This window comes from Triticum urartu, chromosome 6A (genome assembly GCF_056163025.1).
Source record: "Triticum urartu cultivar PI428250 chromosome 6A, HENAU_Tu73, whole genome shotgun sequence".
NCBI lineage: Eukaryota > Viridiplantae > Streptophyta > Magnoliopsida > Poales > Poaceae > Triticum > Triticum urartu.
The window spans coordinates 29471226-29543314 of NC_141878.1; the positions used below are offsets into that span (position 1 = coordinate 29471226).

Below are 72089 nucleotides of genomic sequence, written 5' to 3' on the forward strand. Positions count from 1 at the left end.
TGACATGTATATTGTTTAACTAAAACGGATAGCATGACATAATTTCACATATATGATGTCTATCTAAACTGGATAGCATAGCATAACATAATTCAATGATATGATGAATAACTAAACAGGATCGCATGACATAATTCACCTACATGTTATCTAAGTAATCAGCATCACATCATTTAATTCACATATGTGACTTATATGCTAAACATAGGGCATTCGATATGATGTCTGAACTAAGAACATGGTGTTGAATATTGTGTATATGATGTCTAAACTATGCAATGCAAGACACCGTATGCATGATATGAGCAGTATAACCGTGCCAAGTTAGAGCATACACCTCAGTGGGGGAATAGGACTGGTCATCTGTCTCTGAATCCATCAATGAAGAGCTATCGGGACCCAACAAGAGATCTGCTTGGACAGGTAGCACTGTCTGCTCTGAAGGCCTTGTTTTCACTCCAGATTTTTCCATCTCCCACCCAAATGGCTGATTCACAGGAAGAGTAGTTTAATGTACAAACATTGTCGACAAATGGAAATGTAACGAAGAAAAGGATGGGCAAGATATCATTCAAATATATGATGCCTGGTTAAACAGGATTGCATTGCACATCGTAGTTCCCATATATGATATAGAAACTAAACAGGTGGCATTACAGAACATGTCTAAACTAAGCAGATGACATAGATGATGTTAAAAGTAGGCACTGCAAGGCAACATATGCATGATATGACTAACATCATCATGCCAAGGTAGAGCAAACACATTGGGGGGTAAATAGGAGTGGTCAGCGGCATCCGAATCCGCCTCAGAATAGATATCTTCCTCTGGATTACAATCTGGAGAGGGGTGGGGAGGGTTTTCCATTGAACTCACCATGGAGCGATGTCTGGATGACATTGTATTGCCGCGCAAAACTCTTCTCTTTTTCTCTACATGTTCAGCATGACTGTGTACAATATCTGGCATGCATACAAAAAAAATATGGTGAGATTATGTAAGGAGAGCATGCAGAAATTTAGAGTGATGGTAACAACCAGTGGATCGATGTTTTTCCGTTGAACCAAAATAGCCCTAATGGATCGACGTGAATGTATAGTAATAAGTGATGCAACAAGTGTACAACCTCTTTGCCGTAGCCGTGTCGACCTCGGCATCATTGGGTTGGTCGCTAAAGAAGTTGAGGCAGAGGTGGCCGTCGGAGGTGTGGAGGAAGATCTGAGGAATCTGTAGACGGCGTCCAGGGCACTGCTCTGTTGTGACGGATCGTCTATCGTTGGAGCAGCTCCAGTGAGCCGTAAGACGTCAAGGTTGAAGCAGCACAAGATAGACATCGTCAATCTCAAGTGGGATTCTAATAGCATCTCCAATAGATGATGTAAAATGGATGTAAAATTAACATCACCAAAAACCACCTGACTACAACAGATGAGGTAAAAACTGTTGACTCTGAACTTAACTGGCGAAACTGAATTTTATTGTGGAATCTGAATGCTACTGTCGAAACTGAACGCAATGGTAGCAGAGAGGCACTTGACATGTAGTTTAGGGAGGGCCTGCAGTTCACCTTCAACCTGCACCCCCCTGAGCCGCAAGCCACCACCGGCCGAACCTCCAGCCCCAGCGCCGCCTCGCCGCCCCGAAACAACTCGCCACCACTGCCCCGGCCAGCCCTCTAGGCCCCCCGCCCCCACCCTGAACCCTAAGATAGATAGTGGGGTACCTCTCCGGCAAGCCCCCGTCCCCGCTGCGGGTGGTTCTTCCTTAACTCCGGCGAGCCCTCCCAACCCCTGAAAATTGTCTGACCCAAAAGTCGATTCAGTCGACTGAAGTGTGGCTTAATCAGAGCAGAGCAGTAGCACGAGCGAGGGGGAGAGCAGCAGCAGCAGCTGGGCGAGCGAGCGATCGAGCGAGAGCCGGAGCAGCAACAACAGATCCGGCTGGTATGGATGCCGCCGCCGAAGGGGCCTCGCACTGGGGAGAGCCGCCGTGGAGATGTCACCCGCGGCGCCGGCTTCAAGGTAGCCGCTCCATGGGGGTGCGGGATGGAGCACCGTCGGCGCCGGGAGGTTGAGTTAAGGAGAAGGTGCGATGCGATGAGTGTACAACCTCTTTGGTGGCGCCGAGTAGGCCTCGGCTTCGTCCGAGGAGTCGGTGAGCATGATGTGGTTCCGGTGGAGGAGGTTAAGGCGGCGCTGTGGGGATGGAGCAGCCGCGATAGACGAGGCGATCGTCGGAGCAGCTCCTTGGAGGTGGAGGACGACGAGATGAACGACGGATCCTCATCTGGGGAGGTGGACGAGGGACGTCGAGCTGTTGCGCTGGACGACGTCGTCGGGGAAGAGGCTCCGGCTGGGCAGTGGTGACGTGGCAGGCGGAGGAGGGTGGGGTTTTGTGGCTGGAGCGGAGAGGTTATGGCAGCCTGGGATTTCAAATGGCGAAAAGGGGGCGATGGGAGTGGGTGAAGCATGACTTAGGAACGCGCTTGTCAAAAAGGTAGGGTGTGTTACAAAAGTACCCCCCCACCGATTTGAACTAGCGCCCTTTCGGCTTAGGGTTAGAAGGGGGATTTCGCGTGTCAGGATTTGGTAGCTGGAGGAAGTTTTTGCGCGCGTTGTAATTTCGGGATAGCAAGGCCGGGTTGTGAAGGCGCCAGTTTTGGGAGCACGATATCTGAATTTTCGGGATATAACAAGACACGGGTTGAATTTTAGGGACAAGCCTAACGTGTAGTAATATTGTACTTGTACGTACCAAATCAATTCGCACTTCCCTCAACCAAAAAGAAAACGAAAAAAATAAAACTATTCACACCACACAAAGAGAGAGTCTTGCCCCGTTTTACTATACAAATGCTATTCAAAGCTACTCCCTCCTTCCATCTATATAGGGCCTAATGCGTTTTTCGATGCTAACTTTGACCAAATATTAGAGCAATGATATATGACATGCAACTTACACAAAGCACACCGTTAAATTTGTCTGTGAAAGGTTCTTTCAATGATATAATTTTCACATTGTGCATGTCATGTACTATTAATCTTGTCAATAGTCAAAGGCGGTCTTAAAAATCTCATTACACCCTATAAAGATGGAAGGAGGGAGTATGAATCCATGTTATGTCCGATTAAAGTTTTTCGCTTGCTGTATAATGCATGTAACCTACTCATACGAACATTTTAGTGCATTCCAAATGTCTATACTACCGCTGCAATACGAACTAAATTTGAATTCGTTTCTCTATTTCAATAAGAATCTACAATCATGATTGTTGCCAACTTCAACCATCATAGTTTCCTTGCTATTCGCCAGATATAAATCAGACGGCCTATAACGCAGGATGGCAGGCACACCATCATCAACAACTCCGTTTTTTATAAGAGTAGAGATAAAACATATTAAATGTAGTATACCATGTTCATAACCACACCATGTGTATCACCGTTATATATATTCACAGATCCGTCGGTTTGAAACACTATGATAAATTCTTCAAATATCCGAATTCGCTTTTTATAATGAAGTATATATGATCTCTATTCGTCTTTTACACCCACACAACCCTATTATCTTTGTAGCTAGCGCTAACTTTCTCTTGTGCATGCACACGCCCGCATCCGTCTCACCCTCCCTCAGCATTCTCTAGCTCCATCGCGCAAATTTGTCTTTTCACTTTAGGTCGTTCACCCATGGTGTGTGTAGGCCCCCAGCTCCTTCTTTACGGCACACATCGATCGATATGCCTCTCTAGCCAGGTGTGCCTAGCACAAACACAAGCTTCCCCTCTTCTCTTGTCACCGTCCATGCCTCACTCCCACCACTCTTTTCATCGTTCTCGTACTCGCACACTCCTCCCCCTCAATATAGTATGCCTCTCGTACCACCTCCTACATGCATCCCTCTCTCTCTATCCTTCTCCTCGTGACTCATTTGCTTCTAACACACACATGCATGTATACCGATCGATCTCCCAGCATATACCTAGATCGACTTTAACTACCCCCCATCGATCGACGTACCTCATAAGTTATGTCTCTCCTTTATCTTACAAAGGGCGATCGATCTTCCTATGTACTTACGTCTGCTTACCACAACCACATCGTCCCCCCTCATCATTCGTGCATGCCTCCTGACCCGTCTCTCACACGCACGTGCACAGACAACAAGCAGCCATCTCCTCTCTTATTCATATTGCGGGTGTGCCCTCCGTTTGTCTAGCAAGCCTATCCCACCATTTGTTAGAAGCAACTCCACTACCACCCCCTCGAACACTCTAGCTCTGTCTCTCTCCCAACCTGATTCATCTCCTGCACATATGCATGGATGCCGATCGATCTCCCCTAATACATGAGGCAGATCGATCTCCTTAATACATGAGGTAGGCCTCTCTCCTCCTCCACACATATACCAGCCATTATACCTCTATAGTTAATTGGGCCTCCTTCTTCCCCCACCACACACCGATAGTCGAGCGCTGCAGGTAGGTATCCATGCCACAGAGACAAACTGCACATGTCCCATCTCACGTTCTAGTAGGCCAGCCACTCTATATCTTTGACGTGGGCACACACAAATTCGATGGCACTCTTTATCAATCGCGTGCGCGCACAAACACACACATCATCCCTCTCTTCGATTCTATGGGACACCTCAAGTCGATGATACCTCCACTCTCTTCTCGTGGATCGCCCCCTCTATATATCTGTTATATCCAGGACTCTATTTCACACACATTGCATATGTTAACTTTTTTGATTGACCCCCCCCCCCAAAAAAAAACTCTCAAGAACCCACACGCTATATCTCTCTAGGTTAGTATCTCTCTCACACAACCCCACGTAGGTGGTGTACGTGTACAAGAAGAGAATAGGTGCACCGTGCATGCACTCGCGCTTCGTGCCTAGCCACACCCGCGTGGGTACACGGTGGAGCTCATTTCTCCACAGAAGCTCAATTTGTTTTTGAAACATCAAGTGGCCAGAGACTCGAAAACTTATTTGCCCATTAGTGACTTGTCAGGGCGGTGGATTTTAGTTTGTACGATAATGCTGCATCCACCTAAAGTAATGAAAGTTCTTACGTAAACTTCCTAGTAATTCCCTCTTCGTAGGTGCAACATTACTTGTAACATTTGTAATATCAGTTTGAAACTTGTAATATTGCCGTGTCCTATTCCTCACTCTGTGCATTTAAAAATCGAACCGAAAAACCATACCGAAAATAAACCAAACCGAACCAATTTTATGATTTTTATGGTTCCTGGTTTCGGTATGGTATGAACTTTTCGTACCTATTTGAACTTGGTTTTTATGGTATATACCGGAAAACCGAACGGTTAACCGAATAAACCGAAGTAAAAAATAAATTTATATTTTTTGAGATGAACAACCATACAATTTGTCATTTTTCTTGTACATGAGTCAAATGCACTACTAAGCACGTATTTTTTTCTTGTAACATAGTCATTTTTCTATTTTTAAAATGCTAAGCACATCCATAACCATCAACAGATGAATCAATGCATGCATATATACTTATATATAGTCATATACTATTTGTGTAGAATAGTATGTGTTTTGAGTCATAAATTTGCTAATTATTATTACGTCATTTCCAAGTTTGCGTCAACTTTGGTTTTTATGGTATATACCGAAACCATACCGAAATAATTTGGTATATACCGAAACCGAACCGTATTTTAATTTCATACCATATTTACCGAAGTATTAATACCATACAAACTGAAAAACCGTATAAATTGGACCATGTAAACCGAATAAACCGAACGCACAGGGTGACCTATTCCTGCGTTTTCAACATCCTGCGAATCAAACAGGTTCTGAGTTGGTGATGATGTTGTGCCTCCCATCTTTCACCAATAGCCGTTAGATCTAGATCTGACGCATACAAACCAAGCTTCTCCATTTTTACAAAAAGATGCCCGCACTTGTTCCCTATTTACAAACAACTCCTTGTCTCTCACAATCAGCCTCATCTCCTCCCCACCACATCTAGGAGTAGAAGGCAGTGGAAAAATCTGGCGCGATGGCCGCTGCCGGAGCCGTCCACCCCCAATCTTGGTGTTCCGTGCATCGGAAATTATGTCGAACAAGGCTAGTTGTAAGCAGGCTAGCTCTACAGCCATGATGATAGTGACTGCAGACGGTGAGGCTGACTATGGTATGCCGAACACGGCGCCTATACTCAGGTGTCATCTTCGGCGCAGGGTCTTGTCACTTCACTGTGAAGAGCAGCACGTAATAATTTGACCAACGGATAGTACAATGCTAGTACTCCTACTATTACATTGGTAGTACTACTACTAGTACTAGTAGCACCACCGTCTGGATTTAGGAGTACTACCACGTCCATCTGGATTTTAGTATTTGACTAGCAATATCTAGTAATGCATGTCACGAAAAATGCACTACTCCCTCTGTAAATAAATACATGGTGTTTTATTCCTATCGGCGAGAGAACTTAATGTTATTTTGCTACTCCTAACTAGAGTACTAATAGGATTACATGCAATGAACTAAACACTGCATGTCATGTTTGGTAGTCTCAAGTCATTGAAAGCATGCACGACCCACATCTCTCATTGGTTGATATGTCACGAAATAAGAAACAAGGAGGGAGTTAATGCACCGAGCCTAAGTATTTTGGGATTATTTGGTTTCCGTAAGGTGACTTACACAACATTTTTGTTTACATGCATTAACATTTAATAGTTAAATCAAAGGTCAAAACTTGGCGCAAAATGCAAAGGGGACCAATAAACCAGTAAACATCAAACTTCTCTCGTTTGGCCCCAACTAGAGGTCCGGTGAGATGACTATACTGCACCGGCACGGAGGGGGACGCAGCTTCATTGACTTACGGCAACTGCCTTTGGGTGAATGACACGTGGCCCCAGGGGGTGGCTGGCCCACCTATCATACAGCCAAAGGCAGGTGCAGTAGAGGGCCGAGGAGTAGTACGAAATCCTACACACCTACACACGCTAACCAAGGGCTGAGTGATCACTCGAATCGCAAGATCAGTTGACTAGTAGCTATGCTAGACCCATGGAGGCGATGAGCGCGAGCATCAGCCGGCTGTGCCAGATGGTCCACGACGCCGGCCTGCGGCCCGGCACCGAGGAACGTCTCCAGGTAGTATTGCTTGAGGCCGCCAGGGCGAGGGGCCGCTTGGACGACAGCTTCGTCTCCTTGTTCGACGAGGTCCTCGTCGGTTTCCTCGACAAGTTCACCATCGTCAAGAAGCTTGCGGACGACTTTGACGTAAGTCTCCAGCCGACGCTCCCAGGCTCTGCGATGCGCGCCACCCTCAACGGCCACTATGGTAACAACCTCTTCGACGCACTGGTGGCCCTGCGACTACCCGCCGTCGCGTCGGAGAATGTCCACCTCGAGGTCGCGCTCGCTGCGCAGCGCCTGGCGCAGCAAGACACCATCGACATAATCACCCACGTCTACGCGCAAATCGTCCACAAGGACTACTACATGCAAGAGGAGGACGATAGGACGCTGGCCTTCTTGGAGCGCAGGGCAACCTTGGACGGCACTGTTCAGAAGCATGTTGAGCTCGCCGCCAACGCCGCTGCTCCTCACACGTCAGTTGGTGACCCGGCACACTAGGGCATGAGGATGTCGTTGAACATTGATGGATCCGTATGTATTTTTATCTTTCCATGAAATCCATGTAGTAGTATATGATACTACAGTAATTATCTTACCTTTCGCATCAACTTCATAATTTTCGTACTTACTCCATGCATGAACAGCGCCAGAACCAAACTTCTCATTACTCTAGGCAAAATCGTTATTTTCTATCTATCGGTCGCGCCATGGAGCAGAACCAAATTTTACAAGTTACGAGTTCAAAAGGAAAAGCCTGCCATGTTCGCGTCGCACCCCCACACGGTTGGTCCGGCACGCCGCTCAATCGGGAATGCGTGCGGTGTTGCATTTTCACTTACAAGTGGGACCATAGTTGAGCAAACCGACTATCGGCAAACGCCCACCCCGCCCACCGTGCGATGGCTGAGAAAACAGGAGGGAGAAGAGATGGTTGTAACACAGTCTCCAAGAAAATTGGTGTCGGATGGGACTATTGTGCAGTGGGTGGCGTGTACCATACTGCTAGACGTGAATGCTACTAAGTTATGGCCGATGCCACCCCACTATATCGAGCCTATATCGAGGTACGTAGAACAAATTTCCTGCAGTCCGTGCTCAGCCCTCCACTATCTCTCTTCTCAGCCAGCCAGCGGACGCACGGAGCCCATCGTCTGTTTGCTCACATGCGGCCCCACATGTCAGTGAAAACGCAAGAGGACCCACTGAACCTACACATCTTTCACCTCGACGTGCCGGTGATGAAAAACAAATCCAATAAAGATCTTCGGTGGCCGCTTTTGGAGTTACTCAAGAGTAGTAAGATTCTATTTACAATTTAACCCAAGATGCACATCTCGTGGCTTCAACTACCACTCTATTTTCTTTCATGACACGACCTGGATGCTGGATGTCCCACGTGTCGGCAAAAGGTGGAAGAACCCGACCAAATCTTCGGTTCTACTCTCGGATGAGATTAGTGCACTTGTTGATACTCCTACTAGAATAGAGGCTAGACATGAGACTAGATGCGAGGAAGCAACGTCTACTTCTTTACACTCGAAGAAGAAAGAAGCATGCAAGATCGAGCCTCCGCAGATCAACAATGAATGCATCGAGAAGGCACCAATCCAACTTACAGGATTAGTAAAATGTATTCTTGTGGTTCTTGTTTTCTTTGGTCTTGCTTTTCTAGTCAAAATTATCGTTGGAGTTCGTGCAAAATGGAGGTCCATTTGGGGTCGTGCGTTGGAGTTGGCCTTACAAGTGGGACCGCAGTTAAGGAAACCGACTATCGGCAAACCCCCACCTCGCCCGCCGCGCGATGGCTGAAGTTAGGCTGGTCATAGTGGGAGTAACTTAGCAAGTAACATAGCGAATTTCAAGACAAGTTTGCTTATGTGGCATATAGTTAATGAGGAGAGAAATGTTTGGAGTAACATAATATGTTACTATAACATAACGCAAACCATAGCAAAATGAGTCTATAATGTAATAAATGCAATCATATATGATACTACTTGTATGTTACTTTGCACTATGAAGGTAGTAACAAAGACTAGTGTCATATGCATGACACTAGTCTAAGTTACTCCCCACTATAACCAGCCTTAGAGAAATGACGAGGTTGAAGAGATTGCTCTAGCACGGACTCCAAGAAATAATATGGTGTCAGATGGATGTCGTGGTGATGGCGTGTGCCGTACTCCTGGACGTGAATGCTTGTTCTAGCCCATGCCACCCTACTACTCCTACTACTTACTCCTAATAGTATATAGTATACTAGTATCAAGGATTCGAGGTGCTGGTTACATACAACGAACACATTAACATATGGCTACAGTAAAAACACCCGCCCGACGCGCGAAGCATGTGAAGCTAGTACAAATTTAGAGAAGCGACTCGAAAGCCATTCATAAATTTAGTAAGTTTATCATAGGCATGTCATTTTATTACATACAACAGGTCATCAGCCCACATCGACAACGAGGATACATTATAAATACTAAAATTTTCACCACACAACAAATAACAAGCCATGAAATGAACTTCAACTCAACCATTCCGCGGCGTTGGAAACGCTTGCTTTGAACCACAACTGATTCTCTGGGACGGGCCATCTATTGTTGATCTGGAGACCAACGCATGACTGATCATCCAGGCTGAAGCGGCCTGCTATAGCAGTACGAGGTTAGGGAACCACCCAAATGTCCGAGGTATAGACACAGTTCCTTCTCATAAATGTGTCGGCAGCAGTTGGATCGCCTTTCACCATCATCGAATAGTTTTGTCCAAGGAAGAGAGAGTTTTCTCCAAGACTATCAATTCTGTGCCAGGGAGAAGGAGTTGGCGCTAGCACACTAGTATCCATCCCGAATACCATGCAACGGGTGCTGGAATAGGTCCGGAGAGTGCGACCATGGGAGACACCTACTTCCTTACCAGTAACATCATCAGTGGGTTGTATACACACAAGTAGAGGTGATCCATCGGAATTAGTTGCCAGGCGCCACAGAGTATATCGGCGCTGCTCGTCCTCATGCTCGTGATCATCACCATCGTCATCTCCCCCTTGGTTATAAAAATTTTCAAGTATAGGTGGTGGGATGTTCACAGGACCTTGGAAACACAAGAAGAATGCTAATTAGTAAAGGGAAACTTGCTAACCCGCATGCATGTGGATGAAACAATTATAATTACGGTGGAAGACAAACGTACCGAAACTACTAGGATGCCATGCAAAAACAGTGCCACGAGTGGTGGCAGCAAACACAAGGCCCTCGTATTGAATTGTATCACAGTACTCATCCGTGTACAGAAACTGATTTTTGAGCAATATCCATCGAGTCGAACCACGAAGGACGGCAACAAGCTTGTCGAAGATAGCAACAACTTGATAGTTGTTGTAATTCCAAGAGCGGTTGGGAACTCGACAAATTGCTATCTTCCGTAGAAGACATTCACCATGATCGTATTTGAACGTGCATAGATTACTGGTGTGCTCAACCTCTGGGCAGTGTGCTGAGATTTTTGGAAGTGGAACCCGGTGACGAGTGTACACATTCACAAGTTCCCACTCCCAGTTGGACCCAATGTAAACAACCCAATCTCCATTTGTGCCCGCCCAAGCCTTGCCCTCGAGCGATGGCATCTTAACATCATACGTATCATTATCAAGCGGCATCAACTGGCATAGGGCGAGGCCTCCGTCGTGCCGGCGCCAGTCATCAGGGTCACGACAAAGAAGATAGGGGAGATCAAACCGCTCCTTGACTCCTGGGTTCTTTGTAATGATGTTATTAGTTGAGTCGAGAATGGGCTTGAACGAACCTGCCATGCTAGCCGAGGTGATGACGTCGCACCGATCAATGAGTTCCTCCACCACGTCATCTTTCAGATCGGGGCAAGAATAACGGGGTCGTTTCCGGCCTGTTCCCTCCATGGAGAAGATGATCGAACAATGGCAGAAGAAAGGGTGAATGGCTGAAGGAAAATGGAGGAGGGAGAGGAAGAGCGTGCGACAGCAGTTCCAAATCGAGAGGGAAAGGCGAAGAGTCGGTGGATGGTTGCGAGTTTGCCACGGTTCACGAAGAGGCGCCTCGGCCTACACGTCCGTTCGGAAATACTGGGCTGTGCGGGACACTCTGGCCTGTCTAGATAGCCTTTTCTTTTACGTTTACCACAGACCAGCCCAGTAGTTTTTTTTTCTTTCTGAAAATGGCTAGCCCAGTTCTTTTGTGATTTGTCAAGTAAGTCGCTTTATCAGGCCTGCTGGGCTGCAAATCTTTCAAGACGAGGAGAGCTCATTCGGCTGGCCGAGAAAATGGCCTATCAGTAATGTGAAATGGGTTGTACATTTTTAAAACACATCAAACCGGCAATTATTTTCAAATATCTTTTTTTCATTTCGAGATTTTAAATTGCATTGATTTTTATGCGTGGACAATTTATTGGATTTTATATTAATATACATTTATTTTTAAAATCAGTCTGAATGTGACTCGGAATTTTGGGATTAAAAACAGTTCAGACCGCACCGACATATGCAAAATTTCGTATAATTTTTTAACCGTGGCCACAATATGGGCTATAATGCTAACATAAAGAATATGGGATCCATAAAAACCCGTAAGAATTAGCAAATGGGCTGTAAATTATTTGAAATAATGCCAGATGGGCTGTATGCTGTTTGCCACATATTTGAGGCTTTCCACAGATGGCCTATATACTATTGGATGTCCATCCAACGGCCGCCGTGCTTTTTCAATCTCAGCTCTTCCTGCTCCAGCCGCTCAAACAAGCGCCGGCGGGACTGCCTGATCCCTCCTCCCCGCGGCCAGCTGTGCTGCTGCACAGGCCTCACCGCCCCACCGTACTCCCATTGCTGGCCTACCCATCCCTCTACTCACCCACACCTGCTGTTATTCTCCGGTGACGGCAGACGAACCAGTAAACCCTCGTACAGTCATACTCCCCTCCACGTGGGAAACAAAAACAACGGCCGAGTCTTCCCTGCCTCCGTGTCGTTCCCTTCCTAGGCCTTGCCGTCGTCCACCGCCCTGGTGCTCTCGGCGTGGCATGGTCAGCGTGGTCAACGACCGACACGCATCTGAAGTGGACTGTACGTGGACAGGCTGACAGCTGGGTCCATGGCCGCACGCAAGGAAATGCCTCCTTATTACGCGCAAAATAATGATTTCCTCCACCTGACATCTGGGACCCACCGAAACGGCCTCTGTATTTCGCGAAAAAAACGTTATCGCCGCTGACAGCTCGGACCCACCAGGTATATCTTCGCACGCAAGGAAGTGCCTCCTTATTACGCACAAAAAAATGAATACTCCCCCTGCTAGCTGGGACCCAGTATAGTAGGCCTACTAAGTTGACGGGGACGAAGGGCTTTGTCAACTTAGTCAATATGCACAATTCTAGCTCGACTGACCGTACGATGTCCATCCAATGGCCGTAGTGCTTCTTCAACCTCTGGTCTTCTTGCTCCAGCCGCCCAAAGCAGCGCCGGTCGTGCCGCCTGCTCCGGCCTCCCGTGGCCGGCTGTGCTGCCGCGGAGGCCTCACTGCCCCCATACTACTCCCACTGCTGGCCAGGCCATCCCTCCACTCCACTCACCAACACCCCCTGTTATTCTGCGGCGACGGCAACGCAGCGAAACCAGTGAACCCTCGTACTCCTCTCCGCATGGGCATCCACTGCCGCGTCTTCCCCTTCCTAGGCCTCGCTGTCATCCACCGGCGTGGTGCTATCGGCGCGGCGTGGTCAAGGTGGTCAACGACCGAATTCCATCGGAAGAATACTGTACGTGGAGAGGCTGACAGGTGGGTCCATGGCAGCCGCAAGGAAGTGCCTCCTTATTACGCGGAAAATAATTATTCCTCCACCTCACAGCAGGGACCCACCGGACGCCCACTAGTATATCGCGAAAAAAACGTTTGCCCCTGACAGCTGGGACCCACCCGATGGGCCACTGTATTTCACGAAAAAAACGTTCCCCCTGCTGTCAGCTCGGACCCACCGGAAGTGCCTCCTTATTACGCACAAAAAATGAATACCCTCCTGCTAGCTGGGACCCACCTTAGTGGCAGGCTGACTTGTGGGCCTACTAAGTTGAATGGACAGAGGGCTTTGTCAACTTAGTCAATATGCACGATTCTAGCTCCAGTGACCGTACGATGTCCATCCAACGGCCGTAGTGCTTCTTCAACCTCTGGTCTTCTTGCTCCAGCCGCCCAAACCAGCGCCGGTCGTGCCTCGTGCTCCAGCCTCCCGTGGCCGGCTGCGATGCGGCGGAGGCCTCACCGCCCCCACTACTCCCACCGTTGGCCACTCCATCCCTCTACTCACCCACACCCCCTGTTATTCTGCGACGACGGCAGCCTCACACCGCAGCGAACCAGTGAACCCTCGTTCTCCTCTATGCGTGGGCATCCACTGCCGCGTCTTCCCCGGCTCCGCGTCGTCCCCTTCCTGGCCTCGCCGTCGTCCACCGCCCTGGTCCTCTCGGCGCGGCGTGGTCAACGTCGTCAAAGAACGGCTTCCATCGGACGTGGACTGTACGTGGAGAGGCTGACAGCTGGGTCCACGGCCGCAGCAAGGAAGTGCATCCTTATTACGTGTAAAATAATTATTCCTCCACCTGACAGCGGGGACCCACCGGACGGGCCACCGTATTTAGCGAAAAAAACGCCCCCCCCCCCCCGCTGTCAGCTTGGACCCACCGGAAGTGCCTCCTTATTACGCACAAAAAAATGAATACTCCCCCTGCTAGCTGGGACCCACCTTGCTGGGAGGTTGACTTGTGGGCCTACTAAGTTGATGGGGACGAAGGGCTTTGTCAACTTAGTTAATATGAACGATTCTAGCTCCAGTGCCGTACGATTTCCATCCAATGGACGTAGTGCTTCTTCAACCTCTGGTCTTCTTGCTCCAGCCGCCCAAAGCAGCGCCGGTCATGCCGCATGCTCCCGCCTCCCGTGGCCGGCTGTGCTGCCGCAGAGGCCTCACCGCCCCCTACTATTCCCACCGCTGGCCAGGCCCTGCGGCGACGGCAGCCTCACACCGCAGCCGAACCAGTGAACCCTCGTAGTCCTCTCCGCGCGGGCTTCCACTGCCGCGTTGTCCCCTTCATAGGCCTCGCCGTCGTCCACCACCGTGGTGCTCTCTGCGCGGTGTTGTCCACATGGTCAAGGAACGACTTCCATCGGAAGAGTAATGTACGTGAAGAGGCTGACAGTTGGGTTCATCGCTACAACCCAGTTTTTTTGTGATTTACCAAGTAAGTCGCTTTTTGTCAGGCCTGTTGGGCTGCAAATCTTTCAAGACTAGGAGAGCTTTCATTCGGCTGGCCGAGAAAATGGCCCATCAGTAATGAGCAATGGGTTGTACATTTTTAAAACACATCAAACCGACAATTAGTTTCAAATATCTTTTTTTTCATTTCAAGATTTTAAATTACATTAATTTTTATGCGTGGAGAATTTGTTGGATTTTATATTGATATGCATTTATTTTTAAAATCAGTTTGAATGTGAGTCGAAATTTCGGGATTAAAAACAGTTCGGACCGCACCGAAATATGCAAAATTTCATATAATTTTTTAATTGTTGCCACAATATGGGCTGTAATGCTAACAAAAAGAATATGGGCTCCAAAAAAACCTTAAGAATTAGCAAATGGGCTGTAAATTATTAGAAATAATGGCAGATGGGATGTATGCTGTTTTCCACAGATTTGAGGCTTTCCTAAAAAAAGGTTGACGCACAAGCACTGACTGTTGGATGTCCATCCAACGGCCGTCGTGCTTCTTCAATCTCTGCTCTTCCTGCTCCAGCCGCTCAAACAAGCGCCGGTGGGGCTGCCTGCTCCCTCCTCCTCATGGCCGGCTGTGCTACCGCGCAGGCCTCACCGCCCGACCGTACTCCCGTCGCTGGCCTAGCGATCCCTCTACTCACCCACACCTGCTGTTATTCTCCGGCAACGGCAGACGAACCAGTAAACCCTCATATAGTCGTACTCCCCTCTGCGTGGGAAACAACTGTCGAGTCTTCCCTGCTTCCGTGTCGTCCCCTTCCTAGGCCTCGCCGTCATCCACCGCCTTGGTGCTCTTGGAGCGGCGAGGTCAACGTGGTCAAGGAACGACTTCCATCGGACATGGACTGTACGTGGAGAGGCTGACAGCTTTGTCCACGGCTGCAGCAAGGAAGTGCCTCCTTATTACGCGGAAAATAATGATTCCTCCACCTGACAGCTGGGACCCACCGGACGGGCCACTGTATTTCGCGAAAAAAAACGTTTCCCCCTGACTGCTGGGACCAACCAGTTACATCTTCGCACGCAAGGAAGTGCGTCTGAGCAAAAAAAAAACGATTCGTCCCCTGACTGCTGGGACCCACCAGCTACATCTTCGCAGGCAAGGAAGTGCCTGACAGTCGGGACCCACCTGGTCGAAGCATACGCAACGTTGTCATTCTGGTCGCGAACGTGTACGTACATACTGGTCGATGTAGAGGCGCGCACGTGGCATAGTAGAGGCGCGCACGTAGCATGTACATGTACGTACAGCGGCCAGGGTGCAAGAAAGAAAATACGGCCACGTATGTGTACATACGGGCGGGGTCTCGAACGCCTACTCGCGCATACGTACGGCGAGGGCTCGTGTACATGGCTGGGTCAGAACGGAGAAACAGCGTCGTCGTCGTGTTCATGGGGAGGCAATGGAATGCGCCGTGTTCATGGGGAGGCAACGGAATGCGTCGTGTTCATGGGGAGGCAACGGAATGCGTCGTGTTCATCGGGAGGCAATGGAATGCGTGGGAGCCAACCGGCTGGCTCGGAACGGAATGCGTGGTCGTGTTCATCGGGAGGGCTTGGACGGAACAGGCGATGGAAACGAGGCCTAGCGTACCGCACAACGGAGGAAACGGACCTCCTACGTTCGGAATGGGGTCCTGTAGATCGGGAGGGGTCTGGCGTACCGCAAAACGGAGGAAACAGACCTCCTATGATCGAAACGGGGGTCTTGTTGATCGGGAGTGGTGTGGCGTACTGCAAAACGGACGAAAGGACTTGTGTTGGAGCGCTACGGTCGAAACGGGGGTCCTGTTCATCGGGAGGGGTGTGGCGTACCGCAAAACGGGACTCCATGGGATACTGTTCATCTCCACCGTCGACCCCCTCCAGCCTCCACGAGCTACTGTTCATCCACCGTCGACCTCCTCCAGCCTCCACCTGCGACTGTTCATCCACGGGCTCTTGTTCATCCAGCCTCCACCACGCGCTACTCCACCGGCTACTGTTCAACCAGCCCTCTCCACGGGCTCCTGTTCAACCACCCCTCCACGGGCTACTGTTCATCCTGCCCTCCACCGTATACTGTTCATCCTGCCCTCCACGGGGTGGTCCTGTTCATCCAGCCCTCCACGGGGTCCTGTTCATCCAGCCCCAACCGGCTCGATCGATCGGGGTCCTGTTCATCCAGAAGCAACACCACGGGGTCCTGTTCATCCACCCCCACAGGGAACTATTCATCCACCCCCCCCCGCAACGCTCACTGTTCATCCAGAGGCAGCATCGATCGGCTTCAGTTAGCAGCAGTAGCGAACGAATCGCTCGATCGGGTTCAGTTAACAGCCATCGATAGATCGCTCGTGTTCAGTAACGCGTCGCCTACAGTGCAATCGCTTGGGTTCAGTTAGAGCCCAACGCCACGCCTCGCTCGGGTTCAGTTAGAGCCAACGCCTCACACACACGCGCGTACGTGTACGAGAGAAACGCGCATCGCTCGGCCCCCGACCTCCCACCGTAACCGGGAACTCCTCGAAATTTTCCTCCCCCTCGCTTCTGCCACGGTTTTTTATGTCATGAACGGCCAAAGAATGTCATGCAACTGCGTCTCCGGCCCGCCCAGGACGAAAAGCCCATTTTCTGTCATGATTTTTTGTCATAGAAGTAGGAGCCCACCACATCTATGATGATACCGGGTTTTGTCACAATTATCGTCATAGAAGTGTCATATGTATGAAAGAAAAAAATTCGTTCGGCCCAAAATGTCACGGATGTGTTTTTTTTGTAGTGTGGTCAAGAGGTCGTTGAGGTTCTTATCGCCTTGTATGCAAGATGCAAGACCTTTCTCAAGTTGCACCCTTAGCTTAGCGTTCTCCTCAACAAGATGCACATGCTCACAACACGGGTTAGTAGAATTTGCATTATCAATTAACATCATACAAGGAAAAGTGGCCTTTTCCTTGGTTATCTTTACTTGAAGATGATCATGAGACTCCTTGAGGCTAGCATGAGCACCCTTCAAGACTTTTTGAGCCTTGTCAAGTAGATCAAACTCCTCTTTGAGTCTAGCAAGATCAACCTCAAGTTCGGCCTTCTCTGAGTTTAGCACACGAGAAACAATGAGAACATGATCAAAATCTTTCTTTAACTTAGCATGATCAGCGTTGTGTGACTCCTCAAGATCCAAACGGAGACCACGCTCTTCCTCAAGAGCATTGGAAAGATCCGAGATCTCATCGGCATAGTCACGACTATGCCGCTCCATCTTGGAGATAGTATCTTCATGAGACTCGATCATGTCATTGGCTTCACCGAGTTGTTCCAAGAGAGCAATAAAATGCTTCTTGGATTTACCCTTGAGTTGACTCATAAAGGACTCAAGCTCATTTTCCTCCACATTAGATCCCCCACATTCATCAATGCAATCCGTCAAGGAAGGATTATTAATGATGGTAGTTTTGATGTTGGGAGTTACCTTGTTGGTGGCTTTAGCCATGAGATAGTTGGAGGTGATGTTCTCATTGGGTGAGTCAAAGAGAGATACTCGTGGAGTTTTTGCAATGGCAACGGATGCCATGGCCACGGACTCACCATCTTAATCATCATCATCATCCTCACGGTACTCTTCTTGAACCACCAACGCCTTGTGAGGGATTTCTTGGGGAAGTTGTTCTTGTTGGGGAAAGACTTGGCTTTGTCCTTTCGAATGAGCTTGCCACCATTGTCTTCCCTCTTCTCATACGGGCACTCCGCAACAAAGTGACTCACATTGCCACAATTGTAGCAAGTCCTTACACGTTGCTTGCTATTCGTGCCACTTGAGTTGTTCTTGTTGAAGTTTGGCCTTGAGTTTTTCTTACTCCAAAATTGCCTTGAAGCAAGTGCCATGTGTTCATGATAGGCATACTTTGTATCTTCGGGGTTGCTTTCCTCTTCTTCCTCTTCTTCTTCCTCTTCACCGCAAACCTTGGCCTTTAATGCAAGGTTGGGCTTCTTTGCCCTTTGAGAGTGAAGCAGCGCATTGTCGGCGGTCTTGTCCAAGATGTTCATAGCCACAAACTCATCCAACACTTCACTTGAGGTCAAAGTGTGGAAGTCCGGCCTTTGACAAATGAAGGAGGACATGGCCTTGTGGTAAGGCATCATTGCCTTGAGGAATGTGCGCTTGATCCAATTGTCATCCATGTCCTTGCTCCCGTGATCTCGGAGTGAGACTGCGAGTTTGGTTACTCTTCGATAAAGCTCACGGGGTTCTTCATCTTCTTTCATAGCAAACTCATCGGCTTCATCTTGCACTACTTCATAGACCGGCTTCATCTTGCACTACTTCATAGACAACACAAAGCCATGCATCTTTGGCCAAGGCGAAGGGCCGAAGATGAGGAGGATCTTCGGGTGGAATTGCATCTTGTATGATGAAGAGAGCATTCTCATTGAATTGATTATCCGCGGCTTCTCGAGGAGTGAAGTTGCTTGGATCATGCGGATGGAAACCTTCTTCAATGATTCCCCAAAGATTCGTGTTCACATGATTTAAATGACGCTTAAAGCGGTAAACCCAAGAATCAAAGTCCTCATTTTTCACAATCTTAGGGGGAGGACCGGCATGATTCAAATGAGTGGAAGGAACCGGTCCACCATAGACAAGTGGTGGTTCCACATGAGCAAAGATGTCGGTGCCATTTTTACCACTAGAAGAAGGAGCCTTTTCACTACTAGCTTCCCCCTTGTCGGAGATAGCATCCGTCACCTTGTCGGTGGGATCACCCACTTTCAACGGTGCGGTGGATAGTTTAAGCCCTTCAAGGAATTTACTAAACATGCTTTCAACCTCGGTCGTCATGGAGGTTTTCAATGTCTCCAAGGCCACATTGAACTCCTCACGAGAGATCGAGGTCCCCCCATCGCCCGTAGATGAGATTGGATTCACACCGGAGTGTTCCTCCACACCGTCTACGGTATCAACCATACTCTTCGGACGGTAAAGTCCTTAATAAAGAGACGAGGCTCTGATACCAAGTGAAAGGATCGATATGGTTGACTAGAGGGGGGGGGTGAATAGGCAACTAACAATTTTTAGCTTTTCTTTAACAATTTAAACTTTGCATCAAAGTAGGTTGTCTAGATATGCAACTAGGTGAGCAACCTATATGATGCAACAAAGATAGGAACACAAGCAAGCAAGAGATATAACACAAATAAGCTTGCACAAGTAAAGGCACGAGATAACCAAGAGTGGAGCCGGTGGAGACGAGGATGTGTTACTGAAGTTCCTTCCCTTTGAAGGGAAGTACGTCTCCGTTGGAGCGGTGTGGAGGCACAATGCTCCCCAAGAAGCCACTAGGGCCACCGTATTCTCCTCAGGCCCTCACACAGTGCGAGATGTCGTGATTCCACTATTGATGCCCTTGTAGGCGGCGACCGAACCTTTACAAACAAGGTTGGGGCAATCTCCACAACTCAATTGGAGGCTCCCAACGACACCACGAAGCTTCACCAAAATGGACTATGGCTCCGCGATGACCTCAACCGTCTAGGGTGCTCAAACACCCAAGAGTAATAAGATCCGCAAGGGATTAGTGGGGGGAATCAAATTTCTCTTGGTGGAAGTGTAGATCGGGGCCTTCTCAACCACTCCCGAGCAAATCAGCAAGTTTGATTGGCTAGGGAGTGAGATCGGGAAAAAATGGAGCTTAGAGCAACAATGGAGCTTAGGGTTGAAAGAGGTAGTCAACACAAGGAAGAAGACACCCCTTATATAGATAAGGAAGAAAATCTAACCGTTATCCTCCTACCAGCCCGCGACCAGCGGTACTACCGCTCCAGAACAGTGGTACTACAGCTGGGCCACGCGGTACTACCGTGAGGAGCCACGGTACTATTGCAGCAGCAGCAGTAGCTAGGGCAGACCTTAAGCACATGGGCTGAGGACGGTACTTCCGCAGACGCGGTACTACCGTTCCCCCTTGCGGTACTACCACAAGGCAAGGAACCCCATGCCTGGGAAGAGCGTGGATAACAGAACATCCGTGCCTACTTCCGCTGGAAAACGGACGTAGCGAAAATCCGACACAGTACTACCGCAGAGGAGCGGCACTACCGCCTGGCAGCTGAGCCAGGCCGCGCACGGTACTACCGCCCAAGGGATGCGGTACTAGCGCGATAGCGCGGATGTAAAAAATTACATCCGCCCCTACTACCACGAGGGAGCGGTACTTGGCCTGGGGGGGCATGGTACTACGGCTCCAGAGGAGCGGTACTACCGTGGGCACCCGCGGTACTACCGCTGGTGCCTACGGTACTACCGCTCACTAAGGAGCAGTACTACCGCAAGCCAACACAGCAGCCAGAACAAGGTAAAGAGATAAAAGCGGAGGATGCTCCAAGGTGCAGGGGAAAGGAGGGGACTAGGGAGAAACGTGTACGTGATGATTCCACCCGAACCTTTCCGACGCGGACCCCCTCTTAATAGTACGGCTTTCCTACGACTGAAATCCACCAAAAAGAAACGTAGAAAAACGCCGTCTTCAATAGTCTTCGAGGGACACCAAACCGTCTTGTGCCTAGCGAAGAAACACGATTAGTCCGCAAACGCATTGTCATCAATCACCAAAACACCTTAGGGATAAATATGCCCTTACAACCTGGATGGAAGCAATATAGAAGAACCTGACCTTGTACTTTGTAATCTAATTGTAATAAGACTTTGTACGATTATTAGTTTTATGGTGCAAAAGGTTTTATATTCGCTGTTACAATTGGATGATTAAGGCCGAGAGCAATTCTCGCTCTACTTATATGCTGTGTTGATAGTTCTTGAATGATGGAATTCTTTTGTTTAAGTTTGGTGCATTATTTCATGGTTGATTGTTGTACACTATATGGTAGATACATTTCTGTTGATAACAAGTTCTTTTTTAGGACACATGAATTATTATTTTGTGCAAATGATGCTCCAAATCCACTTAATTATTTTGTAAATGTGTATGATGGTCCTGAAATCTTGGCTGAATTGTGTCAAAATTTTCTTTGAATATCTCATATTTGTGGTGGTATCCTTACCATCTCGGATAGGAGATAACCGCATTACCTCGGACCTACTCTACCAAACGAAATCACAACCCACATGTTTGGACCGATACAACCTGCCAAACAAGCTCTTGGCTCAACATGTCTCATCCCATACATTCTACCAAACACAATGGAATTTTATGCATATTCTGCATATATATACTCAATATGTATCAGGGAAGAACAACCATGCCAGTATAAAACTAGCTACGAAAACACTCTAAAGGACTCACAAGGTCTGGCACACGAATCAAAGTATTGATCGTCATCAAACATCGGTCACTAACCTTTATATCAACTTTTCAAATGAGGCTCGGAAATTTGGTAGTATTTTTTATACCTATATAATTTAGACTACTATTTTTTAAATAGCTAGCATCTCAAATACATGTATATCGGCCCTTTTTAGAAGTAACATTCTACCTACACAACTCATTCTTGAGATAAACAATTGTACATGTCAACACATCACTGGTAGAAAAAGGGCCATTTATCCCGGTTTCAGAGGCCCATTTGTCCCGGTTTTGGAACTGGGACTAAAGCCCAATACCTTTAGTCCTGGTTCGCTTATGAACCGGGATAGATGGGGCTCCACGTGGCCGCTGTGGCTTGTCCAGACAGGAGGGACTTTAGTAACACCAACCGGGACCAAAAAGCATTCACGCGTCAGCAATTCAGGGGCTGGGTTTTTTTTGAAATGGGGGGGGGTTGTAGGGTTAATTTAGGGGTTTCATATATTGTGTTAGTTAGCTAATAGAGAGAAGTGACCTCTCTTATCTCCGTGCTTGGTCGACGCTACGTACTATACGTATAGAGAGAACTCGCGACACGCTAGCTAGTAAGCAAATGAAGGAAACTATTAAGTACACAAGATCGTCATGAACATATACAGATAGAAGTGATCGACCTCCTCCTTCTATGAGAGATTGGTCGAACAACAAGTTTTCGTATATCTATCCGGCACTACTAGCTACATATATACAATATAAGATCTCTTAGAATCCCTAACATCTAAAGTCAAGTTCCATATGTCTTGTAGGCCACAAATGCGGGCCAGTGATCTCTTATCTTCTCAAATCGGCCGGTGAATTCTGGAGTCTTCCCTTTTGTCGACATACGTTGATTTCAACTCATTCTTCCACCTCCTGAATAGATCTGCCATCTTCTTAATAGCATGAGCCTTGACCAATGGCTCTATAACTGGCTTATCCGGATCCTCCTCTGGTGTTAGGGTGAAATTTGCCTTCAGTGCGGTCCAAAGACCATCTTTCTGTCTATCATGGACATAAGGAAGTTGAGAGTCTTCGTTCTTAGTCCTATTCGATTGGTGGATGCTGACCATGATCATGTCCCTAACAAGAACCCCGCACTGAGCAGAAAATGCTTCCTTGGTCTGGCTGAGTTCAATCGGTTGGCCATCGCCCACGATTGCTGTGATCGTGAACCTTTCATCCTGACGCAACCTTTTCTTCGGGCCTCGTCTCGTTACCGAAGTTTGGCTCGATCCGGAGGGCTAGAAAAGAAGAAGGAAGGGTTAATATGTGTACATACCAAAACAATTAATGTATCAATTAGCTAGTCAGCACAGGCTTAATTAATATATATACCTCACGGAATTTGCAACAGCTCCCTCCTCCGTTCGGTCACCGGAGCCGTCATTACAGTCTCCTTCTTCCACCGGCATTCAGTCACCGGAGCCATCATGATCATGTCCTTCCTCATCCATTGTTCGATCACCGGAGCCTGCTTCCCCCTCTCCTCCCAGACCATCGGTGTTGTTGAGATACGTCATGACATCCCCTCAGCCGAGGATTATGTCCCCCAACAACTGTTCTGCTTCCAAGCCTCGGTGCTCCATAGTTTCTGCAAATATTACAACATGGCAATTAATATACAAACATGACAGATGGATATATTAGTTGCAAATCGTAGACCTAGCTAGATAATCACAAAAAGGAATATTAATTAGTGGCCTCGACGCTTCTACGGTTAGGGCTGGCCTTGACAACGCTTCTAAGGTTTGGGGTGGCCTCGACAACACTTCTAGGGTTTGGGGTGGCCTCGATGCTTCTAGGGTTTGGGGTGGCCTCGCGGCAACGCTTCTAGGGTTTGGGCCGGACCGCCTGTCTCATGAATGTCCGACGTCCAGAACGACAAGGGATTTAACAAAATGGCGCCATTCGGGATGTGCAGAAAATGGTTCCTATTTTTCCCGATCTCCCCTTCTATATGTCACGTTGTCTAGTATCAAAGGATTCAATAAAATCATGGCTATATCATTAGCCGGGAGTAACAGGCGCATGATGGTATGTCACGTTTTACTATGCAGTTTTTTTAAAGACAGTGGATTCACAAGCAAGGACAAATGAAAATATAATGACCTGCAGTAGTATGGTACTCTCAAATATACTGAAACTTCACTACTTTGTGTGGTTGAGATCGCCCGTCTACATGGAACACTTTCCCTACCCATAAGAGGATCTCATGATAGGCGGGAGCTTGTCCTTTTCCTTTCTAAGACCCCATTTTCATCAAGACTATATCAGGCCTTCAGGCGCATATATATGCATGCTAGTATGTAATGCAGCTTGCCATTAATGTTTGGCCAACACCGCCTGCACTTACTTTCTGTCCATAAAAGGTTGGGTTCACAGTCTAGTAGAAACGTTGCAACCATCTTCTCTGTTGCCAGGGAACCATGACCACCAACTAGAGTAGTTTTGTTTTTCACTTGCATTGGAATTGGATGGATTGATCTGTTTTTCCTGTTTCACATGCCATGGAGGGGTGTACTAGCTAAGATTGGGATGCATTGGGAATTTGGGCTAGAGGTCGACCTGACGTACTTGGTAGCGCAGAAGGAGTTCAGCCTGATAATGCATCAATCCTGGGGATATTTCTATACAGAAATTTTACTGAGAAATCGTTCAGTTCGGATTCAATATAATCTTAGCACCGCCGTGTTTGTGTTGTACGTTCAGTTCGTGCATCCATGCACGTACAATCATGGCATGAGTTTGTTTGAGCGCCCCAATACACACGTGGAGGGCCTGATTGACCATTCAATTGAGGAACAAGGCACAACTGACGAAGGAGGCCCGGCTGCCAGGCCAGGGGCGGAGCCAGGATTTGAACATGAGGGAGGCGAGACAGATAATAATCATTCCAAATTATACACCACGCAAGAATATAGTCTCAACAGTAGAATTGATATGAGTGCATGACAACGTATGTTTAGCAACAAAAAAAATTACATATCTATCAACTGAAATTCAACTCTATGAGTACCATCGTCGAAAATGTGGATAATCTTATCAGATGTGACTTTTGCAGCTATATCCTTTCCAATGTAGACAATCATGTAATGTTGAAGAAAGTCATCACCCATTTTGCCTCGAAGACGTGTCTTCACTAGTTTCATAGCAGAAAAGGCTCGCTCGGTGGTTGTTGTTGAAACTGGAAGAGTAATAACCAACCGCAATAGTCTATCAACCATGGAGTAGTCCTGAACTTTACCAGTTTTGAATAAACCAACAGTCAAGTCAGCAAGTGAATGCAAGCATTTTAGGTCTGGATGTGAGCGAACATCCATTCTGAAATGGATAAGTTGAGACTCTAACCGAGCCAAGTCTTGGTTAGAAAGATCAGCAGGATAAAACTTTTCTGCTAGAGTGCATATCTTTGTCACATCAAATGTGTCATGCAGTGGATTCAAGGATACACAAAGCCTCAATAGCTTAGTGCTTTGAACGCTGAACCGGTCATTTAGCTCGACCAACTGTTGATCTATGGCAACATTGAATACATCTGCTTTATAGTGGTGAAGTGTTGTGGTGTTGTCATGCTTGTTTCGAGATTTAGTCATATCAACGTACCTACAAATGGCAACAATATTATATTAAAATACTTGTGATGATTAATATTCCAATCTAGATATAGGAAAAGAGACATACTTGGAACTAAAATCGAGGATGTCAATATCATGCTTCAGACAAGAAGATTTAACCTCTTTTAGAAGTGGTTCCCAACCATCTTCTCTTAGTTCAGCAAGTAGAAAATTTGTGTTTGCAACATAATCTAATGCGTTTAAAATATCCAGAGACTTCCTTTGGAGCATTTGACATAAAACATCTGTGATCTTCATAATTTTCTCCATGATGTGCATAATGAATACAAAATCAAAAGAGATAATCATCTTTAGGGCGCCCACTGCATCTCCACGAGAATATCTTGTGACTGAACGATCATTTGCTACACTTCATAGAACTGCAATCGTAGCAGCAAACATCTTCCTCAAGCTATTAATTGACTTGAAGTGAGAACTCCACCTCGTGTCTCCCGGCCTCTGTAAAGAGCCTATTTGATTTGCCCCTTTTCCCGTATCAAGCTCACCCAATTCAACGCCACGTGCAATTTCAGCAGCTTGATTAGCTAATAACTCATCATTCCGTTTAGACGACGCACTAACAACATTTATCACAAAATTTGCATGCTGAAAAAAATTATGCACCTCGTGTCCCTCTCGTGATGCTGCAACAAGAGCCAATTGGAGCTGATGAGCCATGGAGTGCACATAATAAGCATAAGGGCACTCATTTAATATTAGAGCTTTCAATCCATTCCATTCCCCTCGCATGTTACTTGCGCCGTCGTATCCTTGACCTCTAATATCTTGTACATTCAGGTTATTATCTTCTAAGACAGTACAAATTGCCTCCTTGAGAGTCAATGCAGCAGTGTCACTAACATGTATGATGTCAAGGAAGCGCTCATCAATGTACCCTTCTTTATTAGCAAACCGAATGACCAGTGCCATCTACTCCTTTTTAGATTCATCTCTAGACTCGTCCACCATTATACAAAATTTGCTATTGCCAATTTCTTCTCTAATACTTTTCTGCACTTTCCTGGAAAGTAAACCAAGGATTTCTTGCTGAACGGGGTGTGAGGTGTACTTGGCATTTTGTGGAGAATTTTCCAAGACAACATCTCTGACATCCTTGTTATAAGCAGCCAAAAGCTTTACCAACTCAAGAAAATTACCATGGTTTAGGGATCTTGGAGATTCATCATGGCCTCTAAATGGACAAGCTTGGAATGTTAACCACCTAATGAAATAACAGACAAAGGACATGTTAGTCTTACATAAATACAAAATATACTAGGTTAATTATTGAAACAAATAAACTTAGTCTTACCTAATGGAATCAATTGTGACTTTAAGTCTTAACCTTGCAGCTGCAACCTTTTTTGTACATACTTGTACCATCGCCTTGTCAATATGGTTCAATCTATTTTTCAGATTTCCATAACAGCGGGCTGAATAGCTATGACCTGAGTTGGAACCTTTGCCCATGTGGGTTATAAAAGCACAATCTTTGCCATCATTCACCTTTCTCCAGTTTATAAATCCATCCACTGTGAATGCACTTGAACCACACTTTCCAGTTGGCTTTTTCGTAAAGAGGAAACAATAGAAGCAGTATGCACGATGTGTGACAAGTGAATACTCTAGCCAAGGCCAATCAGTGAAATAACTATACTGGAATCGGCGACGGTTTTTGTTGTTCCATTATATGGATACTCTTTCATGTATGGATGAAAAGCGCCCTTAGAAACATAGAATTGACGTGCTTCATCCTGCTTATCAGGATGGAGTTCCCAAATCTGTTGGCGTGTACCAAGATCCCTCACATATTTTGTGCTTCTAGTTCTACCTTCTTCTATAGTTTCTAGTGGTGCCACAATATTTTGATCATCAGTTTGCATATCAACTAGATTGGGGCTGGAAGTATCATCTACAACAGGTTGCTCCTCCGGTGGATTTGCATTTTCAGTTGCATTAGAGCTAGAAGCAATAGGCTTGAAAAACGAATCTATTGTTGCTGTACTCTTCCTCTTCATCCTTCAGTCATTGGAACATTAAACAAGGAGTGGCATTAGAAAACTATTATGCTACCTTATCAAAGCAGTAAATTAAACTATTATCTTTGTAGAAATTGCGCTAATTCACCAAGATTAATAGTGATCCAGTGACGTACCTTAATTCCGAGTTGAAGTTGATCTGTTGATGTATGTATGATGCCGATGAAGTACACAAGTAGTTTCTGTCTTTTGATTGAAATCGCATGCACTGGAGTGTTGGACCACTGCCCTGGGCGACGGCGGCAAAAGCAGCAAGATTGCAAGAGCCGACCGTGAACGAGCGATGGGCGGCGGCGGTGCAGGGAGGTACAGAACCAGAAGACTTGATCGCACGAACGAAATTACCGGGAGGATAAGGGTAGATCGGTAGCAGGTAATCTCTTTTTTCTGATATACGTACATCTAGCAATCGAGGCTCGGTTGATGGTTCCACGTTGGGCCTTGGGCAGTTGGGCAATTGGGCTAGAAAGTTTTCATGTCCAACAACAAAAAGATCAGAAGCGGCATGTACACGTAACACCTATACGTAGAAACTACTGGTAATACTAGTACCTACTAACGAAGCGTCATGGGGGGGGGGCGAGGCGATGGGGGGGGGGGGGTCTGACCCCTGCTCGCACCCCCCCGTCTCCGCCTCTGTGCCAGGCGTGGCACAAGCAAGATGAAGACCATGGCATCGTCCGATCATGAGATTGCCTTGTGGCCGCCACGCACCTCCCACCCCTTCTGTTCTTCCCCTCCCTACAGGGGCGGAGCTAGGATTTGAACATGAGGGGGGTGAGACAGATAATAATCATTCCAAATTATACACCACGCAAGAATATAGTCTTAATAGTAGAATTGATATGAGTGCATGACAACGTATGTTTAGCAACAAAAAAAAATTACATATCTATCAACTGAAATTCAGCTCTACGAGTACCATCGTCGAAAATGTGGATAATCTCATCAGATGTGACTTTTGCAGCTATATCCTTTCCAATGTAGACAATCATGTAATGTTGAAGAAAGTCATCACCCATTTTGCCTCGAAGACGTGTCTTCACTAGTTTCATAGCAGAAAAGGCTCGCTCAGTGGTTGTCGTTGAAACTGGAAGAGTAATAACCAACCGCAATAGTCTATCAACAATGGAATAGTCCTGAACTCTACCAGTTTTCAACAAACCAACAGTCAAATCAGCAAGTGAATGCAAGCATTTTAGGTCTGGATGTGAGCGAACATCCATTCTAAAATGGATAAGTTGAAACTCTAACCGAGCCAAGTCTTGGTCAGAAAAATCAGCAGAATAAAACTTTTCTACTAGAGTGCATATCTTTGTCACATCAAATGTGTCATGCAGTGGATTCAAAGATACACAAAGCCTCAATAGCTCAGTTCTTTGAACGCTGAACCGGTCATTTAGCTCGACCTACTGTTGATCTATGGCAACATTGAATACATCTGCTTTATAGTGGTTAAGTGTTGTGGTGTTGTCTTGCTTGTTTCGAGATTTAGTCATATCAACATACCTACAAATGGCAACATATATTAGATTAAAATACTTGTGATGATTAATATTCCAATCTAGATATAGGAAAAGAGACATACTTGGAACTAAAATCGGGGATGTCAATATCATGCTTCAGACAAAAAGATTTAACCTCTTTTAGAAGTGGTTCCCAACCATCTTCTCTTAGTTCAGCAAGTAGAAACTTTGTGTTTGCAACACAATCTAATGCGTTTAAAATATCCAGAGACTTCCTTTGGAGCATTTGACATAAAACATCTGTGATCTTCATAATTTTCTCCATGAGGTGCATAATGAATACAAAATCAAAAGAGATAATCATCTTTAGGGCGCCCACTGCATCTCCACGGGAATATCTTGTGACTGAACGATCATTTGCTACACTTCGTAGAACTGCAATCGTAGCAGCAAACATCTTCTTCAAGCTATTAATTTACTTGAAGTGAGAACTCCACCTCGTGTCTCCCGGCCTCTGTAATGAGCCTATTTGATTTGCCCCTTTTCCCGTATCAAGCTCACCCAATTCAACGCCACGTGCAATTTCAGCAGCTTGATTAGCTAATAACTCATCATTCCGTTTAGACGACGCACTAACAACATTTATCACAAAATTTGCATGCTGAAAAAAGTTATCCACCTCGTGTACCTCTCGTGATGCTGCAACAAGATCCAATTGGAGCAGATGAGCCATGTAGTGCACATAATAAGCATAAGGGCACTCATTTAATATTAGAGCTTTCAAACCATTCCATTCCCCTCGCATGTTACTTGCGCCGTCGTATCCTTGACCTCTAATATCTTGTACATTCAGGTTATTATCTTCTAAGACAGTACAAATTGCCTCCTTGAGAGTCAATGCAGTAGTGTCACTAACATGTATGATGTCAAGGAAGCGCTCATCTATGTACCCTTCTTTATTAGCAAACCGAATGACCAGTGCCATCTGCTCCTTTTTAGATTCATCTCTAGACTCGTCCACCATTATACAAAATTTGCTATTGCCAATTTCTTCTCTAATACTTTTCTGCACTTTCCTGGAAAGTAAACCAAGGATTTCTTGCTGAACGGGGTGTGAGGTGTACTTGGCATTTTGTGGAGAATTTTCCAAGACAACATCTCTGACATCCTTGTTATAAGCAGCCAAAAGCTTTACCAACTCAAGAAAATTACCATGGTTTAGGGATCTTGGAGATTCATCATGGCCTCTAAATGGACAAGCTTGGAATGTTAACCACCTAATGAAATAACAGACAAAGGACATGTTAGTCTTACATAAATACAAAATATACTAGGTTAATTATTGAAACAAATAAACTTAGTCTTACCTAATGGAATCAATTGTGACTTTAAGTCTTAACCTTGCAGCTGCAACCTTTTTTGTACATACTTGTACCATCGCCTTGTCAATATGGTTCAATCTATTTTTCAGATTTCCATAACAGCGGGCTGAATAGCTATGACCTGAGTTGGAACCTTTGCCCATGTGGGTTATAAAAGCACAATCTTTGCCATCATTCACCTTTCTCCAGTTTATAAATCCATCCACTGTGAATGCACTTGAACCACACTTTCCAGTTGGCTTTTTGGTAAAGAGGAAACAATAGAAGCAGTATGCACGATGTGTGACAAGTGAATACTCTAGCCAAGGCCAATCAGTGAAATAACTATACTGGAATCGGCGACGGTTTTTTGTTGGCCCATTATATGGATACTCTTTCATGTATGGATGAAAAGCGCCCTTAGAAACATAGAATCGACGTGCTTCATCCTGCTTATCCGGATGGAGTTCCTAAATCTGTTTGCGTGTACCAGGATCCCTCACATATTTTGTGCTTCTAGTTCTACCTTCTTCTATAGTTTCTAGTGGTGCCACAATATTTTGATCATCAGTTTTAATATCAACTAGATTGGGGCTGGAAGTATCATCTACAACAGGTTGCTCCTCCGGTGGATTTGCATTTTCAGTTGCATTAGAGCTAGAAGCAATAGGCTTGAAAAACGAATCTATTGTTGCTGTACTCTTCCTCTTCATCCTTCAGTCATTGGAACATTAAACAAGGAGTGGCATTAGAAAAGTATTATGCTACCTTATCAAAGCAGTAAATTAAACTATTATCTTTGTAGAAATTGCGCTAATTCACCAAGATTAACAGTGATTCAGTGACGTACCTTGATTCCGAGTTGAAGTTGATCTGTTGATGTATGTATGATGCCGATGAAGTACACAAGTAGTTTCTGTCTTTTGATTGAAATCGCATGCACTGGAGTGTTGGACCACTGCCCTGGGCAACGGCGGCAAAAGCAGCAAGACTGCAAGAGCCGACCGTGAACGAGCAATGGGCGGCGGCGGCGCAGGGAGGTACAGAACCAGAAGACTTGATCGCACGAACGAAATTACCGGGAGGATAAGGGTAGATCGATAGCAGGTAATCTCTTTTTTCTGATATACGTACATCTAGCAATCGAGGCTCGGTTGATGGTTCCACGTTGGGCCTTGGGCAGTTGGGCACTTGGGCTAGAAAGTTTTCATGTCCAACAACAAAAAGATCAGAAGCGGCATGTACACGTAACACCTATACATAGAAACTACTGGTAATACTAGTACCTACTAACGATTATGATTAATAGTTCGAAAAAACTTATATTATTATGTGTTCTACTCTTTACTATACACATTGTAAATTTTAGGTATATATCTTTCAAATACAATTTTTTATACAGGTTTAAGATCTTTCAAATACAAGATTAATATATTTTTAATACATGGTGAACATTTTTTAGTACACGGTAAACATTTTATTTGCTGAATTAATGCTCCAGCAAACTCATCCAAAAGTCCGAACTAATGGAGAGAGACAGGCAATATATTTCAACACTCCCCCTCACGTCTAGGATATTTTAGTCCTTAGACGTGGAATCAATGTAAGCCGCACAATCGTTTTTCCAATATTGCGTTGGCAGGGTCTTGAACTCAAGACCTCTTGACTCTCATACCATATTGAATTAATGCCCTCGCCAACTCATCCAAAACTCTAAACTGATGGAGAGAGGCGGATAATATATTTCAATGTTATTAATGAAAAACCCATGTTTTACCACACAATATACAATTTTCGTATATGTCCGGAAAAAAAATTATACATATTTAACAGATTTAAATACAAAATTGTATTTTTGAAAATATGTTTTTTTCAATGTGTAATTTTATTCTAATGTACGATTTACATTTTTCATAAACACTAAAAACATTATTTTATACACATTGACCTTTTTTAAATACGTGATGAAATCTTTTTTTGTGTATTTTCATATATATGACAAACTTGTTTCCTAAACTCATTTAATATTCTTAAAATGCTTTACTAACAAATTTCAAATACTTCATTAAGATTTTTTTTCCAAATGCTTGATGATTTTTTAAATATAACTAATTTTTAGTTTTATTTGCAATATATAGACTAAATTATAACAATAAAGCAAAAATTAAAACGATAAACTGAAAAAAATGAAGTTGCGGCATGTGGCCTCACGCGCATCTGGGCTGGCTAATATCGTGCTCGCCTTCACACGAGACTTACCTATGTTTCGCTATAAGGGAGATATAGAGGGGCCATTCTCCCTTCATACCAGATGGGCTGGCTCAGGCGTGCAGCCTCATTGCACCTCAGATCACTGCTTCGTTATCACTGAATTCAGACACACCACACATACACGCATCGTTCGACAGGGACCAAACAGTTTCGGAATAAAACGTTTGGCAGTCCCATCAAGATTATGATCAGCTCATCACGGACACGTGGAAGAAACAGGTCAGAGTCCCAGGTCTGCAGGGCATCGCTGATTCTCTGGTTGCCCTCCAGCGGCAACTAGAGCCGTGGGGAGCGCGCGAGTTCGGCAGCTTGTCGAGATCTGTGCGCAAACTACAGTCATGTCTAGACAGATTGCGACAGCGTTCTGTCAGTCGAGGGCCCTCAGAAGACGAGAAGAGCATCATGAAACAACTTCGAGAAGCTCTTCGTTTGGAGGAAATTTGGATGCGGCAACGATCTCGAGTGCCATGGCTGCGAGAAGGTGACCGCAATACGGCTTACTTCCAAGCACAAGCGCGACAACGAAAACAAACAAACAGAATTGCGAATCTCACAAGGGCCAATGGCTCGGTTTGTGCAAGTGAAGAGGAGGTTAAAGCAGAAATTAATGCATTCTATCAAGCTTTGTATATGACACAGGGTGCCAATAATATGGATGTGTTATTATCGCATGTACCATCCCGGGTCACACCGGAGATGAATGAACCCCTGTGTAAACCTATGGAACCATCCAAGGTCCAGCAAGCCCTATTCCAAATGGCACCTTCCAAGGCGCCAGGGGTGGACGGGCTTACGGCGGGCTTTTTCTAGCGCCACGGGAAGTTACTGCAACACGAAGTTACGGAGGCGGTGCTGGCTTTTCTCAATGGAGGTGAATTACCAACGGGGTTCAACGACACTTCCATCACCTTGATCCCTAAGGTACGTCACCCCCAAAGCATCTCACAATATCGTCCGATTGCGCTTTGTCCAGTACTTTATAAAGTGGCAGTCAAAGTGATAGTACACCAGTTGAGGAGCTGTATGGACGACATTGTTAATGAGGAGCAAAGTGCTTTCGCTCCTGGGCATTTGATCACGAATAACGTGCTAGTTGCGTTTGAAAGTGTTCACACCATCAGAAGGCGAAAGAAAGGAAAGAACTACACCCGTGCTGTTAAGTTGGACATGATGAAAGCTTACGACAGGGTAGAATGGCATTTTCTGGAGGCTATGCTATTGAAGCTGGGCTTCCATGCAAATCTGGTGAGGTTGATTATGAAGGGTGTTACTTCTGTTCGGTTCTGTGTGTGTGTCAATGGGGAGTTACAGCCATACTTCAGCCCTTCCCGAGGGTTGCGGCAGGGATGTCCAGCTTCGCCATACTTATTTCTCCTGTGTGCAGAAGGGCTCTCATCCTTACTGAACAATTATGGTCAGTATATTGATCGCGTAATAAGAGTAAACTTCAAGGCTCCTTGGGTGAATCACCTCTTGTTCGCAGATGACTGTCTCATCTTCATCAAGGCGAGTGCACAAAGTGCAGCAAGACTAAATGACATTCTTGAGATTTACGGTGAAGCTTCTGGATAGTGTGTAAACAGAAGCAAGAGCGCAATTTATTTCAGTCCCAGCACTCTAGCAAATCTCAGGTAGACTTTGAAACAACTCCTTCGAGTAGAAGTTGAGGCTTTTTCAGAAAGGTATCTTGGTCTACCCACAGCTGCATGCAAGATTAACAATGGCACTTTTGAGCATCTGGGTGACCGGGCGCGAGGCAAGATGAATGGTTGGTCAGAGCGGCTGTTTTCTTGTGCCGGATGGGAGACACTCATAAAATCTATCGTGCAAGCGATCCCAACCTTTAGCATGAGCTGTTTTCTCTTGACCAAAAATGTATGCACAAGCTTGACTTCGAGCATGGCGAAGTACTGGTGGGGGAGTTCACTGGATCGCCGATCTTTACATTGGATTGCTTGGGACAAGCTGGCTACACCCAAACCTAATGGGGGAATGGGTTTTCATGACATGCGGATATTTAACTTGGCTCTATTAGGGAAACACGGATGGAGATTCATGACTAATCCTACGTCCTTTTGCACCAAGGTTATGAAAGGTAGATACTTTCCCAACTCTGATTTCATGCAAGCTACTGCTCCAAAATCTTCTTCAGCTGTCTCGAGAGCGATAGTGGCAGGACGGAAAGCACTAAATGCAGGGCTTGTGAAGCGAGTTGGTGATGATACTTCTATTCAGGTGTGGGAGGACAAGTGGATACCTTCCACCAACACCATGACTCCCTTACTACGGCCAGACAACACGATAGTTCGTACTGTGAATGACTTAATTGATACATCAAACTGGTCATGGCGCAGGGATCTGGTTCGCAAAACTTCCATTGCTCCTGACGCCGAGGCCATCCTAAACATACCCTTGCGGCGAGGAGGAGGAGATGATTTCCTAGCCTGGGCACATAAGAAGCCTAGGTTTTGGACAAAAAATATCCAAAAAAAATTTGCTTGCATCTCATGGAGGCATATGTTTACTTCCATGAGAGGTACAGGTTTGCTTCTGCGAGTGTGCCTCCCCGAAAGAGAGAAAAAACATTTTCTTTCTTCCGTGAGAGGCAGACATTTGTTTCTCCTGGAAGCACACTTTATCTTCCGTGACAGGCATAGCTATGCCTCTCAGAAAGGATAAAGAACTTTTTTTGCGAGAGGCACAGGTTTGCTTCCGCGAGATGCATAGCTATTCCTCATGGAAAGGAAAAAAACCTTTATTTTTCTTCCTCGTGAGAGACCGATTTGCTTCGCATGTAGGCATTGATTTGCTTGCACGTGAGGCACACCTGTGCATCTCATAAATGGAAAAAAGTGAGGGGTGGGGGAATCGTGCTTCCGGCTCTGTTTTCTTTTCTTTTGGTTTTTTCATGAAAAAAAGGTTGTTCGAAACCTATTAACATGGGATCTAGTTTCAAAGATCTTGACATGGGAAATCCAACGGTGTAAACAGGTCAAGATAAAACATTATGAATAGAATCTATAAAAATGGTAAAACTCCCAGGTTTCGGCAAGTGGCCCACATATAGTGCACAACTTGCCGCAATCTGAAAAGGTGGGAGTGAACTTTGCAAGAAATACCCTTTAATTAGTGAATTTTTCACGTTAAGGAAACATTTGTTTTTCCTATTGATGGCAATTTTTTCAAAAGATAACCGCTAACTGGGCTCCTGGGCCAATAGGGGGGTCTGTGTTGAGTCATACTGAAGCCAACGCTCTAGGGAGAGTGTTTCGTTAGTTACTTCGATCCTCCCCCAACGAATGAATAGTTCGCACTAGTGCAGAACCGGGCTATTGCACCGGTTTGTAAGGGCCTTTAGTGCCGGTTCTATAACTGGCACTAAAAGGTGGGGACTAAAGGTCTCCCCCTTTAGTACCGGTTCAGCACGAACCGCTACTAAAGTGCCACCATGTGGCACATTTCAGGGCCGGAAGCGGGGAGACCTTTAGTACCGGTTGGTACCACCAACCGGTACTAAATGTTTGTGGTGGTTTTGGTTTTATTTTTTGTTTTTCCTTTAATTTTATGTATTCAATTTAATTTAGAGATTGTTTTTACATTATAATGAGTTGTTAAATCATTAGGTGAAAGTACCGCAGATCAAGTATATATATGCCATATCCATATTACTTGATCACCGAGTGATCAAGTAATATGAATATGACATATACTTGATCACTTAGCTAGCTCCATGCATCCAGTTGAAACTAATCTGCGGTTTCTTTCATAAATGAAATAATTACTCATCATCATCATCATATTAATATAAAAACCCTTGCATCATATCATCACCAACAACAGTATACTAGCTAGCTAAAAATCATCATATATAGTCGTCATTACCACTATTTAATCATCATAGCCGTTACTGCTATATAATCACCACCAACACTAGCTTAAAGAAGAAACATTCACTTTAATAGAAGCAAATATATGATCGAGTTCAGGATCGATGAAGAACACGGACATGAGAGGACAAGTACTAAGAGCATGCTAATCACTCCTGCTGCTCTCTCTCAGGTAAAATAGCATACAACATGTATAGCTCTCCTGATTCATCATATTGGAGCATGCAGATGAACCTGTCTCCTAAACGTGGGCTACACTTCTGTTTGCCGCCCCCTAGTACTTCTCTGCGATCCTCCACAATTTTGCTCCAGTCTTTCACTATTAAGCATTCCTCGGTTGTAGAAATCCTGAATGCACTCATGTGCAATGTAGGATATCTTGGCCGTAAGCTAACCATTAACATGCGACCTTTAGTATCGATCCACTGAGGCACAACTGTCATCACGAGTCCCTGTTGTAGAACATCGCGTATAGTAACATTACTTAGCAATGAAGTTTAGCTTGAAAAATAATGTATGCAAAAGATGCACTGAGGACAAATAGTAAAAATCTAACCATCTTTCCTAAATAGATGTGACTGTAGTTCAATACGATCACTATTGGTCGCACGTTTTGAGTACTAAGATTTTCAAATTGAGGAAAATAATTTCTCTTGACATAATCAAGATCCTCAAGACATGAAACATAATGACTTATCTCCTCGCAGTTTAGTTCAGCCCCGGGACAGTGGACGGTACTGTCTACCAAGCATCGGATATGTTTGCTGGAATGGAAATAAGCTGTCAATAGAAATTAGTTGTCAACTATTTTTGAATAAACAATATCGAAGACATAAATATGATTGAGAAACTCACATAATGGTAGTACTGGGGACGTCTGCACATTGAACCAAATGTCTCTATTACCTTCAATATCATCTTCGGGACGAATATCAAAGGTGATAGACATATCAGGCTCAAATGCATAAGCCTTTTATAGTGCCTGCCAAGTTTTGCATTAAAAATAGGTGTAGGTGTCTGCATTGTATAATTTGACGTTGAAGGTATAACCATGCTCGGTCTTCAAGTAAACTCTCTTTACCTCCATAGTTTTGTTAGGACTGAAACCTATCTTATCCAAGACAAAAATTCTTGCATGGCAGGGGATACACTAGTAGAATAGTGAAAATTTAAAATTATAAGTTGAAGCAAATGAAGCATAAGTCATGCTTAATTATGAAAAAAGGCTTGTCATTGTGACTTACTGTATCCATTTCGAAGGTCTCATCCAGCTTGATACTAAAGCGCATATCGTCAACTATGAATTTTTTGTTACACAAGTCGCGCTCGTCTTCGTAGCATTCACACATAACGAAATTGTTTTCGTCATCAGACGACATTTCCTATGTTCATAGTTGAAACATTAATTGATAAACACTTACTAGCTAGCTAGTTCTATATTAATTCAACTAATTCAACTAAGCACTTACTAAAAATAAACTAGTTCAATTAATTTTCTTACTAAAAATAAAGAAGGTAGTTCTATATATAGTAAATTTAATATATCTAACATTTGACATTACTATATATAATTCATCTATAACTATAAAAGTATTAAAACTAACTCATCTAACATTAATATTTAATATTTGACATTAATATCTAACATATATTTCTATCTAATTCATCTAACATTTGACCTTAATCTAACATTTATATAAACTAATAAAAGTGTATATATATATATATATAATTAAAAACAAAAAACAAAAAAAGCATTAACAAAAAAAGAGAAAATCGTGTGCGTGTGAGGCCGCCGACGCGCGGTCGATCTCTTACAGCGGGGCGACGACCGGGACGGGCTGGGGCGCGGCGACGGTGGCTGGGGCGGCGACGTCGACGACAGGAACGGCCGGGCTGGGGCGCGGCGCACAACGGGGGCGGCCGACAACGACGGCGGAGGGCGGCGATGACGGCGCGGTGGGGCGAGACTGTGACGCCCCCGATTCAATCGTACACTAATCATACACACAAACGTGTGCGATCAAGATCAGGGACTCATGGGAAGATATCACAACACAACTCTACAAATAAAATAAGTCATACAAGCATCATATTACAAGCCAGGGGCCTCGAGGGCTCGAATACAAGAACTCGATCATAGACGAGTCAGCGGAAGCAACAATATCTGAGTACACACATAAGTTAAAAAAGTTTGCCTTAAGAAGGCTAGCACAAACTGGGATACAGATCGAAAGAGGCGCAGGCCTCCTGCCTGGGATCCTCCTAAACTACTCCTGGTCGTCGCCAGCGGGCTGCACGTAGTAGTAGGCACCTCCCGAGTAGTAGTAGTCGTCGTCGACGGTGGCATCTGGCTCCTAGGCTCCAACGTCTGGTCGCAGCAATCGGGTATAGAAAAGGGGGAAAAGAGGGAGCAAAGCTACCGTGAGTACTCATCCAAAGCACTCGCAAGCAAGGAGCTACACTACATATCTATGCATTGATATCAAATGGAATGAGGGTATCATACGTGGACTGAACTGCAGAATGCCGGAATAAGAGGGGGATAGCTAGTCCTATCGAAGACTATGCTTCTGGCGACCTCCATCTTGCAGCATGTAGAAGAGAGTAGATGGTAAGTTCACCAAGTAGCATCGTGTAGCATAACCTTAACAGATGATCCTCCCCTCGTCGCCCTGTGAGAGAGCGACCACCGGTTGTATCTGACACTTGGAAGGGTGTCTTTTATTAAGTATCCGGTTCTAGTTGTCATAAGGTCAAGGTACAACTCCAAGTCGTCATGTTACCGAACATCACGGCTATTCGAATAGATTAACTTCCCTGTAGGGGTGCACCACATAACCCAACACGCTCGATCCCCTTTGTCCGGACACACTTTTCTGGGTCATGCCCGGCCTCGGAAGATCAACACGTCGCAACCCTACCTATGCACAACAGAGAGGTCAGCACGCCGGTCTAAATCCTATGGCGCAGGGGTCTGGGCCCATCGCCCATTGCACACTTGCATGTTGCGCACGCGGCCGGTGAGCAGACCTAGCCTCCCTTATACAAGGGTAGGTGTTCCAGTCCAACCCGGCGCGCGCCGCTCAGTCGCTGACGTCACGAAAGCTTCGGCTGATACCACGACGTCGAGTGCCCATAACTGTCCCCGCGTAGATGGTTAGTGCGTATAAGCCAGTGGCCAGACTCAGATCAAATACCAAGATCACATTAAGCATGTTAAGTATCCGCAAACGCCGACCAGGGCCAGGCCCACCTCTCTCCTAGGTGGTCTCAACCTGACCTGTCGCTCCGCCTCAAAGTAACAGTCGGGGGCCGTCGGGAACCCAGGCCCACCTCTACCGGGATGGAGCCACCTGCCCCTTCAGCCCCCATCTCCGAACAGTATCATAAGTAATGCAACAGTATAAGTATATATCATATGCCCGTGATCACCTCCCGAAGTGATCACGACCCAATAGTATAGCATGGCAGACGGACAAGAGTGTAGGGCCACTGATGGAACACTAGCATCCTATACTAAGCATTAGGTTTGCAGGTAAAGGTAACAACAGTAGTAGCAAGGACATGCTATGCACCAGGATAGGATTAACGGAAAGCAGTAACATGTTACACTACTCTAATGCAAGCAGTAGAGTGAGATTAGGCGATATCTGGTGATCAAGGGGGGGGGGGCTTGCCTAGTTGATCAGACAAGAAGGAGGGGTCATCGGTGACGTAGTCGACCACAGGGGCATCAGCATCATCACGGGGTCTACCGAAGAGAAGAGGGGGAAGAAATAGTAAATATATAGCAAGCAAGTGCATAACGGGACAACAGGCAGAGCTAGACGTGTTCTAACGAGGTATGAGGTGATACCGGTGAAGGAGGGAAATATCCGGGAAAGTATTCCCGATGTTTCGCGTTTTCGGACAGATGAACCGGAGAGGGAAAGTTGCGTGTTTGCTATGCTAGGGATGCGTGGCGGACGAACGGGCTGCGTATCCGGATTCGTCTCCTCGTTCTGAGCAACTTTCATGTACAAAGTTTTTTCATCCGAGCTAAGGTTTATTTTATATTAATTTTAAAAGATTTAATTCATTTTTAGGAGTTATTTAATTATTTAAATTCAACATTATGCAGAATAGTGTTTGCTGACGTCAGCATGACGTCAGCAGTCATCGTTGACCGTTGACCTGGTCAACCTGACATGTGGGTCCAGTGGGACCCACCTGTCATTCTCTGCTAAGCCAAATTAGGGTTTAGGTTAATTAACTAGGATTAATTAGTTGTTTTAGTTTAATTAATCAAAATTAATTAAGTTAATTAATTCTTTAACTAATCCTCTAATTAATTAATTTAATTAATAATTTTATTTATTATTTATTTATTTATTTTAATTTCCTTCCTTTTCTTTCTGGGCTGGGCCCAGTGGTCATAGGCACATCGGCCTTACTGGGCATTCGGGCAGGCGGGTGCGGGCGAAGTCGCAGCCCTGCCCGGTAACGCGGCGAGGCCCGAACGGGGCCGGAGCGGCCGCGTGGGCGCCGGCGCTCGACGCGGCCAGCGGGCGCGAGGGCCACGGCCACGGCGAGGCCAGGAGGCCGGAGCGGCGCATGGAAGAGGCGGCCATCGCGACGAGGGGCTGCAGCAGAGGGAGCAAGGCGCAGGGGGCAACGTGAGGGGGACAACAGCGGGCGGGCGCCGGAGCGGGAAGAGCAGGGTGGTGAGGCGCAGACGGGGTACGCCGTGCGTGGCGCGGTTTAGACGAGCGGAGGGGTCGTGGCCGGGGTGTGCCCAAGGCACGACGGGCGCGCGTGGACTATGGCAGGGGGCTGCGCTGGCGAGCGGGGCTCGCGGAGGCGAGGCGCGCGCGTCTGGACGCGACACGCGGCGAGCGAGAGCAGCGCGGTGAGCAAGGCAGCAGCGGGGAGGCGGGGGCGCGGCGAGTGCGATGCTGGCGTCGGGGGCGAGCGGAGGCCAGGGGCGTGCGAGCGCAAGCGTAGGTCGCCGGGGCGATGCGTGCGCGGGCGCGCACGGGGCGCGACGAGCGTGTGGGGCACAGGGAAGAGAGAGGAGGGGCGCGTGCTCACGGTGGCCGTAGGGGAGTGGCAGTGGGTTCGGGGCGGTCCAGGCGGAGGCGCTCAGGGTGGCGGCGGCGAGGCGTGGTGAAGACCCGCGCGGAGGGGGTCGGGGAGGTCGTCCGGTGGCGATGAGGCGGGTTGATGAGGCAACAAGGCGTCGAGCGACGCCGGTGACGGGAAAGGGCGATGGGGTGCCGCGGCGGCACCGATCCAGTGGGAGGGAGAGGGAGGAGTGGATTGAGGGGGGCGGGTGGGATCGTGGGGGGGGGGGGAATGGGTGTCGGTTAGGGTTTCGGTCGTGCTGACCGGGGGGTTGTAGGCTGGGGCGCTGGGTGGGCCGGCCCATTCGGGCGGCTGGGGCCAGCTGGGCCACTTGAGGGTTCTGTCCCCCCCTTTTTTAGTTTGTTTGTTTTGTTTTACTTTTTTTCTGTTTTCATTTATAGTTTCTTTGGTCTTATCTTTTTTGTAAAACATATACTTGGTATCTAATTTAGTAATTCAATTTAGGCCATTGCCACAAAGAGTCTAGTCCTCAAATAATTTAGTTTGACGTTTTATTAATTACAAAAGGTATTTAAACAATTATTTATGATGTTGTTTTATTCATCTGATAGTATTTAAACATTTTATAAAGGTGTGGTTTCTCCACCATAATTACCTATGCAATATTTGGTTCACTCTGGACATTTTAGTTTCAATATTCGAAAACTTTTATTGTTTGACTTGATTTTGAATTTTGAAATTGAACGGGATTTGAACCAGAGTGAGTTTAGTAACAATAACATTGGTGATGTGGCATCATTAGTAGAGGGTTACCGTAGCTTAATTATCCGGGCGTCACAGAGACGACGGGGGCGGGCTGGGGTGCCGACGACGGCGACGAGGACGGGAGGGCGCGACGGGGACGGGCCGCGGGCGACGAGGCGGGGACGGGCGACGCGCGCGATCGTCGATGTATGACGGGGACGGGCGGGCGCGGCGACGAGGGCAGGGATGGGCGCACGTGACGGGGGCGGCGACGGTGACGACTAATATAATTTTTGATTGTTCCTTGCCAATATTATACAACTTTCATATACTTTTGGCAACTTTTTATACTATTTTTGGGACTAACATATTTATCCAGTGCCCAGTGCCAGTTCCTGTTTGTTGCATGTTTGTGTTTCGCAGAATATCTATATCAAACGGAATCCAAACGGGATAAAAACGGATGGAGCTTATTTTTGGAATATTTGGAAAATTCTTAAAGAAAAATGCACGCGAGACGGTGTCCAAGGTGGCCATGAGGCAGGGGGGCGTGGCTGCCCCCCTAGGCGCGCTCCTGACCCTCGTGGGCCACCCGTAAGGCGGTTGATGCCCTTCTTCGGCCGCAAGAAAGCTAATTTTTGGTAAAAAAAAATCACGGCGAAGCTTTCGGTCCAATCGGAGTTACGGATCTCCATATATATACGAAATGGTGAAAGGGCGGCAGATGAGAACGCAGAAAAAAAGAGAGACAGAGAGACAGATCCAATCTCGGAGGGGCTCTCACCCCTTCCATGCTATGGAGGCCAAGGACCAGAGGGAAAACCTTTCTCCCATCTAGGGAGGAGGTCAAGGAAGAAGAAGACGAAGGGGCCTCCTCTCCCCTTCTCTTTCGGTGGCGCCGGAACGCTGCCGTGGCCATCATCATCATCACCGCAATCTACATCAACACCTCTGTCATCTTCACCAACATCTTCATCACCTTCCCCCCTCTATCTACAGCGGTCCACTCTCCCGCAACCCGTTGTACCCTCTAATTGAACATGGTGCTTTATGCTTTATATTATTATCCAATGATGTGTTGCCACCCTATGATGTCTGAGTAGATTTTCGTTGTCCTATCGGTGGTTGATGAATTGCTATGATTGATTTAATTTGCTTGTGGTCATGTTGCTATCCATCATATGAGTGTGCGCGTGGATCGCACCATAGGGTTAGTTGTATATTGATAGGACTATGTATTGGAGGGCAAGAGTGACAGAAACTTCAACCTAGCATAGAAATTGATGCATACGGGATTGAAGGGGGAGCAATATATCTTAATGCTATGGTTGGGTTTTACCTTAATGAACGTTAGTAGTTGCGGATGCTTGCTAATAGTTCCAATCATAAGTGCATAGAATTCCAAGTCAGGGATGACATGCTAGCAGTGGCCTCTCCCACATAATACGTGCTATCGGTCTAGTAAAGTATTCAATTGCTTAGGGGCAATTTCGCAACTCCTACCACCACTTTTCCACACTCCTTTATTGCTTCTTTACTTGCAACATCCCCTACTTTTTATTTACTTGATCTTAATTATCTTGCACACCTATCCAACAACACCTACAAAGTACTTCTAGTTCCATACTTTTTCTAGGTAAAGCGAACATCAAGCATGCGTAGAATTGTATCGGTGGTCGATAGAACTTGAGGGAATATTTTTTCTGCCTTCAGCTTCTCGTTGGGTTCGACACTCTTACTTATCGAAAATTATTGCGATCCCCTATACTTGTGGGTTATCAAGAGCGCGCGACGGTGGCGGCAATGGGCGTGCGACGAAGAAGAAGAAACTAACTTCGTAAGTGCTGTATATATAGGAGCGACCATTAGTACCGGTTGGAGCCACCAACCGATTCTAAAGGTCAAATTTGGCCAGGCCAAGCTGCGGGAAGAGACCCCCTTTAGTACCGTGTGGTGGCTCCAACCGGTACTAAAGACCCCCCCTTTAGTATCGGTTGGAGCCACTAACCGGTACTAAAGGGGGTGCGCTCCCTGCAGAAAGTTTAGTCCCACCTCGCCGGGCGAAGGGCAGCCGCACTGGTTTATAAACCTAGCCGCGACTGCTCTATCGAACTCCTCTGTAAAGCAGGCTTCTGGGCCTACCTATGGCGCGCTGTCCTCTGAGCCTGCTGGCCCTTGTGGGGCTGAATTTCCACGCCCAAGGCCTAGCAGGCCAACTGGACAGCGCCCCAACAATTTTTTATATAGTTTTTTCTTTTCTTCTTTATTTATTATCTTCTATTTATTTCTAAGTAGTTTTTTTATATAGTTTTTTTCTTTTTTGCTTTATTTATTTCTGAGTAGTTTTTTTATATAGTTTTTTCTGCTTTATTTATTTTCTTCTATTTATTTTTGAGTAGTTTTTTTATATAGTTTTTTCTTTTCTGCTTTACTTATTTTCTTCTACTTATTTCCGAGTAGTTTTTTATATAGTTTTTTTTCTTTTCTGTTTGTTTGTTTTCTTCTATTTATTTATAAGTAGTTTTTCTATATAGTTTTTTCTTTTCTGCTTTATTTATTTTCTACTATTTATTTCTGAGTAGTTTTTTATATATTTTTTTTCTTTTCTACTTTATTTATTTTCTTCTATTTATTTCCGAGTAGTTTTTTATATACTTTTTTCTTTTCTTCTTTGTTTACTTTCTTCTATTTATTTCTGAGTAGTTTTTTATATATTTTTTTCTTTATTGCTTTATTTATTTTCTTCTATTTATTTCTGAGTAGTTTTTTATATAGTTTTTTCTTTTCTGCTTCATTTATTTTCTTCTACTTATTTTTGAGTAGTTTTTTATATAGTTTTTTTTTCTTTTCTGCTTTACGTATGCCAAGTTTCAACCTTTTCAGAGTTCGTTTGTAGTGCTTTTCAATTTCATGATCATTTAGCTCAAAACAAATTAGTAAATGCATCAAAAATATCAAATTATGTCCGAAAGGGTTGAAAGTTGACGACGTGGCTTTGAATGGTGCATAATGAACGCAAAAAAGTCTGGAGTTGTAATAAATTATTAAAATTTTGAATAGCCGGTGTAATAGATGAGTTTTCGTCCGAAACCCTGATACTTCGAAAGTGAGTGTCCAGTTTGTACACGAAGTGCATCTAGTTTTTGCCGTAACCATCTCTACTTTTTTGCACATGCCATGTGGGTGAAATGATGATACCATGCCAAGTTTCAACCTTTTTCAGAGTTCATTTGTAGTGCTTTTCAATTTCGGGGTCATTTAGCTCAAAACAAATTAGTAAATCCATCAAAAATGTCAAATTATGTCAGAAAAGGTTGAAAGTTGACGACGTGGCTTTGAATGGTGTATAATGAACGCACAAAAACTCCGGAGTTGTAATAAGTTATTAAAATTTTGAATAGCCGGTGTAAAAGATGAGTTATAGTCTGAAACGCTGATACTTCGAAAGAGATTGTTCAGTTTATACATGAAGTGCATCCAGTTTTTGCCGTAACCATCTCTAAATTTTTGCACATGCCATGTGAGTGAAATGATGACACCATGCCAAGTTTCAACCTTTTCAGAGTTCATTTGTAGTGCTTTTCAATTTCAGGGTCATTTAGCTCAAAACAAATCAGTAAATGCATCAAAAATATCAAATTATGTCAGAAAGGGTTGAAAGTTGACGACGTGGCTTTGAATGGTGCATAATAAACGCACAAAAAGTCTAGAGTTGTAATAAGTTATTAAAATTTTGAATAGCCGGAGTAACAAATGAGTTATAGTTTGAAACCCTGATACTTTGAAACAGAGTGTTCATTTTGTACATGATGTGCATCCAGTTTTTGCCGTAACCATCTCTATTTTTTTGCACATGCCATGTGGGTGAAATGATGATACCATGCCAAGTTTCAACCTTTTCAGAGTTCATTTGTAGTGCTTTTCAATTTCTGGGTCATTTAGCTCAAAAGAAATCAGTAAATGCATCAAAAATATCAAATTATGTTGGAAAGGGTTGAAAGTTGACGACGTGGCTTTGAATGGTGCATAATGAACGCAAAAACGTCCGGAGTTGTAATAACTTATTAAAATTTTGAATAGCCGGTGCAATATATGAGTTTTCGTCCGAAACCCTGATACTTCGAAAGAGAGTGTCCAGTTTGTACACGAAGTGCATCCAGTTTTTGCCGTAACCATCTCTACTTTTTTGCACCGGTTCGTAAAGAAATATAAGAGAATTAATCATATTTCTTTATAGAGAAATATATCAAAAATACATTGATAATCTTTGATCTTTTTGTGTATAATCTGAATTGATAATATGAGTCCTCACCGGTTTAGAAACCGGAGAAAACTCATATTGTGGCCACAAATTCTACACATAGAGTTTAATGAAGACCAAGTGGTTATGGTAGTTTGAGAAGTAACATATTTAAGGTGGTAAAAACTCTGTTAGCGGAGCGAGGTGGGACTAAAAACCGCTGCAACTAAAAACCTCTAGTACCGTTTTGTGGTAAGAACCGGTACCAAAGGTGCTGGTGGGGCCCATCCGGACAACGTCATGCCACAACCTTTTTAGTACCGGTTCGTGGCACGAACCGGTAGTATAGATTCACCACGAACCGGTACTAATTTTCTCCGACCGCCTAGCCATTCGAATTGGCGCTAATGACAACATTAGTGCCGATTTTGTTACAAACCGGTACTAATGTGTTTCACATTAGACTGTATTTCTACTAGTGTCGCTACAGGTAACCAAGCTGGCGACTGCCTAATATTGGGGTCCTAATTTTCTTTTGAGGAAAAGGGCCAGAAGCCTCGGCTCCATTGCAGCAAAGAAACCAAATTCATACACAATTTTTATTACAGAACGCGGAGGCCAGCAGACCTGCTACCTCAGCACAAGCAAAATGGGAAAAGGATAACACCACACTAAGATACCCAGGCATAGTAGCTAAATACATGGCTAATATAAGAGGGAAATGAAAGCAGAGTTCCTTCCACATCACGGATTTTAAACAGGAAGAGAGATACGCCAAAGTATGGGAGGGGCCAGATTTTTTCTTCACTGCACCAAGTTGATGGCCATAGGGTAGTTGGAGATTTTCAGCCTGGGTCTATATATGGAGCTTGGGATGCCTTGGTAGGGGCCTTATACGTACCGATCTAAGTACGCGCTTCAATATTGCATCAATAAATAATCTGAGGACCACCGGAAACATCATATTATCATGTTATAAATTTCCAAACCCATTTATAGTTCAGCCACATCCAGGGATTGGTGCAGAAAATAAAGTACGCAAGTAGTTGCAGGAGAATATAAGAGATACCAAACACCAGTATATCATAAACAAAGTACTCACTCCGTCCCATAATATAAGAAACGTTTTTTATTATGGGACGGAGGGAGTAGTATATAGGTATTATCTAAGTCGTATCAATTCTTTCCCAAGTCAAACATTGTAACATTTAACCATGTTTATTGGGAAAATATTATTTAATAGGATGATTTTTTAATAAAATTTTCTTTAGAAAGCCAACAAGTCTTTGATATACAAAATTTCATTGATGTCACTCATAGGCCACCCTCGTGTCATCTCGCATTGAGTAGTAACTTTCGTTCATCATGTACTAGACTGATTTGCCTGATGATTCATGAACCGCCCCACACATGCCCGTTATCTGTTGGCAAGAAATCAAAGACTTGCTCTTCACAAAGTACTAAGTGGGTTTACTATACTCTCCACTTGAACACCAGTGTGACACGACATTTGCATGCTTGTCATCATTGCTTTCCTCCACCAACTCTCTTCAACTACGAAACAAACAAGGTGCCCTCGCACGAGTGTGTGCTTCTTTTGGATTTTCAGACTCAATGACTCTAGGCAAGAAAAGCTTTATCAGATTCTCTTTTCCGAAGTTGCACCTACAACTACTCATTGAAAATAATCCTATTCTTATGGGTAAATGCTCAATATCCAAGTGGGCTTACAAATTTGATCATGATCAATTGCTTTGTGGATTGTCTCATGTCTCTTGACTAGTTTGTATTTATCCCCTCGATATCGCCATTTTGCTGCATGACAAAGCCAGGACATATGGCCATGTTAAGCTTATCCAAGACAGATTTAATGTAATTCTCTCACGATGGAGATAAGTAGCAGACGACACGTTGCCCATAGTGTGGGTAAGTCATTTCCACATGATCCCGCTGTCATGTTCATGATCTAATGTCTCACTATGATTTCACCATCAATTTGTTAGTAGCACATAAAAATCAAAGTCACCAAAAACATAGCCTAGAGCAGGAGGTAGAGGAAGACTAAAATAAAGGGGACCAGGAGGTGGCTGCCGCAGGCAACGAGAAAATGGTTGTTTCTCTAGGAGAAGTTTGGGCCTTTCACCCATAGGTGGCTTAGCAGCCACTACCGTAGCGTTAGCTTCTACCAGAAGCAAAGCTTTGCAGCGGCCTCTAGCAGCATTGATGGTAGGGAGTCTGTGGAATAGGCATACATTAAATTTTAGGCCGTACCTACTTGTAAATTTGTAACTCATCGCCATGTCCTATTCTTATGGACGGACAAAAAGATTGGATTCGAGAAGTGCCTTTGATTAGATGCAACCATGGTCCTGCTACGATAACATGTTTATACGTCACTTTGGTTTAACTCTCAATCTGCCATTAGAGGATAAAAATTGAAGTCACACAATTGAGAACGGCTGAACGGTGATCAGGATAAGTAAGTCGTTGAGCAGGGCGCAGCACGTAGGCCCATTCTGCTCCAGTCAGGCAAGGTCTTTGCAGGTAGCTGGTTGGCCATTGGGTCGTCGGGTCCAGGTTGCTGACATGATTTCTCCAGAACGTTCATTCTGCAAGGATCCCACAGAGATATATCTCCAAACATAAGATGCACTGGACATTATTGCCCAAATTTCTTGTATCAATCTCTTGCCCCATTTCCCAGTGAATCCCAATCCTAGTTACTAGAACCCTCCACGTCGTGAAAAAACAAAAAACAGAACGATCCATCCAACATTGGCGAAAAAGAACACTACTCTAGTTGGTGGTCATGTTTTCCGGGCAACAAAGAAGATGACCATGTTTATATATTGTACTCCTATGTATTATAAGCATCCATTCTACTAGACTTTTATGGATAGAAAGTAGGTACGTGTGGTGATGGCCAAACATTATTGGTACATTTGCATATGAGCTTGAAGGCTTGATATAGTCTCAATGAAAATGGGGCCCTAGAAAGTAAATGGACAAACTCCGGTCTGCCATGACTCGTTAGGTCATATTTTTGTCGGATATCCCTGAAGGGAGGAGATCCCCTTTTTATGGGCATATAATAGTGCTGCAAGGAAATTCATTTATGAATATTTAAAGAAAATAAGCATAATGTTGTGAAACTAAGAACATGGTGGCATTCACAATACGTGATACTACGAAGTGAGCATGCACCACTAGCCAACTTACGTCCTCTTGCACATGGGATAGATATCTCCCTCCTTTGGTGCCTCTCTTTAGTCGTTGAGCCACTTTTTTCGACAAAGGGCATATGTTAATATCGCGAAGATACCAATTAACTCAGCCTCTACAACAACGAAATGTCCTAAAGACATTGCGCATGCACACAATCAAAAAACAAAAAGAAAAAGAAGAAAAAACAAAAGATCCCGCTACAGTGATCAATTCTTTGCATCTATCGCATGAACCACCACCAAGACAACACCCGAAGTCCAGATTCTCCAAAAGCGATGCCTCCAAGAAGGAAACAGTGCACAAGCACCATAATCGCCAGATCATAGAAGTTAGGTTTTCACCCTGAAGAATATCCGTGCTCTCAAAACAAGGCCACTGCCAGGCACAACTATTTAAGGCCAGACCTTGGGTTTACAACATCCTGAAAGCTAAGACTCTGTAATTCTCATGTGTTGCCATCCCCACTTGCCGATGCCACTGCTAGGAGTCACGAATCGCCAAGAAAACTCATCATCGCCTCGAACACTCAATCCGCCATTACTAGGCCTCAGACCCCGGCCACCATGATGTTCTCCGCCACTGCATTCACCATGGAAATCGAGATACTAACATGTCTCATAATTGTCAGCAGACAGTGAAGCTTCGAGGAACAATCAAATGGAGATCTTGCGTGGAGCCTTCCGGAACACGTCAACGGCCAGATCAATGAGGGCCGGTATCAATCAGAACACCGCCCTTACACTAGAGGAACCCTAGGACCACCGCCGGAGGGGAGCAGATCTCGGCAGGGAGCCCAGCAGCAGGCCGCCAAGCAATGCGCCATCTCCCACTGCTTTTTACAGACCCATGGTACACCAAATGCACTTGCAGCGGGTGGCGATACATATGGGTGTGCATGTGGCGACGTGCTACATGTATTCAAATTCAAATTACCCATAATTTAGCCAGAATTTACCCATAGGAAAGAGTGTGTGAAATTTTTATAGAGTAAGGTCTTTTTATTTTGTAACACCAGACTACAGAAAAACAAATGAAACATACTCAGTGAAGAGAATTTTAACCTCGGCAATGTGTAAGCGGAGTGTTACACCCGGCTTTATTTGTATCGGCTTACGGGCTGTAAACCGAGTATCGCTTTTTGGCGACTCAGCTTATACATAAGCCGACTATAAAGTAGTAGCACCCGACGAAAAAAAGTGAGATCACGACCGGGGGCAGCTATCACTGTGGTGCCACATGGCCCACTTGTAAGCCGAGTGCCCGTCTAAGCCGTATGCCTGGAAGGCCACACTGTTTACAGGTAAACAGTGTCGGTTTACAGGTAAACCGTGTGATGCGTTTAAGCCGTGTGCTGCTCCGCTGCCCACGTTCTGCAATGTGGCCCATTAAACCATGTATGGATGTTCATATAATCGACTTGTATGGTAAACAGGCGAGGACTTTTTGCTGGGCTATCCGACTTATAGCATGTGAGTCGAGTGCTATTAGCTGGGCGGCCCGACTTACATGTAAGCTGAGTGCTGCTCTCTGGGCGAGCCGGTTTACATGTGTCCAACTGCTTTTTTTGTTTGCCTTGTTGAAACAACCCTGCATTTGAAACAACATATATATATACATGGCTGCACCAAGTTCACCATCCATAGATATCCAACAAATTGCCAAGTGCACCATGCATACATAGCATCAACCTTATGGAAGTTAGTTAGATGCAAATTTCAAAAAAAAAAATACCACCACAAGAATGCCTAGCAGTGGCAGACGAGACTCTCAGGGGCACCAACCACTGACCTTCTGCCATTGCTAACATGACATCAGTGGCAGGCAGGAGCCCACCACTGACAAAGACCTAGCAGTGGTGGGCTTTACCAAGCGTTCATCAGTCGTCACTAAAGGAGAACATTACAAATGGCGGGCATCAATATTCACCCACCACTGGCAGGGAAACATACTTGTGGCGGTCCTTATTTCCCACCTGCCACTGCTATGATTTTAAAAACTTGCACCTCTCGATGGTGCAGCGGCAGCTGGCACACACGCAAGCGTGCAAGCAACATCTAGTATCGCACCGCCTCCACACACGCTGGATCGAGCACCCTGCGCGGCCTCCATTCGTCCTTCCGCCCTCCATCCTCCGTGTGCTGCACCACCTCCATGATGTCGACGCTACCGTGGTCGAGCAGGTTGCACGTGACCTTGCCGCCTCCATCGGATCATCATCGCCTGCACGGACTAATGCCCAGCGTTGCGCTCGCATGGACCGAGGCACCACCACATCTGCATGGACAGAGGCAAGTAGCTAGGGTTAGAAGATGCAACATGGGAAGGAGGCAACCATTGATTCGGTCCGGTGGGGAAGAGAGAAGAGAGTGAGGCGGCGTTGGAGTATGCTTGGCGCCTGCGGAGATGGCCAGAGCTGGTCGGAATCGACCGGTGATGGGGAAAAAATCCTGTACGACCTGGGTCATATGACTCCCGTTGTGAGACCCGCTTCCCCTGGGTCATATGAATCCAGTTTTTCGGAAGACAATGGATTCACAAGGAAGGACAAATGAAAAATCAAGACAATGGATTCACAAGCAAGGACTCACAAATATACTGAAACTTCACCACTCTGTGTTGTTGAGATCGCCCGGCTACATTGAACACTTTCGCTGCCCATAAGAAGATCTTACGACAGGCGGGATTAATACTATATCACTAGTTCAGGCGCATATGCATGCAAGTGTGTAATGCAGCTTGCTGGAAGTTGCTACGTGGGTTTTCATGTAATAGTAATGTTTGGCCATAAAAGGTTAGGTACACGGTCTAATAGAATCGTTGCGTAAAGCAAAGTATATATGACTTGTCACCATCTTCTTTGCTGCCAGGGAAGCATGACCACCAACTAGAGCAGTTTTGTTCTCCACTTTTGCATTGGATGGATCGATCTATTTTTCTATTTCACATGCCATGGAGGGGTCAACTAGCTAAGATTGGGATGCATTGGGAATTTGGGCTAGAGATCGAGATCAGATACCTGGTGACGCAGAAGGAGTTCAGCCTGACAATGACAGAGAGGTGGTGCAATCGCGTACAATGCATTTCAAACCTGGAGTGGAGATATTTCTATGCAAATGCTCCGGAGATATTATCTTAGTGCCGCCATGATTTTGTTGTACTTTCAGCTTGTGGGTCCACGCGCGTAACATCATGGCGTGAGTCTGTTTGAGCGCCCCAATACACCTGACGAAGGAGGGCCTCAGTGAGCATTGAGTCGAGGATCAAGACACAACTGATGAATCCTTACAGTCGAGGAAGAAAACATAATTTAGCATTCAGAAGGAGTCAAGGCCCGGCTGCCGGGCGTGGCTCAATGAGGATGATGCCCATGGTATCGTTTCACCAAGAGGTTGCCTTGCGGCAGCCACCTCTTACCACTTCTGTTCTTCCCCTCGGTAGATTCTCTCGATTGTAGTGTCTTGTAGCAAATCCTTAGCAAGTTGAGTGTAGTTGTAGACTGACGATTAACAGTGTGATGGCAGCATGATCACGTGGAAACGAAAAGACCTTTCCAGTGCCACGCGCTAGGTAGGGTCAGGGTGTCATGCCGTAGTGCCGTTCATTTGTAAATACAGCGAGTTGAATTACATCCGGTTTGATAGAGCTTAGGGCAATAGCGCGAGTTGAATTACATCCGGTTGGATAGAGCTTAGGGCATCTTCAAAGTGGACCCTCAAACCACCCGCAGCCTATTGGAGAGCACGGTCCGGACGCTCTTAGCTATCCAACGCGGAGATGTATCAGACGCCGACCGGTCCGGACGCGTTTTTTCCCGCAAACTTAAAACAAACTTGGGGCGCTTTCAAAGAGTCTGGACAGCAGCCAGATAGGACTCCCAAACCACAGGTCCATCCAACACCCCTCCCGGACACCGCATCTTCATCCTCCCATCATTCTTTGCATCTGTTTTCCCTCTTCTCTTCGTCACGACTGCACCACCCCGCCCGCCTTGATAAACCCTTGCCAAAACTCGGCAACCCTGTCACCTCCATCGCTACACCAGGGCTGCACGCTGCTTATCCTCCACCGTCGTTACACGGCTCTCCTCCTTCTGCCATACAAGTACCATCCACCCCTACGGTATTCACCATCCCGGCAAGTGTTCAGTGAAATGTCCGTGCTAATTTTTTTTGCACCTTCATCTATGAAGCAATGAATTCAGGTATGGAGTATATAGACGAGCACTATATCCGGATATGGAGATGCCTTGGTATGATTTGCTACTGCCATGGTCTCTGTGTTTGGACCTCAATACCCGAGAGAACCAACCGTTGCAGACACCAAGAGGATCTGGGCAATGTCTGAAGCAAGAGGGTGGCCCATTTTGCTCGGTTCTCTTGACTGCATGCATTCGAGATGGAAGAACTTCCCAAAAGATCTACAAGGGCGATATTAGGGTCATGTTAAGGAGCTCACCATCATTCCTAAAGTAGTTGCATCACATGATCTTTGGACTTGGCACACTTTCTTTGGCATGCTTGGGTATCACAATGTGACATGAATGTGTTGCAGCAATCACCATTGTTTGCCAGGCTGACTGAAGGAAAAGACCCTCATGGCAACTATACCGTCAATAGGCATGAATACAACATGGACTATTATTAGGTTGGCGGTATCTATCCTTCGTGGTTCATCTTTGTCAAGACCGTCTCTGACCCTATTGGGCAGAAAAAGTCTCACTTTGCCCAAAAACACAAGAAGGAGCTAGAAAGGATGTTGAGAGAGAATTTGATGTTCCGCAGGCTCATTTTGCAGTTGTTCGTGGAACTGATAAACAATAGGATCCGAAGACCTCGTGGGAGGTGATGACAAGTTGTGTGATCATGCACACCATGATTGTGCTGGATGAGGGTGAGGACGTTATCGTAGAGTCTTGAATTTGAGAACATGGGTGATCCTATCAAACTTACAGACCAAAATCTGGCCACATTTGCCGAGTTTGTTTAAGTGCATCAACAAATTTGCATCGAGCAAGTCATCAGCAACTAAAGAAAGATCCGATTGAGCATATATGGGCGGTTAAACAGGACAACACTGTTAGAGTGTAATATTTAGATTAGAACTATTGCTAAAAGATAGCAGTGGCGGGTGCACTGGCCATCGGCTACTGGTAATACAGTCACCATTGGCGGGCTCAATCTAGGGTCCGCTACATGTACTTCCATGATCCGGCATGGACGAAATGCTTCCTTATGATTGGTCAAAACAACCCTGCCACAGATTGATGATCTGGCTCCCATCTGCGCGTACACACCCATTTGTGCTTCTTCTGAATGGTGGAGAGGAGAGGAGCCACACATCAACTTCTCTCCCTCAATATCTATCTCCCACTCGAAGCTCGGATCCCCCTTTTGCCTCCGTCTTCACCGGTCGATTCCAGCCAGCTTCGGCCATCTCTGCAGGCGCCAAGCATACTCCAACACCGCCTCACTCTCTTCTCTCTTTCCCACCGGACCGAATCAATGATTGCCTCCTTCCCATATTTGCATCTTCTAACCCTAGCTACTTGCCTATGTCCATGAAGATGCGATGGTGCTTCGGTCCATGCGAGCGCAATGCTGGGTATTAGTCCGTGCGGGCGATGATGCTCCCATGGAGGCGGCAAGGTCACGTGCAACCTGCTTGTTGGGGATATAACTACTGAGTATAAACCGCCCAGGAGGGGCCGGGTTATACCCATAAGGAGTTATCCATATTGAAGCCCATGAAGACAAGGAGCATGGCGCTTTATTATACAGATCTAAAGGCCCAGGACCCAAAGGCGGATTAGGGCCCGTAGACATAAACCGCCATATGGTATTGTAACTTGTGTTTAAAGATAGGAAAGGGTAGAAACCGAGCCGGACACATTCATGAGCCGGCCGGGATTCTGTAAACCGCCGGGCGTCAACCTGTGTATATAGAGGGACGACCCAGCGGCGGTTCAAGGACAGAAAACAACAACTCGAGAGCCAAGCAAAGCGGATTCGCTCCCTGGTCATCAAAACCCTAGCAATCCCATCACAACTGGATTAGGCTTTTACCTTCACCGCAAGGGGCCAAACCAGTATAAACTCATTGTGTCCTTTGTCCTGCTTTAACTACGCTGTGATGGCTCCACGACTAAGTCCTCACACTAGGACATCTGCCGTGACAATCCCACGACAGTTGGTGTCCACCGTGGGGCTATCGCACGATGGTTTCAAGTTCTTAGGGGGCAGCTTCGAAGGGCTCAAGGGATACGTTGTGGGTCGGATGACCAAGAGTCGTCGCGGCAAGCTCTACATCGACGATGCAGGCTGGGGCCCCGAGGCTGGTTCAATTGAGTATGGATATCGGATCCCCTTCGGCGGTATTCACGTTTTCATTGGCAAGATCGGTGAACCGGGCCCTGAACCGGACATCTGCACCGACATCGTCGAAACGGCTCAGCGTGCGAGATCCACCCGGATTCAGCCTGCCATGAAGCGTGCCTTTGTGCGAGTCATGCATGGAGTGGAATCTGAGGATAGATCGGTATCTTGTGGTCAAACCGTCGCTTACTCTGATGACGAGTCATCTACCGGAGAGACCGAGTCATTATACCAACTACAAGATGGCCAGTTTGGGGGCTGTTCCGACGGCGACAGTATTCCGGACCCCTCTGATCCACCGAGCCGAGTTGTGGTCTTCATGGACGGTACACAGTCAGCGCAACATTCTTCAACCGCAGCAACAATGATATCCGGTTCAGCAGTAGCGACAGCACCTGGGGCAGGAGGCCCTGCGCAACCGCCGGCTTAGGTTTTGTCCAATTTTTTCGACACTTTGGCAACACTGCTGGTGGCTGAAGTTAACCCGGCGAATCAGGATCAGCATAACGCGGAAGTCGCGAAGGTAAAGGATCAGATAGCTCAAGCCAAGGCAGACCTGGCAGCCGAGAACACCAGAATGGTCACGGAGCGGGCCGAGTTGGATGTAGAGGCTTATCGACTTATGTTGGATCAAAACGCATCAAATGATGTAATGAGGAGAAGGTACCGGTCCCACCTGCCTCCGGTTTATGAGCCAAGGAATCTCTTTAACAAGCCAGGAGCAGGTGTAACGCCCCGAGACCGATGTGCTAGGTGTCCTCCGGTTATTCGCTGTTGTTGCCTTGTCTTTGCTTGCGTGTCATGCATTTCATATCATGTCATCATGTGCATTGCATCACCATGTTTTCAGAACCTGCATCCGTCCGGGTTCCCCCTGTTGGAAATATGCCCTAGAGGCAATAATAAAAGCATTATTATTATATTTCCTTGTTCACGATAATTGTCTTTTATTCATGCTATAATTGTGTTATCCGGAAATCGTAATACATGTGTGAATAATAGACACCAACATGTCCCTAGTAAGCCTCTAGTTGACTAGCTCGTTGATCAACAGATAGTCATGGTTTCCTGACTATGGACATTAGATGTCATTGATAACGATATCACATCATTAGGAGAATGATGTGATGGACAAGACCCAATCCTAAACATAGCACAAGATCGTATAGTTCGTTTGCTAGAGTTTTCCGATGTCAAGTATCTTTTCCTTAGACCATGAGATCGTGTAACTCGCGGATACCGTAGGAGTACTTTGGGTGTACCAAACATCACAACGTAACTGGGTGACTATAAAGGTATACTATGGGTATCTCCGAAAGTGTCTGTTGGGTTGACACGGATCAAGACTGGGATTTGTCACTCCGTATGATGGAGAGGTATCACTGGGCCCACTCGGTAATGCATCATCATTATGAGCTCAAAGTGACCAAGTGTCTGGTCAAGGGATCATGCATTACGGTATGAGTAAAGTGACTTGCCAGTAACGAGATTGAACGAGGTATTGGGATACCGACGATCGAATCTCGGGCAAGTAACATACCGATTGACAAAGGGAATTGTATACGGGGTTGCTTGAATCCTCGACATCGTGGTTCATCCGATGAGATCATCGAGGAGCATGTGCGAGCCAACATGGGTATCCAGATCCCGCTGTTGGTTATTGACCGGAGAGCAATCTCGGTCATGTCTACATGTCTCCCAAACCCGTAGGGTCTACACACTTAAGGTTCGGTGACGCTAGGGTTGTAGGGATATGTATATGCAGTAACCCGAATGTTTTTCGGAGTCCCGGATGAGATCCCGGACGTCACGAGGAGTTTCGGAATGGTCCGGAGGTAAAGAATTATATATAGGAAGTGCTGTTTCGGCCATCGGGACAAGTTCCGGGGTCACCAGTATTGTACCGGGACCACCGGAAGGTCCCGGGGGTCCACCGGGTGGGGCCACCTATCCCGGAGGGCCCCATGGGCTGAAGTGGGAAGGGATCCAGCCCAAAGTGGGCTGGGGCGCCACTTCCCCCTAGGGCCCATGCGCCTAGGGTGGGGAAACCCTAAAGGGGGGCGCCCCCTTGCTTGGGGGGCAAGCCCCCCACCCCTTGGCCGCCGCCCCCCTAGGAGATTGCATCTCCTAGGGCCGGCGCCCCCCCTAGGCCCCCTATATATAGTGGGGGGGATGGAGGACCTCTGACCTACGCCTTTGGTGCCTCCCTCTCCCTCTCCAACACCTCCTCCTCCTCCATAGAGCTTGGCGAAGCCCTGCCGGAGTACTGCACCTCCATCACCACCACGCCGTCGTGCTGCTGCTGGAGCCATCTTCCTCAACCTCTCCTTCCCCCTTGCTGGATCAAGAAGGAGGACACGTTAAGCTGACCGTACGTGTGTTGAACGCGGAGGTGCCGTCCGTTCGGCGCTAGGATCTCCGGTGATTTGGATCACGTCGAGTACGACTCCCTCATCCCCGTTCTTTGAACGCTTCCGCTCGTGATCTACAAGGTACGTAGATGAATCCAATCACTCGTTGCTAGATGAACTCATAGATGGATCTTGGTGAAACCTTAGGAAATTTTTTGTTTTCTGCAACGTTCCCCAATAGTGGCATCATGAGCTAGGTCTATGCGTAGTTCTCTTTGCACGAGTAGAACACAATTTGTTGTGGGCGTAGATGTTGTCAACTTTCTTGCCGCTACTAGTCTTATTTTGCTTCAGCTTTATTGTGGGATGAAGCGGCCCGGACCAACCTTACACGTACGCTTACGTGAGACCGGTTCCACCGACTAGCATACACTAGTTGCATAAGGTGGCTGGCGGGTGTCTGTCTCTCCCACTTAAGTTGGAGCGGATTCGATGAAAAGGGTCCTTATGAAGGGTAAATAGAAGTTGACAAATCACGTTGTGGCTTTCACGTAGGTAAGAAAACGTTCTTGCTAGAACCCTATTGCAGCCACGTAAAAACTTGCAACAACAATTAGAGGACGTCTAACTTGTTTTTGCAGCAAGTGTTTTGTGATGTGATATGGCCAAAGTTGAGATGAATGATGAATGATATATATGTGATGTATGAGATGTTCATGTCATTGTAATAGGAATCACGACTTGCATGTCGATGAGTATGACAACCGGCAGGAGCCATAGGAGTTGTCTTTATTTTTTGTATGACCTGCGTGTCATTGAGAAACGCCATGTAAATTACTTTACTTTATTGCTAAACGCGTTATCCATAGTAGTAGAAGTAATAGTTGGCGAGCAACTTCATGGAGACACGATGATGGAGATCATGGTGTCATGCCGGTGACAAGATGATCATGGATCCCCAAGATGGAGATCAAAGGAGCTATGTGATATTGGCCATATCATGTCACTATTATTATTTGATTGCATGTGATATTTATCATGTTTTTGCATCTTGTTTACTTAGAACGACGGTAGTAAATAAGATGATCCCTCATAACAATTTCAAGAAAGTGTTCCCCCTAACTGTGCACCGTTGCGACAGTTCGTTGTTTCGAAGCACCACGTGATGATCGGGTGTGATAGATTTTAACGTTCACATACAACAGGTGAAAGACAGATTTACACATGCAAACACTTAGGTTGACTTGACGAGCCTAGCATGTACAGACATGGCCTCGGAACACAGAAGACCGAAAGGTCGAGCATGAGTCGTATAGAAGATACGATCAACATGAAGATGTTCACCGATGTTGACTAGTCCGTCTCACGTGATGATCGGACACGGCCTAGTTAACTCGGATCATGTTATACTTAGATGACTGGAGGGATGTCTATCTAAGTGGGAGTTCATTGAATAATTTGATTAGATGAACTTAATTATCATGAACTTAGTCTAAAATATTTACAATATGTCTTGTAGATCAAATGGCCAACGTAGTCCTCAACTTCAACGCGTTCCTAGAGAAAACCAAGCTGAAAGACGATGGCAGCAACTACGCGGACTGGGTCCGGAACCTGAGGATCATCCTCATAGCTGCCAAGAAAGATTATGTCCTACAAGCACCGCTAGGTGACGCACCTGTTCTCCCTGCAGAACAAGACGTTATGAACGCCTGGCAGGCACGTACTGATGACTACTCCCTCGTTCAGTGCGGCATGCTTTACAGCTTAGAGCCGGGGCTCCAAAAACGTTTTGAGAGACACGGAGCATATGAGATGTTCGAAGAGCTGAAAATGGTTTTCCAAGCTCATGCCCGGGTCGAGAGATATCAAGTCTCCGACAAGTTCTTCAGCTGTAAGATGGAGGAAAACAGTTCTGTCAGTGAGCACATACTCACTATGTCTGGGTTGCATAACCGCTTGACTCAGCTGGGAGTTAATCTCCCGGATGACGCGGTTATTGATAGAATCCTTCAGTCGCTTCCACCGAGCTACAAGAGCTTTGTGATGAACTTCAATATGCAGGGGATGGAAAAGACCATTCCTGAAGTATTTGCAATGCTGAAATCAGCAGAGGTAGAAGTCAGAAAGGAACATCGAGTGTTGATGGTGAATAAAACCACTAAGTTCAAGAAAGGCAAGGGTAACAAAACCTTCAAGAAGGACGGCAAGGGAGTTGCCGCGCCCGGCAAGCAAGCTGTCGGGAAGAAGCCAAAGAATGGACCCGAGCCCGAGACTGAGTGTTTTTATTGCAAGGGAAGTGGTCACTGGAAGCGGAACTGCCCCAAATACTTAGCGGACAAGAAGGCCGGCATCACGAAAGGTATATGTGATATACATGTAATTGATGTGTACCTTACCAGTACTCGTAGTAGCTCTTGGGTATTTGATACCGGTGTAGTTGCTCATATTTGTAACTCAAAGCAGGAGCTGCGGAATAAGCGGAGACTGGCGAAGGACGAGGTGACGATGCGCGTCGGGAATGGTTCCAAGGTCGATGTGATCGCCGTCGGCACGCTACCTCTACATTTACCTACGGGATTAGTTTTGAACCTCAATAATTGTTATTTAGTGCCAAGTTGGAGCATGAACATTGTATCAGGATCTCGTTTAATACGAGATGGCTACTCATTTAAATCCGAGAATAATGGTTGTTCTATTTATATGAGAGATATGTTTTATGGTCATGCTCCGATGGTGAATGGTTTATTCTTAATGAATCTCGAGCGTAATGCTACACATATTCATAGTGTGAGTACCAAAAGATGTAAGATTGATAATGATAGTCCCACATACTTGTGGCACTGCCGCCTTGGTCACATAGGTGTCAAACGCATGAAGAAGCTCCATGCAGATGGACTTTTAGAGTCTCTTGATTACGAATCATTTGACACGTGCGAACCATGCCTCACGGGTAAAATGACCAAGACTCTGTTCTCAGGAACAATGGAGCGAGCGACCAACTTATTGGAAATCATACATACTGATGTATGCGGTTCAATGAGTGTTGAGGGTCGCGGTGGCTATCGTTATGTTCTCACCCTCACTGATGACTTGAGTAGATATGGGTATATCTATTTAATGAAACACAAGTCTGAGACCATTGAAAAGTTCAAGCAATTTCAGAATGAGGTTGAGAATCAACGTGACAGTAAAATCAAGTTCCTACGATCAGATCGTGGAGGAGAATACTTGAGTCACGAATTTGGCACACACTTAAGAAAATGTGGAATAGTTTCACAACTCACGCCGCCTGGAACACCTCAGCGTAATGGTGTGTCCGAACGTCGTAATCGCACTCTATTAGATATGGTGCGATCTATGATGTCTCTTACCGATTTACCGCTATCTTTTTGGGGCTATGCTTTAGAGACTGCCGCATTCACTTTAAATAGGGCTCCGTCGAAATCCGTTGAGACAACACCGTATGAATTATGGTTTGGGAAGAAACCTAAGCTGTCGTTTCTAAAAGTTTGGGGATGCGATGCTTATGTCAAGAAACTTCAACCTGAAAAGCTCGAACCCAAGTCGGAAAAATGCGCCTTCATAGGATACCCTAAAGAAACTATTGGGTATACCTTCTACCTCAGATCCGAAGGCAAGATCTTTGTTGCCAAGAATGGATCCTTTCTAGAGAAAGAGTTTCTCTCGAAAGAAGTAAGTGGGAGGAAAGTAGAACTTGATGAAGTATTACCTCTTGAACCGGAAAATGGCGCAACTCAAGAAAATGTTCCTGAGGTGCCTGCACTGACTAGAGAGGAAGTTAATGATGATGATCATGAAACTTCGGATCAAGTTGCTACTGAACTTCGTAGGTCCACAAGGACACGTTCCGCACCAGAGTGGTACGGCAACCCTGTCTTGGAAATCATGTTGTTAGACAACGGTGAACCTTCGAACTATGAAGAAGCAATGGCGAGCCCGGATTCCGACAAATGGCTAGAATCCATGTATGAAAATGAAGTATGGACTTTGACTGACTTGCCCGTTGAGCGGCGAGCCATAGAAAATAAATGGATCTTTAAGAAGAAGACAGACGCAGATGGTAATGTGACCATCTATAAAGCTTGGCTTGTCGCTAAGGGTTATCGACAAGTTCAAGGGGTTGACTACGATGAGACTTCTCACCGGTAGCGAAGCTAAAGTCCGTCCGCATCATGTTAGCAATTGCCGCATTCTATGATTATGAGATATGGCAAATGGACGTCAAAACGGCATTCCTTAATGGTTTCCTTAAGGGAGAATTGTATATGATGCAGCCGGAAGGTTTTTTCGATCCTAAGAATGCTAACAAGGTGTGCAAGCTCCAACGCTCGATTTATGGGCTGGTGCAAGCATCTCGGAGTTGGAACATTCGCTTTGATGAGATGATCAAAGCGTTTGGGTTTACGCAGACTTATGGAGAAGCCTGCGTTTACAAGAAAGTGAGTGGGAGCTCTGTAGCATTTCTCATACTATATGCAGATGACATACTTTTGATGGGAAATGATATAGAACTCTTGGACAACATTAAGGCCTACTTGAATAAGAGTTTTTCAATGAAGGACCTTGGAGAAGCTGCTTATATATTAGGCATCAAGATCTATAGAGATAGATCAAGACGCCTCATAGGTCTTTCACAAAGCACATACCTTGATAAGATATTGAAGAAGTTCAATATGGATCAGTCTAAGAAGGGGTTCTTGCCTGTGTTACAAGGTGTGAAATTGAGCTCAGCTCAATGTCCGACCACGGCAGAAGATATAGAAGAGATGAGTGTCATCCCCTATGCCTCAGCCATAGGTTCTATTATGTATGCCATGCTGTGTACCAGACCTGATGTAAACCTTGCCGTAAGTTTGGTAGGTAGGTACCAAAGTAATCCCGGCAAGGAACACTGGACAACGGTCAAGAATATCCTGAAGTACCTGAAAAGGACTAAGGAAATGTTTCTCGTCTATGGAGGTGACGAAGAGCTCGTCGTAAAGGGTTACGTCGACGCTAGGTTCGACACAGATCTGGATGACTCAAAGTCACAAACCGGATACGTGTATATTTTGAATGGTGGGGCGGTAAGCTGGTGCAGTTGCAAGCAAAGCGTCGTGGCGGGATCTACATGTGAAGCGGAGTACATGGCAGCCTCGGAGGCAGCACATGAAGCAATTTGGGTGAAGGAGTTCATCACTGACCTAGGAGTCATACCCAATGCGTCGGGGCCAATCAAACTCTTCTGTGACAACACTGGAGCTATTGCACTTGCCAAGGAGCCCAGGTTTCACAAGAAGACCAAGCACATCAAGCGTCGCTTCAACTCCATTCGTGAAAATGTTCAAGATGGAGACATAGATATTTGTAAAGTACATACGGACCTGAATGTAGCAGATCCGTTGACTAAACCTCTCCCTAGAGCAAAACATGATCAACACCAGAATTCCATGGGTGTTCGATTCATCACAATGTAACTAGATTATTGACTCTAGTGCAAGTGGGAGACTGTTGGAAATATGCCCTAGAGGCAATAATAAAAGCATTATTATTATATTTCCTTGTTCATGATAATTGTCTTTTATTCATGCCATAATTGTGTTATCCGGAAATCGTAATACATGTGTGAATAATAGACACCAACATGTCCCTAGTAAGCCTCTAGTTGACTAGCTCATTGATCAACAGATAGTCATGGTTTCCTGACTATGGACATTAGATGTCATTGATAACGAGATCACATCATTAGGAGAATGATGTGATGGACAAGACCCAATCCTAAACATAGCACAAGATCGTATAGTTCGTTTGCTAGAGTTTTCCAATGTCAAGTATCTTTTCCTTAGACCATGAGATCGTGTAACTCCCGGATACCATAGGAGTACTTTGGGTGTACCAAACGTCACAATGTAACTGGGTGACTATAAAGGTATACTATGGGTATCTCCGAAAGTGTCTGTTGGGTTGACACGGATCAAGACTGGGATTTGTCACTCCGTATGACGGAGAGGTATCATTGGGCCCACTCGGTAATGCATCATCATTATGAGCTCAAAGTGACCAAGTGTCTGGTCATGGGATCATGCATTACGGTACGAGTAAAGTGATTTGCCAGTAACGAGATTGAACGAGGTATTGGGATACCGACGATCGAATCTCGGGCAAGTAACATACCGATTGACAAAGGGAATTGTATACGGGGTTGCTTGAATCCTCGACATCGTGGTTCATCCGATGAGATCATCGAGGAGCATGTGGGAGCCAACATGGGTATCCAGATCCCGCTGTTGGTTATTGACCGGAGAGCAATCTCGGTCATGTCTACATGTCTCCCGAACCCGTAGGGTCTACACACTTAAGGTTCGGTGACGCTAGGATTGTAGGGATATGTATATGCAGTAACCCGAATGTTGTTCGGAGTCCTGGATGAGATCCCGGATGTCATGAGGAGTTTCGGAATGGTCCGGAGGTAAAGAATTATATATAGGAAGTGTTGTTTCGGCCATCGGGACAAGTTTCGGGGTCACCGGTATTGTACCGGGACCACCGAAAGGGTCCCGGGGGTCCACCGGGTGGGGCCACCTATCCCGGAGGGCCCCATGGGCTGAAGTGGGAAGGGATCCAGCCCAAAGTGGGCTGGGGCGCCACTTCCCCCTAGGGCCCATGCGCCTAGGGTGGGGAAACCCTAAAGGGGGGCGCCCCTTGCTTGGGGGGCAAGCCCCCCACCCCTTGGCCGCCGCCCCCCCTAGGAGATTGCATCTCCTAGGGCCGGCGCCCCCCCTAGGCCCCCTATATATAGTGGGGGGGATGGAGGACCTCTGACCTATGCCTTTGGTGCCTCCCTCTCCCTCTCCAACACCTCCTCCTCCTCCATAGAGCTTGGCGAAGCCCTGCCGGAGTACTGCAGCTCCATCACCACCACGCCGTCGTGCTGCTGCTGGAGCCATCTTCCTCAACCTCTCCTTCCCCCTTGCTGGATCAAGAAGGAGGAGACGTTATACTGACCGTACGTGTGTTGAACGCGGAGGTGCCGTCCGTTCGGCGCTAGGATCTCCGGTGATTCGGATCACGTCGAGTACGACTCCCTCATCCCCGTTCTTTGAACGCTTCTGCTCGCGATCTACAAGGTATGTAGATGCATCCAATCACTCGTTGCTAGATGAACTCATAGATGGATCTTGGTGAAACCGTAGGAAAATTTTTGTTTTCTGCAACGTTCCCCAACACCCCCGGTGCCATCCGTTGTCCGTTCTGAGCCCAGACACACTTGCACGCGCCCCTGGCACGTCCGAAATATTATTTTATAAGTGGCCAGAAAATGTTCTCGGAATGGGGTGAAAGTTGGCATGTGGTGTTGTTATAGTGTAGGTAGACCGCCTGCCAAGTTTCATCGCGTTCGGAGTCCGTTTGACGCCCGAACGGTTAGCTATAGCGGCAATATAGCCGGTCTAACTTCGGACGTTTTCGGTCTCCGAAAACAGTCGCCGGGCCTCCCTCTCTTCTCTTCTCTCCGCTCGAGACAGTCTACACAGCCCACTACCTACCGCCAGGCCCAACCTAACCTCTCTCGTCAGCCCGCGGCCACCTCGGGGAAACTCGAGGGCTGGTTTTACTCGTAGCTTGACCTATCTGAGTGTGCCCTGAGAACGAGATATGTGCAGCTCCTATCAGGCTTTGTCGGCACATTCGGGCGGTGTTGCTGAACTTGTTTTACCATTGTCGAGGATGTCTTGTAGAACCGGCATACCGAGTCTGATCGGAATGTCTCGGGTGGAGGTCTATTCCTTCGTTGACCGTGAGAGCTTGTGATGGGCTAAGTTGGGACACCCCTGCAGGGATTTGAACTTTTGAAAGCCGTGCCCGCGGTTATGGGCAGATGGGAATTTGTTAATGTCCAGTTGTAGAAAACCTGAAGTTGACCTTAATTAAAATACATCAACCGCGTGTGTAACCGTGATGGTCTCTTTCCGACGGAGTCCGGGAAGTGAACACGGTGTTGGAGTTGTGCTTGACGTAGGTTGTTCTAGGATCACTTCTTGATCATAGTTTCTCGATCGTGCTTTCCCTTCTCTTCTCGCTCTCATTTGCGTATGTTAGCCACCATATATGCTAGTCGCTTGCTGCAGCTCCACCTCATACCTTTACCTTACCCATAAGCTTAAATAGTCTTGATCGCGAGGGTGCGAGATTGCTGAGTCCCCGTGGCTCACAGATACTTCCAAAACCAGTTTGCAGGTGCCGATGTTATCGAGCAGGTGACGCAACCAAGCTCAGGAGGAGCTCGATGAAGATCTTGTCCTTTGTGTTGTTTCGTTCTAGTTGGTCAGTAGTGGAGCCCAGTTGGGGTCGATCGGGGACCTTTGTCGCATTTGGGGTTCTTCTTTTATTTCGGTTTCGTAGTCCGACCTTGATTGTATCTGAATGATGTAATGCTTTATTCATGTAATTGTGTGAATTGGCGATTGTAAGCCAACTATGTATCTCTTTCCCTTATGTATTACATGGGTTGTGTGAAGATTACCTCACTTGCGACATTGCTTTCAATGCGGTTATGCCTCTAAGTCGTGCTTCGACACATGGGAGATATAGCCGCATTGAGGGCGTTACAAGTTGGTAATCAGAGCCTTCCCCGACTTTAGGAGCCCCCACTGATTGATCGTTTTAGCAGCCGAGTGGTGTCTAGAAAAATGTTCTGAGTCATTTAGGAATTGTATATCGGAGAGTTTAGGAATTCTTTTTACTTCCCAGTCTCCTCATCGCTCTGGTAAGGCATCCTGACGTAGAGTTTTGACTCTTCTCCCCTCAAATTTCACTGAAATTTTTTTAGGATCACGCGGGTATCTTGGAATCGTTCCGATGGTTTTATGACGAGAACATTGTCTTGGTGCCTCCTGTCTGGGTTTTTGTGGAAGTGTCCTGGGGAGTTGAGCTCTGAGGTGTTGTCATCATAATTTTATCGTTGCAGTTCTGGAATACCTGAGTTTAGTACGCCGACATCGAAAATCTCCTTTATGCAGTTCGTTGGTGAGATAACCTCGACGCCACCCAGTACTGGGGCGGGAGTTCGGGAGTATTGCCATAACTCGTATAACGGATGCTTTTCGAAGGTTGAGGTAGATGATTTCCGAAGGTTTCTGGGTTATGTGTTGAAGGATGGATACAACTGGATGTAGGATTTGCTAGATTTGGGTGAGATATTATGCTTCCCCTGTATCCCCAACACCTGATTGCATAACCGTAAAGGTTCGGGAGTTTCATAGGTGGGAATTCAAGTAGCTCTTAGGATATCTTTCCGACAGATGTATGATATGAAATTGGGGTTCGACGTCTAGTGGTCCGCCTATTCACGGTCGGTTTTACAGTGGTCTCGTTGTGTCTTAAAGAGTCCTTGGCTGTGCCAACTCGGGGACGCTTCGTATGTCATGTGCACTACCTTGTACATGATGGTGCTATACGATCGAGCCCGTGTAGGCCCCACCACGAAAACTTCGGACGAAATCTCTATCATATGTTTGTTCTGGCTTATTCTGCAAGCCAATCCTTTGTTTTGTATGGAGTTGTGGTATTCGAGTTGCTTCAATGTCAAGTGTTGATTCCATACCTTCCCCAATTGGTGTTCTCATGTTCCCATGTGCATACTAATCCTTCTTGATCATCGAGATTGTCTTGCCAATCCTTCTCAACCGGTGTGTTTCTCTTCAAGTGTATCCGATCATTTCAACTGCCGCAAGATCAATTATCACTTCTTCTCAACGGTGTTCGTTTCATCCATTCCAAATTGTCTTTGTTTCTCCCACCCTCCCTCCCTTGTTTTTTTCTTCAAGGACTCAGATTTCTTATTCTAGTATCCTTTATTGATGGGAAGCCTCTCCATTCCTTTTCCGTCAAGGTTCTTATCCGTTGATTCTCAGGAAGATGCTAACGAAGCTTCAAGTTCGTCATTCTTCATTCTTTTTCTTCTCCGGTGGATTCAATTCAATCTTCGGTATTGAGCATTGTCTTTTCTTTTGTCCAATGCTTTTCTTATGCCAGTGTACCTCATTATCATTCCACTTCTCGCTATTTAATTGTTCCTGAGAGCTGGAGATATCTCGAAGATTCGTGTGTCCACTCTACATTCGTTCAAGCTCTGTCGAGGATGTTATCTCATTCAAGTCATTTAATTCAACCGGTGCATTCTCCTTTTCAAGTAATCATTTCAACGGTGTTTTCTTTTCAGTGGGCCCTAACCCACAGGTCTATTCCCAGGATCTTACCTGACTCTTCTTATTTCCCGGAGATATCCTCAAATTTCTTTTCGAAGTTTGACGTAAGAATGATTTATCATCAGTCAAATGTCTTTCTCCAAGATCTTTCAATTTTTTTTCATAGTTGGCTCAACCTCTTCTCTCTTGTTTCTTCCGGAGTGCCTCAACAATTTATGGTGGTGTTTCTCGTCGTCATTCTCAGGTTTTGAAGAACGAAGAAGACTTTTCCTCCATATCTATCCGTTCTCTCTGAGATTCATGATTCTAGCTTGTTGCCATCCTCTCATAATTATTTTCGATTGTGGAAATTCTTTTCACCTATCCGGAGAAATTCAAGAGTCTTCTCAGTGTGTTATCCGGAGTCCATCAATTCAGGTTTATTCATTCTCAGCTGTCAGTTATCATTCTCCTATCTTACCGGTGCATCGTTCAAGTGATCTCTAATCAGTTTGTGATCCCTTCGTTCTCTTGTATCTAAATTCTCTCAAGTATCTCCATCCATTTCATAATTATTCCCGGTGTTCCTTTATTTTTCCTTCGTTCGTTTTCAATTCTTATCGGTGGCTCGCTCAAGATTTCTATTCCTTTGTTATTGTATTGATTCAGTCGTTATTTCTATCCTACCGGTGGTTCGTTCAATATTTTCCTAAGTTGGCGCTATATCTATCTTAATCCTTTCTACGAGAATAAGTAGTGTGCCAAATCCATTGAGTGTCATCAATTTAATTGGTGAAGGATACGCATAACGTAATTCTTATTCTTGCTTCATCCAAGTGATTAATTCTTTATTCCGGAGGCTCATCAAATTCTCGGTTTCACTTGATTCATTTTTCTTTCCCGGAGTCCCAAGCTCTCGCAATTATATCACCACGGAGATTTATCTAAATATTTACAAGGTTCAAACTTGTGTTCTCAACTACCCTTTCTTTCTGTTTGATAATTCTTTTGTTTAACGGAGTTCTTCATGAAGGTTCTACATGATGTTTCATAAAGGATTTAATTCCTTCTCGAAGTGTTCTTCAAGATTCTTTTCTGAGGAGTTCAAGCATTCTTCATCTTGCATCCGAAGTGCAATTCTTTCTTCCGTATCATTGGAGGTGGTATTATGTCATTTTTGATAATTTGAGTTCATGCTTCATGATTCACATGTTGTTAAGAATGAGATATATTAAATCCATCAACCTCTTCGTTGGTGTTATATTGGGTTATATTTCACCTAAAGTTTTCCCTAAGGTCTGTTGCTATTTATGGTGCTTATAAATGACCCATGTTCTTCATTTATCCTCTCAGTGAAATAGTTTCTCGTCTCCCTGTTGAGATCAATCCAATCTATTGTTTTCGTTAGTGGCAGAATTTCACCTCATAGTTTTGAGATGTTTTCCATAAGCCCACTACAAACTTATTCTTTTCGTTGTTGGTTTTCCAACAACTCCGTTCTAGCATTTGTTGTAACCGTGCTCTCTCAAGATCTTGTTTCCCTTCGTTCCGGAGACATTGTGATGTTGCTCTCCTCAACCCATCTTCTCGGATTGTCAGGACCATGTTTTGATCGTGCTTATCCTTTTAACCGGAGTATTGTGTCCCTTTTCTCAAGCTCTTTTATGTTATCTAGTTTTTCATCTCTTTTAAACTGGAGTGCTGTCCGAGATCTTTCTTACCCCCTTGTTCCATTCATTCAATAGTTACGGAGGTAGTGTATTGTGATTTCATCAAGTATCTTCTCATCTTATCAAGTTACTATTCAATTCCTTTTCTTTTCAACCGGAGTGTTGTTCGAATTTGTTCTTCCTTGTTTTTCTTTTCTAACGGAGTGTTTCCAACTTCGTTCATCTCCGTTGTATTCTTTTCTCTAAATGGCTTAACCTTTTTCAAGGTTCTTTGGTTTCACTCGTTTGTCAAAGGAGCAACTTAGTTTTACCTCTTCTTTTTCTCTTCTGTTTTTCCCTCCGGTGCCATTCTAGATCTCGGGACGAGATCCTCTCGTAGTGGTGGAGTGTTGTAACGCCTCGAGACCGATGTGCCAGGTGTCCTCCAGTTATTCGCTGTTGTTGCCTTGTCTTTGCTTGCGTGTCATGCATTTCATATCATGTCATCATGTGCATTGCATCACCATGTTTTCAAAACCTGCATCCGTCCGGATTCCCCCAGTGCCATCCTTTGTCCGTTCTGAGCCCAGACACACTTGCACGCGCCCCTGGCACGTCTGAAATATTATTTTATAAGTGGCCGGAAAATGTTCTCGGAATAGGGTGAAAGTTAGCATGTGGTGTTGTTATAGTGTAGGTAGACCGTCTGCCAAGTTTCATCGCGTTCGGAGTCCGTTTGACGCCCCAACGGTTAACTATAGCGGCAATATAGCCGGGCTAACTTCGGACGTTTTCGGTCTCCGAAAACAGTCGCCGGGCCTCCCTCTCTTCTCTTCTCTCAGCTTGAGACCGTCTACACAGCCCACTACCTACCGCCAGGCCCAACCTAACCTCTCTCGTCAGCCCGCGGCCCTCCTCGCGCGCGCGCCCGAAAGTTGTCCCGGACCCGAACCGGACAGTCGTTATCGTTGTGTCCAGATCATCCCCAAACATTTACAAAACGTCACCGTTTTCTTATTTGGAACCCCTAGCTATTTTATTCGCGATCGTCCGATTACGATCGGAGGGACGATATAGCCCCTAACCAAACCCACTTGCTATATATATTAGCCTAACCTAGACCAAATCCCTAATTCCTAGGGATCCATCCCACCGCCGCCACTCACTTCCTCGGATTCCACGCCAAACCAATCCCTGCATCTCTCTCGATCCAAACCTCCACCAACCAGATCCACCTCACAGACGAATGCCTCCGCATCACCCATCGCCCGAGCCAGCCGAGGGCCTCGTTCCCGAGCCGAGCTCCATGGGAGCATGCCAGGCGCCATGGCCGCCGAAGGGACTCCGCCGCCTCACCGAATCCACGCCTCCTCCTCACGCCAGGGGCTCGTCCTCGCGCCCGAGCGCGCAGTCAGCTCCGACTCGGCGCCCCACCCAGACTCCATCTACAGCCGTGCTTCCTTGCCTCCACGCCCGCAACCACCCGAGGAGAGTGCCTCGCGCTCGTGCACGGGCACGCACATGAGCTTCTGCGCCCGTGCCTCAACCACCCCAACGCCATGAAAGACCTCCGAGCTCTTCCCCAACGTCGGCCTCCTCAACCACCCCGCGCCACTACCGGCAGCTCGTCGCCGGAGACCCATCAGCAGACCACCAGCGTCGTGCCCCGCCATGCTTCGTGCCTTGCCGTTGTCGCCGAGAGCGTGCTGCGCTCCTCACTGAACCTCGCTGTCTCCTTGCCTGCTCTGCATCCAGACTGTAGCACCTAGGAGAGGCCTCTGTGTGGACCCCGCCAACCCGTCCTGCTGCTGCCGTCAAGCTGCATCCACGACATTTAAACTTGCCTAAATGTTTAG

At 46.0% G+C, this 72089-nt stretch overlaps 1 long non-coding RNA gene and 2 pseudogenes across 1 annotated transcript; all 3 read right to left on the reverse strand.

The window, feature by feature from the left end:
• Positions 1 to 22454: 22454 nt before the first annotated feature.
• Positions 22455 to 24008, reverse strand: LOC125527284 (uncharacterized). The gene is made up of 3 exons (XR_007287234.2): positions 23871 to 24008; positions 23097 to 23352; positions 22455 to 23002 (listed from the first exon to the last, which is right to left on the reverse strand). It is a non-coding gene; the product is annotated as an uncharacterized LOC125527284 (long non-coding RNA).
• A 731-nt stretch (positions 24009 to 24739) lies between these two features.
• On the reverse strand, positions 24740 to 27453 carry LOC147963497 (uncharacterized; annotated as a pseudogene).
• Positions 27454 to 28298: 845 nt separating this feature from the next.
• On the reverse strand, positions 28299 to 31047 carry LOC147963498 (uncharacterized; annotated as a pseudogene).
• Positions 31048 to 72089: the final 41042 nt, after the last annotated feature.